Raw genomic sequence first — 71,415 nt, forward strand, 5'->3', positions numbered from 1 at the left:
AGTTTTGATTTTTTTTATTTTTTTTTCACTCGTGCACTTTGTATTTGCACACAATGTTCTTTCAGCGTTTATATAACTCTTGTATTCTAAGTGGGTGTACCATAGTACCGGTGTATGATGAAATTTTCACTGGTCTTATAGAGTTAAAGAGTCGGGATCATCTAATTAATGCAACCACTTAATCAATTTTGTTAATACAACCAACCAACTATATCAATCAAATTAATAAGATTTAAAGACCAAAAACATTCATTTTTGATGAGCAAGGTTAGATGGGAAATATTCTAATCATGACTAATATATCTACCTTTTCAGAGTCATTTTGTTTTTGAACTTATTTTGAGATATTAACCCCAATATAAAAATAGAATTTTACTATTCTCTTTTATCTTTTTGGTGCAAAGGAGAGTCAAGCCTAAACAAACGAACTAAAAATACTTAATAAACCATGGCAAAGCCACACTTATGATGTCCTCACGAAGGAGGTTCTTCCAAGGGAGGATCCTCGAAATAAATTACCCCCTCCGTTTGGCTAACTAAATTGGCTAAGACATCCGCTACAAAATTTAACTATTTTTAGTGTAATTTAATGTTTTTTTAGATAACAAATGATTATGTGTTGTTAAGTGGGTGGATGATTAAAATATGGAGTAAAGTTCCATCTAGATTCGATTCATCACTCATTTAGTATCAGTGTAATTTGAGTTTTCATCTATTTATTTAATCAAAGCGAATGGAATAAATTACTACGTAATTGATATGCATTTAACTAACTCTGCTAACTAATTGATTAAATTTAAAACTACCATCGCCTTATTACCCATCTAATAACCAATCCCAAGTGCTCCCACTAATGGATGGATATAAAACTTAAACCATCATCGTTCTGTTTCTCATCTTATATCTATCTTACCATCCATAGTAATTCACATGTATGTCCAAATTAAATTATGATTTTAACAAATATAATAATTACCAATGACATGTATATTTTTTTATCTACTTCCTTGCTCCATCACTCACCAAACTTTCACTCGCCCTCAACCTAGACAAGGGCAAATTTGGAATTTTGGATGCGAGACAGGTTTCTACTAGGGGCCTGGTCACATTACTTAATTTCAGTTCAGCTCCAATCAGTTCAGTTTAGTCAGTTCAGCTCCTAATTTCCCTCTCTTATAAATTATTCATTTCAGCTCAGTTTAGTCCAGTTTAGCTCCAATCACTTCAGTTCAGTTTAGTTCAGCTCCAATTAATTCAGTTCATTTAAGTTCAACTCAGTTCAATAAATGTCAACGGGCCTTAAAACTCGTCACGATGACGTCCAAATTAAAAAATGCCAAATGAGAAATAAAAAACAAATAGAAGGGCAATTTTGCCATGTGGGTAGGTGGTTGGTGAGCCGTTTCAGGCTGCTCGATCTTTAGTGGGGTGTTGGTTGGTCCATGATGAGAACATAAAAACTTTGTAATATACGAAATTATTCAATCGTGTTTGCCAATTTTGACCTGCTTCACTTGCTAGGAAGGAGAGAGAAAGGCAGCATTTTTCAGGCTCTCACTATTTAATCAAAGATTCAACATCGTTACTTTCTACACCAATAATTCTAAATCATTTCTTTAAAACCCAGATCGTTAATTTTTATCTGGGTTTTCATTTCATTTTATATCGTCCAATTTTTGAAGCAGGTACATCTTTTTTCTTTGTTATTCATATCATTTTTGATAATCTGGAAGAAATGATTGATCTGGGTGTTTGTAATTCTTGTTAATTTTGTGTTATTCTAGTGTTTGTTTCGATAATCATGTGTTTGTTTGTGAAAATAGTTGGTAGAATTGCTTATCCTCTTTAGATATATGAAGATCTATCGTGATCTTTTAAATTAGTTTGATGATCAGTTTTGTGGGATTCTTTTTGATTCAATTTGTTTTGTGATTGGTTTGTATTAGAGATCCATTCAATTGCAAGTAGATAATATAATTTTAGATCAAATTTGGATGAATTTCTGATGGAATTGGCACAGTAATATGAGTATGCCTGAAAAGTTTCCTGTATTTTGCACAGTAATACAATTTTTTTTTTTTTTTTTTTTTTTTTTTTTTTTTTTTTCTGTATTTTGCTTTGCTTACTGTAATATGAGTAAGCCTGAAAAGTTTCCTGCTTTTAGTTTGATTAACTTTCTGGAGAAAGATATAGAAATAAAATTGTGTACTCCTGGTGGCTTGATTCGATTCATGTGGATATACTCTTAATGTGACACTCTTTTCGATCAGTGTCAAGGATCAGGTAGATGTGATGTCATTGAATCTTGTTGGTGTTCATGGCTCTGGCTTTTTTTGATAAAAATTCTCACCCATTTGATCAAAATTCTTTTGGTATAGGAATAAGCCTGTGTTTCGTTTCCATGTAGCGCCTTTTTGTGATATTTGTAAGTTGTAGGAAGAGTTGAATTTATTGTTTTGCTTAAGATGCTATATTAGTGAGTAGATAGCAACTTACAGAAGTGTTTGGTAGTAAGTAGTTTGGTAGGTTTGCAGTTTGTTGGTTATATGTATGAATTGGTGTAAGGACATGAGTGCATTTAGCAGAAAATAGAAATATGAAGAAACAAATTGATATGAAAAGGGTTAATTATAGCATGTTGAAAAATAATACTTGTTGATTGATTTCAATCAGTTTTTAAAAATCTGTGATTTAGTAAACTCCACCAAACAGCAGATTGAGTAGTCATTTTAGTGTCCAACATTACACTTTCATCTCCTGGTTATTGTTTACCTAATACCCTCTGATGCTATGTTTGGATGTTAGCTGATAACGTATTAGATGAACATTTAGCTTATTTTATTAGATGTATCGAACTCATAGTAGGTAGCATAGTTCTGTTTGGTTCATTAGCAATTTTGGATGTACAAAATTACACGAGGACAGAAGTACATTTTGTTTAAATATAGCACAAACCACATTGTTAGAAGTATATGTATATCCTAAGGGGTCGTTGGGTAGTTTTATTTCAGGTCAATACATTCTTTATTGTGGGTCTCTTAGTAGCATATGTGAAAAGTGTAGACCTAAATCAGCTCTTTGGTTTACCAAATGCCAGTGGATAATAGCATGATTAATCAAATCAACAATTGTGTTGAGTATACTCTTTTTATATTACCCTTATCTACTCTTTACCAAAAACATCCCTAAACTTCATCTATTACGGTGTGTTTGGAGAGAAAGAAATGGAAGGAAAAGAAGGGGAGGGAAATGGAGAGATGTGATATCTTTCATTTGGATAACAAATGAGGAAGGAAGGGAATTGGAGGGGAGAGAAATGGAGGGATTAAATTGTAGGAAAATGATCCCTCCAACAATGGAGAGATTTGGAAGGAAAACTCACCATTCTTCTCTCCCCTCCCTTTCCCTCCCCTCCTCTTCTCCTCCCTCCCCTTCTTTTCCTTCCTCTAATGTTATCCAAACACACTGTTATAGTAGTCCTTCAATTATCTTGTCTGTTTTTGATGTTTATGTCCTATCTATGTAGTTTCAAAATTTCCTACCTTAATAAGTTAATTTTTTTTGATAGGTATAAGCGATGGCTCCTCCAACAAGAATTGGTCTTGCTGGTCTGGCTGTTATGGGTCAAAATCTTGCCCTTAACATTGCTGAAAAAGGATTCCCCATTTCTGTTTACAACAGAACTACCTCAAAGGTTGATGAGACTGTTGAACGAGCCAAACAAGAAGGAAATCTTCCTGTGTATGGTTTTCATGACCCTGAATCCTTTGTCAATTCAATCCAGAAGCCCCGTGTTGTAATCATGCTTGTTAAGGCTGGGGCTCCAGTTGATGCAACCATAAAAACTTTGTCTGCCTATTTGGAGAAAGGAGACTGCATTATTGATGGAGGTAACGAGTGGTATGAGAATACTGAGAGAAGAGAGAAAGCAATGGAAGAAAAGGGACTGCTCTACCTTGGAATGGGAGTTTCAGGTGGTGAAGAGGGTGCAAGAAATGGACCCTCTTTGATGCCCGGTGGTTCTTTTGATGCTTACAAGAACATTGAGGACATCGTTCTTAAGGTAGCCGCTCAGGTTGATAGTGGCCCTTGTGTAACCTATATCGGCAAGGGAGGCTCAGGCAATTTTGTTAAGATGGTTCACAATGGAATTGAGTACGGTGACATGCAGTTGATTGCAGAGGCTTATGATGTGCTTAAATCAGTTGGAAAGCTCTCTAATGAGGAGTTAAAGGAAGTTTTTACAGAGTGGAACAAAGGAGAGCTTCTTAGCTTCTTGATCGAGATTACAGCAGACATTTTTGGGATTAAAGATGACAAAGATGAAGGTTATTTGGTGGACAAAGTGTTGGATAAAACTGGCATGAAGGGTACCGGAAAATGGACAGTTCAACAAGCTGCTGAATTATCTGTTGCTGCCCCTACCATTGCAGCATCTTTGGACTCGAGATTCCTCAGTGGTCTGAAAGAGGAAAGAGTTGAAGCTGCCAAGGTCTTCAAAGCTGGAGGAGTTGAGGATTCCCTCTCCGACCAAGTTGTTGATAAGAAGAAATTGATTGATGATGTTAGGCAGGCCCTCTATGCTGCCAAAATTTGTAGCTATGCACAAGGAATGAACTTGATCCGTGCAAAGAGTGTTGAGAAAGGGTGGGATTTGAAACTTGGTGAGCTTGCTAGGATATGGAAGGGTGGATGCATTATCCGTGCTATATTTTTGGACCGCATCAAGAAGGCATATGACAGGAACCCAAACCTTGCAAACCTCCTTATTGATCCAGAATTCTCGAAGGAGATGATTGAGCGTCAATCTGCTTGGCGTAGGGTTGTCTGCCTTGCTATCGGTTCTGGTATCAGCACCCCGGGTATGTCCTCCAGCCTTGCTTATTTTGATTCATATAGGAGGGAAAGGTTGCCTGCTAATTTGGTGCAAGCTCAAAGAGATTATTTTGGAGCTCACACCTATGAAAGGGTTGACATGCCTGGTTCTTTCCACACTGAGTGGTTTAAACTCGCTAAATCCAAGATCTAAGTTGAGACTTCTGATTTCTTTCCAAACTTTTTACTGTAATAATCAGCTTCCGGCCACCAAATTTGAGCTGTACGTTTCTTTTTATGATTTCTATATGTTAGAGAACATTTTTTAATCTTGAAAGGCTTTTTTAATTGTGTTATATAGATTCCCTTTTCTCTTTGGCTTTCATATCTTTTGGATGTTGGTAATCTTCAAGAAATCAAGTTGAGAAGCTTTTGATATCTGCTGTCTGAAATATAGTTACATTGCAAATGACAAAACTCCCATCTGTTTAGGGGTCTGAGTGTTCATTTTCGATTACTCTTTGGATCAATTCTCTTACGGAGTACATGATAAAAGCATCTATATACTACGACATTGTCTAGCTGATTACATATGCACCATATTTCATCCTGTGTTATATTTTTGTACGGTTGTACCTCTATCATCTTTAAGCTCTGCATCTCGGTGTGCACCTTCAGGTGATACAGAATTACAGCCCCTTGACTACACGTATGCACTAGTACTCTGCTGTACTCTATAGTTTTTCCATCAAACACTTCTGCCTCATTAGAAAGCTTTGGTAAGTCCTTTCGGTTTTGTGTGTTGGTTTAAGATACACTATTGAAAGTTTAACTAGGATAAAATCAGCTGTAGCTACTGAATGCTGCCTTAAGAGTTGAATTTGGTCCGCCTCTCGGTTTCTAGGCTTATGTCCTGCAATCAAGCACGCTCTCTTGTGCTCCCCATCCTCACCCTCTTCCATTACCCCATGAAAGGCTGTTGAGTACCTTACCTCAAAAAAAGAAAAGAAACAAAATGACTGAACACTGCTTAGTTATAAATGTGAACCCTGAATTCTGGCATTCTGAAGCTCACAAATAACATCAAATAGTATTTAAAAAATGCTGAAGGATAAGGTTAATACAGAAATAACTTGTACCAGATTGGTGGTTAATTTTACCCTGTATTTTTTTTAAAAAAAAAAATTATTTCCTGCATTTTCTTCTTTTCAGAAATTAAATATCCTTTCTTTGATTGGTTCATCCTTCCAAAAAAAAATATATACGAAGTATATATATACAAAGGCTGATTGATATATAAATACTACTACTAGCAGAACTATGCTGGCAAGTCAATAAATTGACTGTTTTTGACTGAAGTGAATTCAGATGTTTACAAGTGTATAAAACTATAAATAAATGTTGAACATGTATCTACAATAAGAGTACATTTTTGGCTCTTTCAGTTTATTTTGGGGCTATCAGTTTGCACGAAATAAGACTAGACCATATAACATCAGCTTTCTCATCCATCCCTGGAGCCTGAGGTCCTGTTCTCTTACACGTTACACCAGCGTGGCCTTGAGCATTAACCATGATCGAAATTTGATGTTATGTTTGTTGGAGTTCTTGAAGCCTCCTCTAATTTTCTCATATCATGTGGAGGTTTATTATAAGACTTTGTTTAACCTAGACTCGATCACCTCATTGGTTAAAGTATTTGACATTATTTGCTAAATCTTTTTCTTGTGCATGATTTTGCTGAAGGATCGGATAATCTTATGCCTATTTCCCTCCTTTCCCTCCAAGATTATAAAACAAATTACGATCTTCTATTCCGTTCTATTTGTTATCTTATACTTCGTATTTTATCATCTTTGGTTGTTACATGGCATCCACATAAACCAACCGTACCACATCCAATATCTGATTTCAAGTTGATGGGTCAAAGTAATGCGAAGTTGGGATACAAGATGAGACATAAAAACCCAACTCTTAGCGTGAATTTCAAACATATAAGATGGTGAATTTCATCTACGTGAATGAAAGGCCACCTTTTCATGGTTATGAACTTCTATAAAACCTACTTTTAATCATCCCTTTTGTTTTAAGTAACTGATTTTCAGATTTTTTATTTTTGAAAATTGAAGGCTGTATATGTAGATGAGCTTGCACTTGAACAAGCCACATTAATGTAAATAGATTTTTTTTTAAAAAAAATTATTATAAGAAATTCTTTTCAGATTTTAGCTAATTTGTCTTTTTTATAATACTTCCAACAGATACCCTCACTTCAACTTCTTTTTAGTTTTTGTTGGCTTGCAGGGTTGCAACAAACACTCTTATATTATATGCTATGTTACTCATACTCTTCATTATACCTCAACTACCCGTGTCAAATTCCCCAAAATCAAATATGTATAGGACAAACTTCAACCCTTCATTTTCGATTAAAAGCATTGAGTTTTTTTTATTTCTCAAAATAGCCAAGTTGGACACTTGAATACAAACACGTGTCTGACATTAGTACCCGAGTCCGAGCAACACATTTTGTTGTAGTAATAAAAGAAGCGTTAGCAAGTGGAAAGAATTAGATTGGCTAGATCAAGAAGGCTATATAGGTGGTGTAGTAGTAATTGCACTGGTGATGCTATATGAACCTAAGTAGGCAAATCATATATAGGCAAGCCTGGCAGTAGTAAATTACAAGCAGCTGCATCTTTCCTATACAACATGTGCCTACGGTTGGAGATTTCTGTCCCAATTTTTCCAGCTGTTATTTACATGTTTAATTTCTGACACTCCCCTGCTTCTGTTGCAGTCAGACTGTCAAAATAATCCATTTTTCTGCTGCCTGAAATTTCATTAACTACAGGTTGCTCATTTATCTGCTTGTTTAGTTTCAAGTAATCTGCTGTCTGATTCTTAATTGAGATTATTTGAGTGTATACTTAATAACATAGCATCAAATTCTCTAGCCGACATGGGTACTTGAGGTGAAAACAGAACTTCGATTGATATTCCATTATGATTTAATGATAGACTTTTCGCCACCCTATTAGTTGCCGTGACTGTTTGACAATCTTTCACATACATACACATGCTACTTAAGATGTCCTGATGTTTTGAGAACATTCTTTCAAATTCATATATAATTTCATGATCTATGGTGTTATCTATTTACTATTTCCACTATTGCAGTAGTTGCTATCATACATTATCATTTAAGGAGAACTATTTACTTATAGTCTTATACAGTAAACTCAAAAATGTGATTGGTCCAACAAGAGTAGGAGAAATAATAATGTAAATTTGATCTCATTGAGATGCTAAATGAACTCTGCTTTTACTCTTACTGTCTACCATATTGGTTTACTGCTTCCCAAGGAATTTGGTTTCCTGTTCTTAGAAACTTCATATCCCAACAGATTGCATTCAATGTTATCTTCTCTGTCTCAACTATAACCTGTTACTGTCTTATTTCACTTTTTTGGGTGTAAACGGCGAAAATTAACCTATTGGAGCGTAGCATGACTGTTGTTTGATTTTATCAACACATGTTATTGTCATTTTTTCACTTGTTTAGGGTGTAAATGAATCGAGTAGAGTATTCACCTGTTGGAGCGTAAATGAATTGAGCCGAGTATTTACATGTTGGAGCGTAGCATGACTGTTAGTTGTTTGATTTCTTCTATTTAGATGCATTTTTATGTTAATTTTTATTTTAGCTAAATTGAAATAAGTTTTTGTCAAAATGTTATGAAAGCTTTGATTCTTTGAATATAATAACCCTTTTTGCAAGACAATTATCTTTGTACACTTCTTAAAACCATGGCATAAGTAGTCTTTAGAGATTGAATGGTGAGTTGTTAGCTGCCCTTTACTTGTGATTGATGATAATACGTGAGAAAAAGATGCACATTTCCACATGCTTAAAATTTGCTGGAATTGTATTATTGGTGTCTTTGGTAGATAAATTCATGTGCCAATTCTTTCTAATTTCCTAGAATGCACAAATCAATTTTTGTCCCACTCCACATTATTTGCAAGAAGAATTGTTAGTTAATCTATTTGTTGGATCCTTAACAATCATTGAATAGGAAACTTCTCATGAATTCTACTCAACCAACCCTCGTATCAATTCAGTATTCAACAACACTCGATAAAACATTACTTGTAATAAAATTTAATTTATAACTTCAGAAAAATAAAGGTTTATTTTTCTCGACCTACTATAAATCAGATGAACATGAACAACATAACACTATATAACTCATTAAAAACCGATAATTAAGCTGATAATTCGTACGTTTTTCTCGTTATCTTTCTAATGATTGTCGTTAACCCTACAAAAGTCCAATAAATTGTAAAAATTCCTTGTATCTATGACTTGTTAAAGATTCTAGTGAAATTGTAGGACCCCTTTACTAAAAAAAGATCCATAAATCAATTTTTATAATCAAAATTGTGATACATTTTCTTTCATGTTGTAACATCAAATTCCACGTGCATGAATATAATTCTGCACATGAACCCTATCTTCAAATATGCAATATTTCCCTCAATTACCAAATATTCTTTGCTTCAGGGCATGTTAAGATGATGAATAGTGCCAGCCTAAACAAAGAGCTTCCCACAACTCTTAACATACATTACAGCATGTCACCATCAACACCCCCACTACTTTTGGTTTTTCTACTTGGTAAAAGTTTTTTTTTGCTAACAAAATGTTGCTGTCACTTAAAAGTTCTTTCATTTGCACATTCTGGTTGGTAGCTAGGTAATTACTCCCTTCGTTTCAATTTGAATTGATTGTTACGGGTTGGAGGTATAGAGTATGTAGTACTTCGGTTTTATCTCAAAACTGATCGAAGTACTCAAATTGAATGTGATAAGAACCACTATTCCTAAGGAGACATTTGGACCTCTCCATTCTTAAGACGAAGATCATATTAGTTCTTATTGTACTATCGGTATTGTTATACAGCAATATTATTCCCTTCGAAATATATAATTGTCATATAATCATAAATGGAAAGGGACCACTATTGTCATGACACCTAACACATGCTTACTACGAGTATTTTTATTAAATAATGTCTTAGGAAGTGTATCAATTATTCTGAAATGAAAGGCTCTATTATATCTTTAAATAAAAGACTCAAAATATATATCGGCTTTTAGATATACAAACATAAAAGAAATTTCTAACAATAAAAATAAAGAAGAGGGAAGAAGCTGATTATGAGATAATAATTGGACATCACATCATTATGAATTATACAGCTAAAAATCTAAAAAATAAATGCCATCATGTCAAAAATAGTAAAATTTGACAGCTTTAACTTATTAGAATTTAGAACCAAAACATGATTCTTAAATTATCCACAATGGTGACCTGACCATGTGAGATTGTGAGGTGTGAAGCCATCTTGTACTAAACCAAACTATTTTCACCATTCATAGCCACAATGAGAGACGACGAACGGAAAATCAAAGTAGACGAGTTTATACTCTTAACGATGAGTTAAGGATCAAACAACGATAGAGATAGGAGAAGATATAAATTAATCTTCCCGTTCCTCATGACCTAATTTTTAACATTCTATCAATATAGTGCAAAAATCGCGAAATAAACAATAGTTATTAATGTTTAGCCTTATACTTTTTATAACGTGTCTATTATATACTTCGGACTTCTAGTGTGAGTCAGGGTAGGCAAAGGTGGTGTAATGCCTTAATAATATAGTTCTTACTCGTAAATTTAATTAAGTACACACATATTATATGGATTGAAACAATTACAAAAAAACAGAAAATCACACATCAGTGGATGCAGGCGAAATTCTTGCTGTTAAACAAAACAAAGCAAAACTAACAAGCAGGAATTTTTCTTTTTTTCTAAATAAAATATAATATAATAAACTTAATTGCAAAGGAAAAAAGTTGCCTACAAATTTGATATTTGGTCTTTACCCTTAACCCCAACCTTTTTACCAACTCCCCCTACCTAATCTAACAAGTAAAATTAAAATAACTAATTTGGTTTTTATTTCTTACCTTTTCTTTGTTTCAAAACAAAAGTAGTACTACTTGGTTTATTTGTAGTTTCCTTTCCTTTTCCACTACCATATTTTGTTGTATGATTCTTCTTTTCCTTCACTTCTTTGCTAGATTTCTTCCCTTGTTGGTGATGATGTTGATGGTGGTGTTGGTTTTCAGGTTCGGCGTCATGGTAATGACCCGGACCTGATGACGCATCCGAAGTAAAAGAATCATCATCATCATCCTTATTTTTTTTATATTTGTAAGTCTGACGATGATGATGAAGATGATGATGTTGATGATGACGACGATGGACTTCATCATCGTCGTCATCATCAACCCCGCTGTAGTTATAATTCTCGCTTGGATCAATATACTTGGTCCAACCCGACTCGTTGCTGCTACATTCTTCTCCGCCTTCCATACCTCCCTAGTAGGAGAATTCAAATAAGATTGTTTTTAGGAGAGAGAGAAAATAAAAAAAAGGATAGATAGTGTTTTTTTTTTTGTGTTTAAGAGTTTTGACCTGAGAGGATATATAGTAGGAATAATGAGTAGTAGAGTGGGTTGAAATAACCACTAAAAATGTAATGTAAACTTTATTTATTTAATTTTTCTCTCAAAAAATAAAAAAGGTGGAAAAAAAAGGAAGTAAAGAAGCAACAAAACAGCAAATAGCTAACAATCTTTAAACACATGCATGCCCATAAAAGCTTTATTAGCTAAACTTACCTTGGGAGTATGTTTTGACTTGTACTCAGGATTTAATTCCTCCACCTGGCACTTCTATCACCCTATTTATTCCGTCCTTTTGGTTGTGACCTTTTTATTCATTAATTATTTCTATGTTTTCTTCTTTAATTAATATCTTAACAGCCAGTATTATTAGCCATTCACTTTCACAAATTAAAACAGATGTGTGTTTGATATAAGTATTAATTATGTGGCTTATGCTATGTGTGTCAAAAATCGCACTACTGTTAGGGTCCATTATATTGGCCTCATTTTAATATGTATATCTGAACTTATATAAATTTATTTTAGTTATTAATTTAAATTTTAATAGGCTTCTATCAACTCTTAGTTAAAAATGTTTGACTTGTGAGCATTTAAGATGACACAAATTTGATCCAAAATGAGAATTCCTTTTTTTTGGGTAAGGAGAGAGATTTTACTGGACTGAACCCTCTCATTGATCAACCTAACACAGTAACGATTTGATGGGAAAAGCCATTATACTCGGAAGTAAGGGAATGGGTAAGGAATCCACACCTCAACTAGAAGTGATCATGGACCGACCTGAGCCTTGGTTGAAACAAGGACCCATTTTGAACTAAGATTTTGAGCTAGCTCAAATTCGGCTACTTCGGGCCAAATTTTGAGTCGGTCCAAAAGATTATCTAAATTTTATTTTAAATCAAGTCAAATTTGACATTTTTCGACCCTTCGTATTTTATAACTTGCTCAACTTTCTTTTGCGACCATATTTTATTACTTCTTCCATTCCTTTTTAGGAAACTTTTAACAATATTTTACTACTTTTCTCTCCGCTAGTGGTCCCATTTAGCTCATGTTTTAATATTTTATATATTCTCTCTCCTCTCCACTTATAATCAGTGTTACTTTTTTAGATTTTTTAATTCTTCAATCAACCTCACTTTCATCCTAAAATAATAATTTCTACTATTCCTCCTAAAGCTTAATGTTCACTCCAGTACTTTTGTAAGATGGTTATATGTATAGCGATGAGTTGAAAATTAATTATACTATAATATGTTGTGGATGTAATAAATTTATTTTACACTATTTCAAGTTTCAAATACTTATGTTTGGTAATCAGTTTATCGAATGATAGATTTAAAGGTCAATAAACTAGTTCCCCAAAAAGATGGGTATGTGATTTTTCCCAAGTGAAAATTGTATTTTTGTGATTTAATAGACAATTTTGTCCAAAGTTAGTCAAAATATTACTTATGTATCAAACGATAAAAAAGAAACAAAAAAAAAAAGATCGGAAACTAAAGCATCAGTCAATTTATCAAACAATATTGACCTAACATTTAGTTAAAATTTGGGAGTATTTATTTGTTGTTTACTACTTTTCCATCAAGAACTATTTTATATGCTCATCGCTCATTGGATAATTTGGATTTAGAAATAATAGTTTGTTGGGTGCATAATCCATTCAATTGACTGGCCTAGTTGTATTTAAATTAAGTTTATCTTGTTAGGAGTTTTAGGTTTGTTAGATTTCCTTTTGTATTGTGTATATATATTGTCGTGATAATCAACGCAAAAGTCAAGCCGTTTTTTCCAATCATTCTCCACTTTAACATGGTATCAGAGCCAGGTTAAATTCTAGAGAATTTCTTTTTCGATCTTGTTTTGTTCATTAATTAATTCCACAATTTTACATTGAGATTAGGATTTCTCCAAGTCGGTTGGTTGGACGTTTGGTCTAATTGTCGGTTACTCGACCAGAGTTGAGTTATTTAGTGCATGTTTTGACACAGTTCTTGAGTGAACCGCAGGTTTCTCATTGGGATGCGGCCATTTGTGTCTTGCGCTACCTCAAAGGTAGTCTGGGATAAGGCATTTTGTTGTGACCTATGAAGGTGTTACGCTTGACGGCGTTTTGTGATAGTGATTGGGCAGCGTGTCCTTTGACTCGGTGTTCATTGTCAGGTTATTTTGTGTTTTTAATTTAGGTTTTTCCCCTATTTATTGGAAGACTAAGAAACAACTTGCCGTATCCACATCCTTGGCTGAAGCCGAATACCAGTCCGTGACTTTCACAACTCGTGAGTTAAAAAGGTTGAAGCAATTGTTGTTTGTTCTTGGTGTCAATAACTCAAAACCTATTCGGTTGTTTTGTAATAGTCAGTTGGCCCTGCATATAGCTAAGAATCCGGTGTTCCATGAACGCACGAAGCATATTGAGGTAGATTGTCATTTTGTTCGTGATGAGTTGTTGAAGGGTAATATTTCTACTTCATATGTTTCGACGCATAATCAGCTGGCAGATATTCTTACGAAGGCTCATGGATGACAACAGTTTGGTTTTCTTTTATGCAAGTTGGGCATTCGTGATTTGCATGCTCCAACTTGAGTGGGAATATTAGAAGTCGGTTGGTTAAATATGTTAATATTGTATATATATTAAGTTTATCTTGTTAGAAGTTTACGCTTGTTAGGTTTCCTTTTGTATTGTGTATATATATTGTCGTGATAATCAATGCAAAGGTCATGCCGTTTTCTCCAATCTTTCTTCACTTTAACAAGTACTTTTATTTATTTATTTACTAGATTAACCCCGTGCGATGCACGGTTTTAAAATAAGAATTGAATTATAGACTTTTAACACGTATTGAAAGAATATAACTTCCTCATTTTTCCTAACTAATTTTTCTAATCAAGTAAGAACATGCAATTCCCGAAAGTGCATAATTTTCATATTTGAATAAGAAATTTCAATTATATTATATAATTAACAATTGTTAACAACTCGTAAATAACTAAATAGCATAATATGTGTAGAAAACCTAAAATTTAAAATTTAAAAATTCAAATGGAATATATTTTCAAAGCTATATATATATATATATGACATCATCCTTACATTTTAGAGGGAAAAAATTAAAAAAAAAGTGACACGTAGGCAATGATGACAACAACGGTTGTTATTTTAGTATATATATAGATAGATAGATTTTCACGGGAAAGTACTTGTATTTATTAAAATAAAATCAAATGTTTTTTTTTTTATTAAAAAAGAAAGGTAAATACGTTTCTTATAATGAGATACTCATGTATCATGATAGAGTTAAAAACGGCCTTAGTGGTTAGACCCATAATTGATTTAATACTCTATCAACTAAAATTTAGTAGTACGAGTATAATATTTAATCTTATTAGGGTTTGTTTATTCATCAATTAGGTTATGCATGTTTTATTCAATATACAAAATGCTCGACTCCCTAATCAAGAGAGCCACATTTACCTAAATTTCATAGGGTAACACAGCGGCTCTAGGTAGTGGTAAGCTAGCTAGCAAAGAGTATCGCTAACAAAAGAAGCAATTAACTAAATAATAAAATCTCGTTATTTAGACAAATGAAAAAACAAAGTCAAAGGATTAAGTTGACTTTAAGCAAGTCAACATGAGGAAAAAAAATTAAAACTTAAGATTTAGCCATATATAAGTAGGGTTGTTCATCGGTCCAAGACCGAACTAGTCCGGATCGAATATTTGAATTTTAAGTACGAAGACCTAACTGATTAAGCTAAGACCAAACCCAGACCGAACATGAAAAATCGATCCATAACTCGGACCGGAACAATTTGGACCGGCTTAGAATTATTTTTTTTTTTTTGAAAATTTTAAATAATTTTATAAAAAATTGACAAAAGTAAAGGAAAAACAATTATTTAACTTCTTTTTTTGTAAGTTCAGTAAAAATAAAAAGCTCATAAAATTAAAGTTTTCTTATTTAATGAAGAATAACTTAAATAATCATTATGAAAGGTTTTATGCATAATTTTAAGCAAATTAAAACATCAATCCAGTCCAAGACTAGATTTTAAAGGGTTTTGGACTAGATCGGATCGGACCGAAGACTGGAAAAATAAATTTCTAGACCCGATGACCGGACTGTTTAATTTGGTCTCGTCCGGTCCAGACCAGTTTTTGAACATACACTTCTCTATATATATGTGTGTAAGAAAAAAGAGAAAAAAGAATTTAAGAATGTCTTTATTAGCTTTGAAAATTGTATGATGATGGAGTTGCATAGAATCGAAAGATGAAGAAAAAAGATTGGCTATTAAATTGAACTATCAGGGGCATGGTAGACGAGGTTAGGCGTGGTGGAAGTGAATATAACAAATAATGAAATAAACAAAAGTATATGAACAAATAAATAATAAGTGCAAAATTCAAAGATAAGCTAGTATGGAAAAAATGTCAAAATGTCACTAATCAATTCAAAATTATTAGCTACCTTCTTTCAACACACATGTATTACAAGTTTACAACCTTCACATTGATCGATCTCAAGAACCCTATGTGTACTGTGTTTGTAATCTCTCACAATGTTTGACATCCATTTCAGCCATCATTACAACCCCTAGCTTCCCTACGGGCCAACTGCATTTTGTATTTTAAGGTCTGTTCACATTTAATGAACTAGACTGAACTGAATTGATTGGAGCTGAATTGAACTAAATAGAGCTGAAATGAATATTTTATGAGAGAAGAAAAAAATTAAGAGCTAGACTGAACTGAATTGAATGGAGTTGAAATGAATATTTTATATGAGAAGGAAATTAGGAGCTGAACTGAATTGATTGGAGCTTAACTGAAATTAAGATGAAGTGAACATACCCTTAGTATTTGTAAACTCTCTCTCAATATTTTGTGCGCATTAAAAAGTAAATACTCAAGACCCTTATTACATAGAGCATAAAATCATATATAACTCTTATTTTGCTTTAGTATGTTAGTAAATTGATTTATATAGCTATTTTGTAATAAAGTCCACACCCGTATTTAACATAATATATATATCATATCCCTATCACTTTGTATCCGTTTAAGGAACTCATAACGTGGTGTCTCACTTTAGAAAAGCCCTTAATTCCTTTACTAATATTAGAAAAAAGAATTTCCGACTACTTTTATTTTTTAAAATTGTGAGCATTGTTTTTTTTTTTTACAGAGAATTGTGAACATTGTTGATGAGTCAGATATGATTCCACTAGTCATGATCAGATAAGTGCAGATAATATAGATCGCCCATGCGTGGCATAACGTGAATCCTTAAGGCTAAATCCATGAGTAATACAACACATAATAACACATTAATTAACAAAAACTTTGTTTTAGTGGTTTATTTTGTTTTTTTCCTCCTAAAGGGGTGAGGGCAAGAAAAGACACAGATGGAAAACTAGTAACCATAAAATAAAATCTGCCTACTATCATTGAATGAGAAACAGTGTTATGAATGCACCCTAGTCCCTCTCTTACCTTCATTTCCAACTGATAAAATTAGCCAACTCATAACCAAACCCCCAAAAGAAGAGTATCAAAGTGGGGTGTATAACATTGAAAAAGGTAGGGTCGGTCCAAATTTTGTCTTAAATAATAATTAGATAAATATAACAATAACTAAGAAACAGCTAAAACCTTGAGACCTTTAAAATTAAGTTTGCATCTGTCATAGTCATCAAGGAATGAATGAGCCCCATTTCCAGCCTTTCCTTGAGTGAACTGGCTCTCTTTGGCGTTTCTCAGGTTTCATTGTGGAACCTTTTCTATGGATCAGCTTGTCATTGCCTTTCATTTTCATTTTTCTACTCTATTAATCTATATATCTATAATATCCTTACCATAGCAATTACTCATATGTGGGTATTAAATCGATCATCTGGTCTGATCTGATCTTGTCCGGTCCAAACTAACCAAAACTTAAGCCAAGCTTTCAAACGATTTACATAGGCAAATTCTTGTAAAAGACAATATGACAATTTCTATATGTTAGTTAACTTATAATAATAAAAGAATTAGTTAAAGTTAGCTTTCTAGTGATACATAAAATTAAAGGTTACACAAAATATCCTTAAAAGTTTTGGTTATGCGGCTTGTAAAGATTATATTCTTTGCTTTTTGCAAGAACTTTACAATATTCTAAAGTGGTTAAATATAAATCTAATGTGCCTCATCCAAAAATAATCCATGTTGGAATGGTTCTCTTTGCAAAATTGCAACCCTTCGATTAAATGTATCCGTTTATTTTCAGTACATTTTGTAAATATTAAGTGCGTGTTAGTTTTCTATTACTCCTGTGTGTTCTGTAGATATGTTTTTCTACTTACAATTCAAGTAAGTGGCCAAAGTTAGAAAACTTTAACTACATTTGATATTTTATACAAAAGCCTAATTTATTAAACATTATCTTGTGAGATCTAGACATATTTTAGTAGTCTACGTGAATTTTCATCGTATCAACTTTTTTCATATACTCGTATAATTAACTAATGATACCATGGTTAATATGTACATTGAAGATTATCTTAAGTGTAAATGAGATCGATCGAAAAGTATGTGAGTAAAGGAAAGGCTAGGAAATCTCACTACTACTAAGTAAATGTTAGTGGGCTCAAACTCGTGACCTCAAAGTCATATCAAAGTTAGTTTCCCACCAAAGTGGCAAAGTTTGGTGTATGAATGTACTGTATGATACTTGTAATTGTTAGCATGAGATAGATTCTTATTGACTTTCAAACTCATAGTCATTGAAGATAAAATAGTGTTATGGTTGGAATTAATTAAATATGATAGCTTAGACAAAAGTATCTTATTATTGGAGAAAAAATTAATGCACTATTTAATGTTGAATCAAGCTATAATCCACTAGGATGGAAACCAATCAAGCATTGCATGGGTCAAACCGTCAAACACATTATTAGGTACTTTTTGACAAGAATATATGTTAGGTATTACTTAGTACTCGTACTTAGGTAATTAATTACAAAATTAGAATAAACTCTTTAAAAGTGAAGTTAACCTTTCAATTTACGAAATGTATGTATTCAAATTCTTCATGAAATTATTCATATTTGAGTGTTGAACATGATCTAAAATAATACAGTCAAAATACTACCTAGTTGTCCATCAAAACAACACGAGGACAAATACTGTGTATATAAGGTGAATAACTACACAATTTACTATTCTTATGTCAACTAACCTTGACTCGTGTTAACTAGTTCTAGCCTAGTAAGCGTCTAGTATCACCGAGTATTAATTTTCTCTATCGCTCTTACATCGTATGGTAAAAAAAAAGAACAAGAGATATATTGTAAGTTGAATAGGGTAATTGTTAGTCTAATCAAAGCTTAATTATGCTATTGCTATTCCTGCGCACAATTCTTCACTTTATGTGTGTAAATAGTACATGACAAAATCTTATAATTGACAACATGATTATGTTCAATTCATTGCATGGGCATATAATATACACGAGGACGACGACGAAGACGTCAGTTTATATTATTATTATAGCATTAATTAATAATAATATTGTTATTGTTATTATTATTATTATGAAAAAGAATTGAGAAATTGAAAGAAGTATGTCATGCCACCGTGCACGTACACTAGGAAAATTATACTGATAAGATATAACATATCCTAGAGTACAATAATAATTGTCAACTTTAAATTTGGCCAGTTACATGAATGTTCCAAAATTGACCAAACATTATTATCACTATACCTTTTGGTTGCTTCTCACATTTATTTATTTAGTACCTAACAATAATAACTAGCTTTGATGCTTATTGATGGTGTTTTTTCTTCTACTTTATTTACAAGTAGATGTACTACTTTTAGGATAAAACCAAATTATATACAACCAAATTTATTTATTAACTTTTTTCAAAATTTATTTTTAATTGGTATATTGAATTGATTTTGACTACAATAGACTTGATTAAATATGGTACTATGATATGTCTTCAACTTCTTATCGGTTAGGCCTGTTTCTTTGACCCTTTCATTTTTTTTTAACGAAAATGATACATGTAATTTTGAGTGTTGTGATATATATAAAAGTTAAAAGTCAAAATGTAAAACACTACTTTATTATATTTATCGATACATGATTTTATTACTATAATATTTTAAGAATTTTGCAGGTTAGCATAAAGGACGAATGTACAAAACTACTTATGAGTGGCTTAGCTTAAGAATGAATTGTGTGTTATCATGCATGTTAGTACCCTCCTTTCTTTTTGTTCCTTCCATTTTAAATATTATTGCATTTAAATAGAGAGAAAAGATCACCATCACAACACTCCCTTTCTCTCTTTTCTCCACCTCCTATCACAAAACAGAGAAAATTAGAGTTTTACTTGCAAGCTTTAAATTCATTGTGTTACTTGTAGCGTCTAGTCAGTGTGGAGCTAGCTTCCTTCTGCTCTTTGACTTTCTTCTAGGAAAATAAAAAGCAACAATTAGGGCTACATAGGAAAAGCAGAACAAAAAGATTAAAGTATATATAATAATATTATTATAATACTATCATTTTGACAAATTTTTTTTTTATTAAATATCCTAAAATTAACACGGAGTAGTATTTAAAAAAAAATATATGTAAACATGGATCTAACCGTTTTTTAAAGGTCAATGACAACAATAAAGTGTTTGTTTGATTTGAGTAAGAAAGTAGTAATTCCATAAAATTTTCAATGCACATGAAGTTTTGCTTCCTAGAATATGCAAACATTTATATGGTGGTTGGAAGTACGTAGGATTTTCTACTTCTCATTGTCAAGCACATTCACACGTGTTAAGGTAGGCGCACCTTCAATTCAATCGACGCCTACACAGGTTAAGCTACAAGCCTACAATTCATGTAATTGTAAGGGGTCACTTGTCGTGTGGGTAGATTGTGGTGAGCGGATACATGCAGGGCTAGCCGGCTAGGTAGGCGGGTATGACTTTAAATTCATCACATATCCGCTGCCTATGATGGGCCAATATGACTTTTATACCCATATTCGACTACATACCCACCAAGATTATACCTACCCTAATTAGGACGAGTGCGATATGAAATCTGTAATTTTATACCCACTTCCATTCCTATTTACTATGGATTAGTGTAGGACCTTAATTAGAAGACTTAGAAGTTAGAATTGTTAGAACAATACCCTTATTTTACGATTTTAAGTCTTGTCTTTATGAAGTCCACCACATGGCCTTATTGGACAATTAGTGTTTGCAAAATGCTATATATGATTTGATGTTAAGACTTGAAAATGTGACCTAAACTCTCTAGTGTATTTGCAACATTAAATTTTTTATGATGTTTAGCTATGTTGTTGCCTGTTGGCCTATACGATAAATATAAATGATGATTGTAGTAATGAATTTGTAATTGCGCAACTCGATCATGTGACTAATATGAGCCATGTTCGCAGTAATGAATCACCATGGTCAAACACATTTTTTCAAAAAGTTTAAGTAATTAATATACACTCGTATTACCTTGTTAAAGTATTATAGGTGATAATAAAAGTGATTGATTAAGCAGTACAAGTAACAATTAAGAAATATGAAAGTAAATGAGACGAAACAAGAGTTGGGAGTAGAAAAAATTCTTCAAGGAATTAGCTTGAAAACTATAAAACCCACCTTAACAAGTAGACTGATTAGTGATTATATTAAATTCGTATTTATGATCAGTAATTGATGTTAGAAAAAGAATTTTCCTCTAATTTATTCTCTATTTCACAAAGCAGAAAGGTCAACCCAGAAAAACTATTTGTCACTCTACCTTTTTTTTTTTTTTTTTTTTTTTTTTTTTTGTGTCTAACAAATCAGCTACAATCGACACATATATTATGTCTCATAAATTATAAATGAGGCAAAACATTATTTACGGGTATGTATCCACGGATTCCCATGTGAAAGGGTATGCCATGTCACAAAATACTGCACTAACTAGATTCTATTGAACTCAAGAAACAGAGGTTGCATTGGCGTGCAACTTTTGGCATGGGCACGCTAACGTTGTACGGACATGCCAAATTGTGTGGCATGTCAATATAACCTAGGAAAAAACCTCTGGTTTTCATTATGCTCATCTTTTAATACCCCTACATGAACCTGGAAGACACTGTAAGAGTTTATAGGTACTATAATGCGGAAAAATATGAATCACATTCATACACCTAATCCCAAGATCACATGCTTAACACGTAAATAATAAGTAATTATACCTTTGAAGCGTGATTCTACGAATGATCGAGCAAGAACTAGGGAGACAAAGAACCTCAAGCGTGATTCCTCTACTTGGTCCACGGGCACGGATTAAACCTCCACTAATGCTAGTTAGTCGTGACTGAATGCTTCTAATCTACCTTCTACGGAGAGGAGAGGAACGAACTAGCCAAGAACCAACACCACGCGCCACCAAGGGGAGGTGGCCATGTGTACGGACGACAAGGGGGAGGGGCGTGCGAGAGAGCTTTAGGGTTTGAGATTGGTTGCCTTGATGTCCAATTCACTGTAAGTTAATTGTGACTTACTTGCAACTCTAGGCATGGATCTTATTTATAGATGAATAAATCACATCTCTAAATAATAGTCCATATCAAGCCCAAAATCCTAACTCTAATCTAACTACTCTAGCCCAATCATATTCATGGTTAGTCATGTTCTCATGAGGCCCATTAATGGGCCTCTTACTTGTTTAACTCAATACCCTTATTGTGTGACCTCATAGGATCCATCCTATAGGGCTTTGGACTATTTGACTAGCCCAAAGATTATTTATCATAATCTAGCCATAGACAATGACGACCCAAAAGAATGAATTTATTATCTCCATAATAGTGATCCTTGATATAACTAGTAATTTGCATTTATCGAAGACATCATTCATTCAGGCACGATATGATATGCCATTCTTATTATTTTGAGCATCTTCAATACACATATATGGTTGCTTTTGACTTGTGTAATAACAAAAGCCAAGACCTCTTAAGCTTCTATTGATTTACTCAATGGAGTTATGTCCAACATACCTCTAAGAGCATCCATACCAATGGGTCAAAATTACACCATGGCAAGGAGAGTTGGGAAAAACGTATACTATTGAACTCCACCCATGGTATTATTTTATACCACATCATGGTGACATAATTATATTAATTATTATTATAATATTTCAATAGTAAGTATTATTTCTAAGCAGAGCAGAGCAGGGCAGAGCAGACTAAAGCAGAGCAGATTAAAGTAGAGCAGAGCAGATTGAAGCAGATTACAACAAAGCATGTCTAAAGAATGAGGCCTTAAACATGCAACCTCATCTTTTTACATACGCGCGATACCAACTAAACAATGTCATATTATATCACTTTCTTTTTTTAGATACTGGCATCACTTTTTTATATATAAGTTTTAATTTAGATGCATTACTTTTATCTTTAATTAATAAATTCTCTCTATTGATTTCTTATATTACACTTTTATTTTTTCTCTTTAATCTCCAAAATTGCTTAGGACTTTAGGAGTCCATGACTTTTTAAGTGATGCATTTAAAAAAAAAAAAAAAAAAAAAAAAAAAAAACTAAGAAAGTACTATATTTTCTTTTGCAAACAATAGATCAAAATGGATTATATATATGATCATATAAATCAAACATATACTATCACTTTCTTCTTATCAATGGATCTCAAAATCATTCAAAAACGGGTGAACTTTAACGGCTCTAGTTATCCCCAACTCTTTTATTTTACCTTTTGTAAAACAAAATATTTTATCTTTTAATCTTGTTCACTAGATTTTTATATTACCCAAGGTTGGATCACAAATATTTTATCTTTTATTTATTGATTTTGTCCAAATCAAAGTGGTAAGTTTAAGGATGAATGATGATCAACTTTTTATGATAGCAGCCGGACGGCCCGGACTAGTAGCCTAGCCAATTCTTCCACTACTCTGGCAAATTTGCAGAATTTTAGAATTTGTAGAGAGAGAAAAGAAACAGAGGAGACGAAGACTTATGTCAGCCTTCTCTTCTTCTCTGAAGAACAACAAAAAGATCCCTCCTTTCTCTCTCTAAATTATAGATTAGATTCTCCCCTAAATCTGATTCACAAAACTAATCATGGGTTTGATCGATTTCTTCACTTCCATTGATTGGCAACAAGAATCTGACCCCACTTCCAATGATTTCATTGTTCTTCCCTTTTTTGCTCTCTTCTTCCCTTCCGTTCGTTTCTTCTTGGATAGAGTTGTTTTCGAGGTATAATCTAATCCCTTCAATCTTATCTCTTCAATTTTTAGTTTTATTCCATTTTTTATTTGATTTTTTGTATTATGCTTTTGTCAATTGAGTGATTCATTGTAGGCATTATATGTTGGAACTATTAGCTTACTAATTTGATTGTGTTATTAATTGTTAGACCATCTGATACAAGAATTTGCGGGTTTTTATTAGGGTGGTATTAATTGTTAGATTGTCTGATACAAAAATTAGCAAGTGCCCTGAATGCCCAAACTGTCCAAGCATTAGTTAAAGTTAGTCTTTTTGGCATGGATTTTTTAAAGTGATGCCCAAAATATAGAATTCTAAAGTAGTGTGTTTGTATAAGATTATATACACAACTTTATTCCTACTCCAATTATGTTATGTCAATGGCTGTTAATGGTGTAATTTTATGGCCTGAGTGTTGAACGAACATGTTGGCATGTTTGTGTTTAACTGAATTGTGGGTTGTGCCGTTGTGGCAATTCAGTTTAGGTCAGCATTGCTGGAATTGTTGCTTAACACTATGGTTGGATAACAATAGCGAAGGGAAAGGGAGGGGAAGGAAAACGAGGGAAGGGAAAGGGAGGTGAGGGGAGGGAGAAGGTGAACTTTCATGTTCCTTCCAAATCATTCCAACAATGGAGGGATTTGGTTTATTAAAAGGGGAAGGAAAATGGATCCTTCCATGTCCTATCTTTCCCTACTTGCATTAGATATCCGAACAAAGGATGATGCATCCCTCCATATCTCTTCTCTTCCTAATCTCCATTTCCCTTTATCCAAACATAGTGTAAGTTGGCATCGCCTAATGTCTACCTCTTATGGGGATTGAATAAACAGTTCACCCACTCCGAGTCAATTAGAAAAGCAAGGTCTTTATGTGATAACCCATGCTTTTGCCCTTAAGTACTGTTGCTATGTCTTCCCGCAAGAAATGTAGTTTCTCCAGCACAAAAATGGTAGGGAGTGTTGCTACATTTATTAAATACTTTATAGATGGGAAAACTATTGTCAAGTTTAGAGTAATGGTCATCTTTCTTTGAGGCGTCCTTATCTCATATGTTGTCATAGGATCATTGGCTAAGGCTAAACCCTCCTATCTCTGATATAGGAGTGACTATCATGAAACAATGAGATTACAATGTATTAAGGACTAGATAGATACCAATGCTTTAAGTCTCATTGTGTCTAAATTTTAAACTATTGTAATGCAATCTTTGCATCGTCTGGCGATAGTGTACTTTTAGGCTATTCAGAGAGGTGGCGTCCATGGTATGTTTTCTTCTACAACCATTTTCCGAACCTAAAGCTATAGGATTTTGCTAGGCATCTTGTCTAGATCCAACCTTACTGCCTTACTGGGATCTCAAATTATCTATAAATCTATAATACAAAATTTATAAAGGGCTGAGCAGCCCTCTTTTGCTGTTCCACCCTTCCCGATTGTTTTAGTATCACTTTTACTTAGTCATCATTCTAATTCTATCACGTGGTCCAGACTTGCGATTCTGGAAATCATGCCAAAGTGGAAAGTTAGTTGCTAGTTGTAATTCTGTAGTTATGAGCTGGAAGTTCAATTTGTAAATTGAAGGGTTTTGATTCTGATTTTATCTTGTCAAGGCCTTCTGAGCTACTTCAGTAATTATGTTTATGCTAGCATTCTACAGTTGTGTTCCATCTTAATCTAACATTTGTTTATTTGGTGCAGAAAATAGGGAAAAGGTTGATTTTTGGAAAGAATTATCAGATAAAAGATGGTGATGCTGATGGGAAAAAGAAGTTAAGAAAGTTCAAGGAATCAGCTTGGAAATGTGTGTATTATCTGTCTGCAGAAATTCTTGCTCTTTCTGTGACTTATAGTGAGCCTTGGTTCACCGACACAAAATATTTTTGGGTGGGGCCTGGTGATCAGATCTGGCCTGACCAGAAAACGAAGTAAGATACTTTACTCTCTTCGATGGCCACTTTTCTGCTTGCTTGTCAAAGTTTTGAGTTGTATGCATTTTCTCTTATTGTTCTCTATGTAGGATGAAGTTGAAAGGCCTTTATATGTATACAGCTGGGTTCTATACATATTCAATCTTTGCACTTATTTTTTGGGAAACAAGGCGTTCTGACTTTGGTGTTTCGATGGGGCATCATGTTGCAACCGTCATTCTTATTGTTCTGTCTTATACAGCCAGGTATATTTTCTGACAGTTTATTCTGAGTATGCTGTGATATCTTTGCTAATGGTGTTCTGGCTTCTGGGTAGTATGTTCTAGTCTACTATATAAAAAAGTGTTAGTTTATCGCTGGGTTTTTTCATATATGTAGTCTTTAGGCATATCATAAGGAACAATGTCATTTTGGCACAAATATAATTCAATTTATAGATTTTGTTATTGGGTGGAATTGGAGAGATGATAGTATATTAATAGGTAGCTGTAGGAGGTGAGTTAAGGGTGGATTTGAACAAGATTACCTCATGTTGTTGTAATTAGAATAGATAATCAATAAACTTTATTGATCAAGACTTGATTAGGAAGAGGTCTTATTCTCCACTGCATTTAGATCTTTGACTTGATTAGGAAGAGGTCTGAATCTCCACCACATTTAGTTCTTCGAACTGTACTTTTCATAATTATATCACTTCACATGCGTAATATGTCTTAAATGTATTGTATCCACACCCCTCTCTGGATTGCCGATTGCTTGGAAAAAGGTACAGAAAACAAGAAAAGGTTGAACTGCAGAAAGAAGATAAACCTAAACAATATTTTCACAACTTATGGCTTTGGCTAGACCATTTTATTGCTGTTATTAAAATTCATAAGGAGCAATATTCCATAAGAGATTAAGAGATCAATGATGTATGGTCGTATGGGGGTGTATGGTCAAGTCCATCTTTCAGTCTCAAGTTTACTGCATATTTAGGAGCATCGAGCTCTGCAGTACTCTCTGCAGCATTTTGAAAGCTATATCTTTTAGTTGCAGACTCGCAACTGCAACGAACGACATATTCTTCTGTTTTTAATTTCCACTTTGCTTTACTTTGATAAGTATAGTAACTGGTGCAAAATTATATACCTAGTTTTCTAGGAAACATATTACGCTTCTCAATCTTCACCGCTTTGTTGCTTACCCTCTGAATTTCTTGAAGTGTAGTGCAAATTTGATAACTGTTTTTAACTTGTGTGCTTCTGAAGCATGAGCTTCCAAAATTGCTGTCTTGAAATTTCTGCTCCAGATAACATCAATTTAAAATTTCATGCAATTGATCCTATTGAGTTTCATGCATAACAACTATCATTCATTCTAAAGATTTATATAAAAATGTGTATGAAATTTTAGAGTAGGCAAGTGACTAAGCACTTGGCCAGTTGGCCCTATCTATAAGGTAACGTAGCAACAAAACTACCATTGAACAGAAAACCTCAAATTCTGATGACAAAGCTTTCTCCTCATAATTTGTTAGTATTTTCCATCCACATGCATCACTAGATTGAAAAGAAAATTTGCTTTCAAATTTCAATGAAATGATGTTCCAACTTTTATGAACAAAGGCATATACCGTGCTAACCTGCTACTCTCACGACAGGAGTTTCCATATGAGTTGAAAACAGGATAACAGTTTATAAGACTTATGACCCTCCCAATTGAAGGTCAACAAATTCAGGGTCTAAGTGCTTGATCTTCTCTTGACATTGTTGATAGTTGCCCCACTTAAAGCTTCTCACAGACATTTTCTACTTGTCCTTCTCTCCAGTCTTTTCTCTCTTTCTTTGATTATACTTGGGAAATTAAGGGGTTAGGGAAAAGGAGGAATAAATTGCAGTGGGGATCTTATGCAGGCTCAGCTGTCAAAAAGTAAATGGCTGCGATATTATGCTGGCTTTTAAGGTTCTTATATCCATCAGCACCTGTATGCCATTTTGTTTCCATCCTCATTATCCAAGGCAACAGAAAAAGATTGGAATCTCTGGTCTTACCCAATCAAGCCTCAATTGAAGAGAAACTCTAATAGCTTTTAATTTCTGTACTAAAATCTATCTTCTTGCTACACTGAAATTATTTACCTGGAATATTCCCCTTGGCTGCTACCTTGGAGAAAGGTGATCTTTAGCTGGAGCTGCAGACCTCAAATATCCTTAGTAGGAAAGAAGTTCTAATATGAATCTGTTTGAACTCAGCTTAAAATCCATCGACCAATTCTAATAAAATCTTTCCAGCTTAACAATACATAATTTTTTATAATGAATAAGCTCATTTGATGACTGAACCTTACAGCGTAATAATACCAACTTGCTTTTGGAAAGGAGGTTTTTGCTTGAACTTTGCCACTCTCTCCACTAATTCCTTGACATTTAGTAAGATTGGCAATTTTAATGAACTTTTGCTCTTTTAAATTAATGTTTTTATATCCTTTGATGTTTCATATTTTTATACCACGCTTCAAATTTTGACTTTTTACTTTTTTAGATTAATCCCTTAATGCTTTTGATTTGCTCTTCAGTCTCCACAGATGTCTTTTTAATAATCCTTAGTCTCCTAAAGTCTAACTAGTACTCCCTCTTTTTTGTTTTTATTTTTCTTTTTTTTCTTTCAAGTGTTATGGAAGAGGGTGATTGAGAGTGATATGAGTTCTTTGGGGATAGAGGAAAATATGGTGTTGGATAGGGCGGTGTGGAGGGAGAAAATTCACGTCAGCAACGTGTCACGATTATATATATACACTTTTGTTTATTTTATCTTAGCAATTACTTTTAATATTTTTCCTTTGCTAAAGTTTTCTTAAACCATTATGGATTTTACTCACTTGTTTATACCACTCCTTTAAAACTTTCTTATATTTTACTCTTTGGTACTCTTTTAAGTTTTAAAACTCTCTTAAATTTTACTAGGATGCTCTTTTTTTTTTTTTTTTTTTTTTCTTTTCTGAGTTTGTACACCTTTTTTTTTTTTTTTTTTTTTGAAATTTTTCAACTGGTTATCTTGTTATAATGTTAGATCATCTCGATTGGTGAGACTCATTTTTGAGTATTGAAATACAAAATGAGATGTTTTTTACATGCAATGGTAATACACAACCCACTTCTCAATTTAGCAACTCATGTGAAGTCTAATTTCCCAATGGTGAGACTCTCTAAAGTATACTAATGTCACTTTCAATTTGTGGTCCACCAAATCTATATTGTAAGTTTTTCAAAAAAAAAAAAACTAAAACTTAAATAAATTATATAATATATTATAATATTGATAAAGGGCCCACACTTTTTGTCAAATGAAACTTAAAGTTGAGTATCTAAACTTAGCAATTTTTTAAAGAGTTGCCAAGTTTAGATACCAACTTATTGGTATCCTTTGCGAAAAATTCTCTTTCTCTCTTAAAAAAATTCCTTGAAGTCTCTCACCATTGGAGATGGTTTTATGTCCTTTTTTCATTGTCAGATGGCTTCATATGACAATTCATGTTAGCCGATCCCAATAATTTTGGGACTAAGGCTTTATTGTTGTTGTTGTTGTTGATGATGATGATGATGATGTTGTACACTTGTCATAGTATATAGGAGCATTTGTTTAGCATAAATGAAGTGGAAATTAAGTATGACTTCATCAAAAGGAATAGTGCTCCATGCTGCTGTTATGAACTAGTAACATTATCATCATGTACTAAAAAGGGAATACCATCTTGTAAACTTGAGAATTGATTATATTTGGGTATCTTAATATGAATGTAGTAGATACAGCTTTGAGTACATTTTAGATGTGCTTGAGCATGCAAGTCTCATTTTATTTTTATTTTTTTTTTAATTTTTTTTTTTTTTTTTTTTTTTTTTTTACCTTTTTTGAATGTACAGATTTGCTCGAGCTGGTGCGATGATTTTAGCTCTCCATGATGCAAGTGACGTGTTTCTTGAGGTTGGGAAGATGTCGAAATACAGTGGTTTTGAAGCAATTGCTAGCATCTCTTTCATCCTCTTTGTTATATCTTGGATCCTGCTCCGCCTCATATACTACCCATTTTGGATCCTTTGGAGTACAAGGTTAGTTATTTGACACATTCGCTTGTTTTGAGAACCAGTCTTCTTTACCTCATTTCATAAACTTGTTCTTGTCATAATCAGATCAGCTTAGGCAGACCAAAAAGAATCACACGGTCACACCAGAGCTTCAATCTGGTTTACTTATTACTAAATATCTTTAGTTGGGTAATAATATAAGTTGTGAATATTAAATTTTTGGAATATACATACAAACATGATCCCACTTGATATTTTTTTTCGTCTCTTTCTTTTCCTCTCTATATACGAGTATAACAATATGGTCAAAATTTAGTTAGACCAGGACATCAGGTCAGACTAAACCAAAGCAGTATGATGCAGACCAGTCCAGAATCAGGACACCTTATTTAAGGTGAAGAGTAAATATCCTTATTTACTGAATATAAAAACCTCTTGACTTATATTATGATTCAGGTCCAATGGCCTTGCCATTTTACTGGACAAAGTAGCCGAGTCATTCACTATCTGAAAGACACCTTTTTTTTTTTTTTTTTTATATTGCTCCAGTTCTGTCTACTCTATTTTCTTATGGTTTAAATTTCAAATATTCTGGACTGAAGGCAGGAATATTACTGAATCTTTACTATTTAGTATTTACATATATTCTGAAATTGTTTTCTTTAAGGGCTTTTGGGGGATGTCATGCTGCTCTAGCTCCAGGCTTCCAGCTACTTATGTATAGATTCTTCTATTTCTTGGTTATATTCCCCCCTATATGTAGTAAATACACTTCTCTTTTGTATGACAGCTATGAAGTTATCCAGTCAGTTGATAAGTCGAAACATCCAATCGAGGGACCTATTTATTACTACTTGTTCAACACTCTCCTGTACTGCTTGCTTGTTCTTCATATTTATTGGTGGGTGCTAATGTATCGAATGCTTGTGAAGCAAGTCCAAGCTAGAGGTCAGCTAAGTGACGATGTTCGTTCAGGTAAGCTTCTTGCTAAATTTCTTAATCTAATTTTTCCTCTTTCTCTGGAACTGTAACCAAGCCAGTGTTTCTATGGTTCTATGCTGACTAGCTATGATGAGCAACATTACAACCACCTGAGTTGTTTTTTTTTTTCAATGTTATGCTTTTTATTTTGTTCCCTATAAAGCTTTTGAGAATGACAGCCTTTTTTTTTGTGAGTAAATTAGAGAAAATAACACTTATGAAAATATGGTACTTTTACACTTGCAGATCTGTGTTATCTCGCATTTAGTAATATTAAGAAGTTAAGAACATTTCTCATTCTTGTCCTTGTATTCTGTCTAAAATTTTTCACTCAAGGGCCTGTGTTATCGTGCTTTTATAAATATGAAGAAGATACTGTTTTTGCCATGTTTACTTACACTGCCGTAATAAAATTTGTAGCCATCAAATATTTTTTGCTAGGTCAGATATCATCATTCAAGTTCTAATCCACTACTTGGATAGCTGCAATATGCATTGATGAGTATTTCTTTGCTTCTTTTTTTTTGGTGCATCCACAAATGTTTGTTTCTATGGTTAAGTTTCTAGACCTGTTGGATCAGTGAGATTTCCCACAACCAAATGGCTGATTGAGGATCAAATTTATACATGTTACGTACACAGAGATTACTGATTTGTCTTCAAAGTATTCAGAAGTTTTTCCCGAATCTTTACTCATCTTATGTTTTATTGGGAAAAGTGATTTGGCTTCAGGGCAAACTTGTAATTTTAAATAGTAAATGCTTTGTCATACTATTTACTCGTATTTTATTACATGTCTTCCTCTCCAATTTTGGTATTCAGATCAGAAACTATACCCATCTCATTTTACATAGATGGACTCCTTGCTATTAATTCTTTGCTTGTAGAGCACAGAAGTCTTTCAGCATACTCTCTTTTGTGAAACTGTGATGTGGAGGTCCAGTTTGATTCAAACTCTCTTTTGTGCTGCCCATCCTTCATTTCAACTACCAAGCTTTGCTTGGTGGAGTTGGTGGGGAACTCACCTTGTGACTTTGAGGTCACGAGTTCGAGCCCCACCAACTACAAAATGCTTGGGAGTAGAGGGATTCCCTTACCTCCCCCCTCTACTCTCAAGCAATGACCTGTGGAGCTGGGCTGGCTAAACCTGTGAGAGGTGCCGGCTTAGTTGGGCCCTTCTTCTTACCTTTAAAAAAAAAGAAAAAGAAAAAAAAATCCTTCATTTCAACTATTGACCATCAAAAGCATGCTTAGAAGCATGATAATGACACCTTTTAACCTATTTCCCGTCATTGACCTTAACTCTTAATCCGGCAAATCAAGACGGGTAAGACTGGGACTTTGGGAGTGATTAACGAGTTGCATTGTGTTGTGTGATACTATACTTCAGTCAATTAGATTGGCATTATTAGAGGTGTGTATGTAGATGGATGTGTGGGAACACCTTGAGGAATATAAAATGTAGATATTCAGAGGAAATCTGGAGTTACAATCTTGCATATTGAGTATTATAAAAGGGATGATCAACTACGTTGGTTTAGGTCTTTAAGGCGCGTGGGATGTCAATTAGGGGATGTCAAGAGAAGTCAGAGGAGGTTAAAGATGACTTGATTGAAGGGAGTTTAAAGACATGAATAAAGTGGGTTTGCAAGAGAATGTAGCAGTCAAAACAAGCAAATGCCAGAAAACTGTATTTGTGAATGACCATAGGGGATAAATTCTTGATTCTTGCTGCCGACCCTTCTATTTCGGAATTTTGGCTTTGTTTTCTTTCTCCTCTCAACTTGTTGTTTCAATCCTACAAAGACCATCCATCTATGCTCATCTAAATTTAGTTGCTATGTACTCCCTCAGTTGGAAGGAATGTCTCGATTACAACAAGCAAACTGTGCACCAATATAATAAAGAAAGTTCATCATGTCATCATATGAGATCATGTCAGATTCGTGAATCATGACAAATGCATGATTAAAGTTGGCATTGAAAACATTGAAGAAAGAACAACACAGAACGGAGGGAGTATCACTTCTGGAAGGCAATTTCTCTTTTTGACCAAAATACTTCCACTTACCTGCTTATCCACCTTTTAAACGACCCCCACCCATTCCCCCTTTCCTGATCACTGATGAATGGATTGTATTGACCTACCAAAGTTAGCTTGCTGCTGTCCCCACCGCACCTCTATTACTGCCCAGGTTCCCCCTCCCCCTTCAACCTCCATTGTTTGTCCTCACCTTCTCAAACCCTCCCCCTCTCCTTCCCTTTGATAGTGTAGATAGAATAGTTCAAATTGCAAAACAAAATTCTGAATAAGCTCCAACCACATGGGTTTCTAAATTTTGCATTCTAACTCATGCCACCAAGGCAAATTATTTGTTGCATTAAACTTTAATATCAATTATTAAATCTATATGTATCACTTGTTTGATTGTCACTGTCAATGATATTCTGATTGCTATTATTGTTATTCTTTAGATTCTGAAGATGAACATGAAGATTGATCTAAAATGGATCGGCATAAACACCAGATGTTGCAGAGGTAGCGTGTATGCTGTGTTTCCTTTCCCTTTTCTCTCCTCTTTCTGTTCTATCTAAAATTTTCGTGGTCTTTGGGGAAGGATTGCAACTTTAGCTGTTCACCACCTTGCATCATAGTCAAGGGTATATGCTGTAAGCATATGTTTTCTTTGAAATCCAATTTTTGCTTAGGTTATTAGTTACTGACTACTTGCAGTTTGCTATTTATGTACAGGGCGTACTGAAGGCGTAGTGAAGTGGCAATACGATTTCATATTAGCCAGAAAACAATACTCTACTAATGTAACCCTCGACTTGAAGAGAGTTTGAGACGCTGGATCAAGGGATTCTTTTCAACATCTAGGGTTCTCAAGATGCACCTTTCCTGTAATCTTTTGTTCCAACAGTTGAGCAATTCATAGCAATTTTTTTGTGATAGTTAACAGTGTTCCCACATATAACCAAATATATTCGAGGTCTCAGTCATCTTGTGCAGTATTCAAATGTAACATAATTTAGAGTACTCAAGGTCTCTGGCATTTCAAGTAACTTTATTCTATTATTTGATATTACTGGATCGAATAAGATTGTCAGACAGCGTACATTGTTAATCTATTTCCGTCTTGCGCTCTCTCTTCAATGTTAATGAACCTTAAAGCAAGCAGCAAAGGTCAAGAAGTCTCATATGCTGATATGCATGGGTCTTGATGAGGTTAGTATGACATGAATTGCTTTCTTAAGCTAAGATAAAAGGGATTGTAAGATTAAAAGCTTGTGTTCGGGTCCCTAAAAAAGAGTAATGAAGATGGATTTATGTGAATGTTTACTTAATTCGGTGATAAACATTGTCACATAAATGTTGGAATCTGTTGAATGTCTATGTTAGGAGTTTTTAATTGTATTCAGGAGGAGATCAAATACTTCGGAGTATTTCACAACTAAAAGGGGCTTTAGAATCGTACTATGGGATGATGGTGCTTGGATTTTCTCATATATTTTCGTTAGGAAGCTAGGATTATTAGTCACATGCACTTCTATCTATAGAATGCCTTGAAAAGTTAGGGTATTTCCTAAATTAGTTGTTCATGTTCATCAAGAAAGGCAGTATTTTTCCCATTAGGGGTGGCAATTCGGGTTAGCAGGTTAGGTTCGGGTCAAATTTCGGGTATGTTTCGGGTTGTGCTTAGAAGCTATTAAAAATAATGTAACACTTAATATTATTAAGAAATATGAAATTTGGGTCAAATACAGGTTGTTCGGGTTCGGGTTTCTTTCAGTAACTTCGGATCGGGTTATCGGGTTGGGTCAGAGATTGCCAGCCCTAATTTCCTAGATATAACAGTTGTACATGAAAAATTGATATACCCTTTTTTTATATTAATTTATTTTTGAATATACACAAGCATACTTGGCAATGTAGAGCCTATTAGATTCTGACTAATCTAGCCCTGTTTAGTTTGATGTAAAACATTTTCAATAAAAAATTAGTTTTCATGTAGAACATTTTTTCAGGAAAATCACAATTACCAATTAGTTTTCTTTTGTTTGGTTCCATCAATAAAAGTTATAGAGAAATTAAAAATAGGGGTGAAAATGTGAAGATGGAGGAGAGGAAAGTAAGAAGGGAGGGGAGGTAAGGAGGAGGGAAGAGAAATGTGGCTTCTCTTGTTTTATGAAGAAAAATGTATTCCACCATATAGGATATATAATTTTCCACCATTGGAAAAATCGTTTTCCACCGTTTCACAAACCAAACAAAGGAAAATGAGAAAAATGAAAAAATCGTTTTTCATGAAAACATTTTACATCAAATCAAATGGGCCTAAATTCAAACCAATTCAAATTAAAAAAAAAAAAATTCTTTCAACAAGTGCTACTGCGTTTCCAAAACTTAAACCCGAGACCTTGATTAATCTAAAACAACCCACTCACAAACTAATTTAAGCCATTATTGATATGCATTTATTTACTTGCCATACAAACAGAAAGAAAAAGCTTTTGAAAAACAAGGCATAAAGTGATAAAACTAAGAAAGTAAAAAGTTTGCAATTAAAAATAGGCTAACTACACTTTTCCCATCCCCAAAAAATACTCCAAAATAAAACATTAACTATTTAACTCCATACTCCATTCCTGTTCCACTTCCACTGAACTCAACTACTTTCTCCTTCGCCGTCTTCTCTTTTCCGGCCGCCGTATTCTGCTACTCTCCGCCGTCGTAAGCACCGTTGAATACTTACCCTAGCTCAAGGTATTTCTCTCTCTTCAATCTCTTTTCATTTCCAATTAATTCATAATTTAAGGGTTTCAATGTTACCTCAATTTGAAATTCACCGTTGTTTAGGTTATTTCGATCTCAAATTTAGGTTTATTTATTTATTTATTTTTAATTTGAGTGAAATCAGTCAATCAATTTATGTAATTGTTGTTTTTTTGATGTATCTTGAAGAAGAAGAAAGAGATAAATTGAGGGTTTGGATTGGGAAGATTGGGGTAATTCGTTGATTGTTGTAATGATTAGGTTTTTTGAACAATTAGTGGTATAATGAAATTCATGTAATACTAGAAAAAGTTTGTATTGAAATAGGTTTTTCTTAATGAAGAAAATTTCTGAAAATTGCGTCGTTGAGAGTAAAATGTTGGAATCTATTGATGGTAATTAGCATAACAAAATAAAGGGTTTGAAATGAAATAAAGAGTTAGTAGAGTTGACCAGCCTAGGCTTCCAAATCTCGAAATACGCCATTGTTTAGGTTCAATGTGAGGCAGTTTAGAGGAAAAATAAGAAATGAAGCTTTGATGAAGTTTTAGAAGGCATGGAGTATTGGAATTATTAATTGTGTGTCTACTGCACTAGTCTTGAGTGTTGAATTATGGAGTATTATTACTATGAATGATCTCACCTTTTGTGTTTACTATTAAATTGAGTGTTGTTGGTGTCGTCTTGTATTTTTGATAAGGGTGATCAAGTTACAAGGAACGTATTGATTTCTACACACACTTATAAACGTAAAAGAAAAGGAAACCAGTTGTGATTTCATTATTGATATCCCCGGTGAGGATAATATGGGAAGTGTGCTAGAATGAATGTTATTGTTGTTTTGTGTGTTATGGTAAAGTTTCACGGGTGTTACAACTTGTATTGCCACTATTGCTAGTCTAGTTTTACTGTAGTAGTCAATGATGTTGTAGCCCTGGAGGGTGGTATGTGTTTGCTCACAAATTCTGTTGCTCTGAATTTTCTCAATCAAATCCTTGTTAATAGGCTTCTAGTCTTCCACCAGGGTGATGTAATGGAGGATTAGACTTGTGATATCATGCTTTAGGCTGTGATATATATTAGGTTTGTTAAGCTGCAAATCATGGAACAAAGAACTTCAACGACATAATTTTGATGAGAACTACAAGAATTGTTGGAAAAAGAGGATGTATGGGAGATTCACTAGGTTATATTTACTACAACATTATTAACCACAAGGTTCACTGTCCACGAAGTTTGATGAAGATACGATTGCAGACAAGGTCGAGGGAGGTGATAATATATGCATACTTATCCCTATTGGGTGGAGTTGCTATTTTAAACAAACTGAACAAGTAAACTGCTGTTCCTTACAAGTGCCCCAACTAATTTTTTCGTAGATATAATGCCTTTCTAAGATGGTTGAAATTAGATACAGTAGTTATTGCTACAATGTAGAGAGTATCTTTTATAGCTACGACACTAGCTAACTATAGAATTTTTGAGTTCCTTAGATTAAGAATTTGTGTGTCATGACTTTATAGTTTATACCCCTTACCAATGTGGCTGGCTGGCTGCCATCAAACCAGACTGGATACTGGTTACATTAGACAAGATTTAGATATTCAGGACGTGAAGAATAATATTGAGATTTTCAAGGAGCAGTCAAAAGTTTACTGCCTGAATACAGTTTATCGATCGAGCCATTGAGGTTTATTTGGCTGTATTTCTTCTCCTGGGCCTAGGTCAATCAAACAACTAGGTTTTGCATTCACATTGGTTAAGGTATTGGGCTATATCATCTGTGTTATTAGTCACCACCTACCAGCCTTGATATGTTCACTCAGATAAAACAAGAGAAATGGGTATTGGAAATTATAAACTTTATGGTGTTATACTTCATCAAATGATTATTTTTGAAGTATCCCACTTCTAGACCTTGTCAAAGATTTTTCAGGCTCTATGGTAATGTATGAACTCAGTAACTCTAAAATGCTATGGAGTACAAATTTAATTGATGATATGGTGTAAGTAAAAAAATAGAGGTGTGAAACAGAATTTAAGCTGTGTTATCTTATTCTTTTTATTTCTAACTTGAATAAAAGTTGACAATGAGAGTACAATTTTAGTAAAGGTGACTACTTTATTAAGTTTGTATACCTTTTATAACGGTTGGAGAGATTATTATAAGAAAAGGGAATGATTTATCTTTAAATCTTTAGTATATGACCATTGCTACTTTCTGAAATCTGAATTATGCTATAAGTTAAGTGCTTTATTAATTACTATGCAATACCCCTTAGGCACAAAGTTTTTGAGCTTTGCTAACTTTCCAATGTTGCAACTTGCAGAGTGACCATTTCAAGCTTTAAAAGCCATGGATGATGTGCTGACTGACATTCCCCCACCTTCAAGGTTCTCTGATGAGGATCTCAACATCTTTGTCCCTCCATCTCCTTCACTTCCAACTCCATTCATCGTGCTCACAGATCCTTATACTAACGAAACTCTTCGTCCTTCACTCCTTATCTTTGCCATTTCACCCCCATCTCTTCATATATTTCATCATGTGTCCTCTAAAAAACTCATAGGAACGCTCATCCTCCCTGAGATTTCTTACTCTGGAAACACCATTGCTTCTTCTTTGAAGAATAAATCTTGCAATATTTACTCACTAAATGATACTGAAAAGTTGGTCCTCATTGTTTGTGTCCAGTTTCATGTACCTGCAGAGAGATGTCACGCTGTTTCAAAACTGTTTCTCGCTGAAAAGATTGTTCCAGAGAGGGTATTGGTCTTAGATTCTGTTCAGATACAGAAGTTTCGTGGGAAGTTATCAAGGGATGATACTGTGGCCTACAAGCTGGAGACATCCTCAGAAAGAAAAGGTTTTGGTGAAGCCTCTAGTGGGCCATCCCTTCTGAAGGACATGGACTATTTCCCATCAGGAAGTGTGGTGGACGGTCTTGGTGCTGCTCTGTTGGCCCGATGCCAGATCAGGAATATCCGAGGTATTTTGTGCGTTTCCTGGCCTGATTATGGTATACCTGTGATGCAGTTGGTTAAATCTCTTCTGGTAAAGGATATTTTGCCTGGTTTTGATTTCTCTTCTTCAAGCTATGAAGATGAGATGAAGTCTAGTTGGCTTAAGAATCCTTTGCTTGATACAGAGTTGTACACCTGATAAGGTTCATTGTAGTTGTGTTAGACAGACTTCATATTGCCATCTAAAAGAAAGTGCTTATTGAGAAAGATGTTATACTTTGAACAATTTTAAGCTTTAGGCTGAAAAATTCACATTTTGAGGATACATGCATGCACTGGTAATGTTATTCAATCTTTTTGGCTCAGTATTTTAGTATTTCTGCTTAACATGTCCTTTATTTTAGTGAATTTTTTTGTTTGCATAATTAAGAAAATGAAACAACGAAAGATAGTGTGGAACTTCTATGCTTCTGGCTCCATGGCACTGATTTTTTGGTGCAAGTTCTTGGCTTTCACTTTGATGACCATGGTCTAACAACCAATTAATTTGACCATGTTATTCATTCTCATTTCTTTCTTCTTTCCTTCATCTCTAAGAGTTAACAACTTAAGAAAATTGACAGCAAAAGCGACTTCTATTTGGGCTGCTTCTAGATAAAACACTCATGTTTGAATAGTTCTACTCTCTTAAAGTCTAATTGAATTTTGTAGTAGTAGCAGGATGAATATGATAGGAACAGCAGGATGATTTCCATTAGCAGAGCAGTCAGGTGACCTACTTTTGGGAATCTATGTTTTCAGCTCAGTACTAATTTTTCTTCACCATTTTAGTACGTCTTTTACTTTGCTAACTTTCCTCTCAATAAAAGAAAAGAATCAATGCTAATTATTGGTGCCTTAAGCTGGTACATTAATGAACCAATGAAAAATAATAGCACAAAATATACATTCATATTCCAAGTTAGGTATATTGGAAATTTGGAGTTAAGTATGAAAGAAGAATTAATAGATAACCAAGGTGGTGAGACTTTTAACTTTAATTTTCTTTGATATTTGATTCAACATCTATATTAAGCATTTTTATAGTCTTTAAAAATTACTCATTTTTTCTCTTTTATTTTTTGATGCAAAAAATAATGTTCGAAGTTGAGTGAATAACTTGATATGTATACTTTCTTATGAACGGTTTTTAATCTGTATGTTAGTATATATAATATTCAATTACACTTATAGATCGCATGATTATGAGGTGGTAAAGTTGAAGATCATCATTAAACGTATTAATTTCTACAGTATCTTGAATGGCCAAAGTTTAAAGTTTATTATCTTACATTCACTTAGATTTAATTGTCACATTACTATGAAGTACTCCGTAGTATTAACTACAAATACTACGAGTAAGCTATTAACGAAAATTGATTTCGAACTGAGTGCGAATTGAATACTCTGGTGATAGGACAGAAGAAGTACTTGAGTTAACTCATTTGCATCATATTTTCATGCAAAATAAAAACACAATTAAAAGTAAGTTCTTATTGTTAAAAAAAAAAAAATCAACTTCAGTCAGTTATACTTCAGTGATTCAATAACCTTTTTCAGATGATCTCAGACAACAAAACGACGAAGAATTTTAAGGTTTTCTCAAAATTTGTACTACTTAATAATCTTAACTAATTATCTAAATCATGTATTTAAGTTGGTGGCTTACCCTCTAATAATTAATTAATCTTTGACATTCAATGATGCTCAATTTTTTTTTCTTTCTTTCTTACTTTTGATCTATTCACTTTTGTACATATAACTTGAATTAGGGTGTTCTCAACTACCTTAATATTAGTTGCATCTCCTCTTGACTTTAACTTTAGCTTCTAACACGAGAGTAATTAACAATTACAAGACAAACTTAGTTGTATATAAAAATAAAGCGTAGGCCGCCATTCTTTACACTTAAATACTTGTTCACTCTCACACTCCCTCTCATTCTTCCCTAGAGAAAATTAAACAATAGATTTTGTAGCGAAAATGGCGCTAACTGATGTTTCGAAAAGTGTATTCATGTTGTTAGTTTTGGTGGCTATAAGCTTGATTAGTGCTGATACATTTAGCCCTCCTTTAACATTGGAGTATTACAAGTCTACGTGTCCTCGATTGCTTAGTATTGTGAGGAAAGAAATGGAGTGTGCTGTTCTTTCTGACCCTCGTAATGCAGCTACTATTGTACGTTTACACATGCATGATTGCTTTGTTCAGGTTGGTCTAGATTCGAGCACCTTTGATTTGAATTTTTGTAAACTATATATTATGTACAAGTTTGATGATAATTAATTATGTATGGATGGACTGTGTTGTGATATTGATTACAGGGGTGCGATGGATCAGTGCTATTGGATGATACCTTGACACTTAAAGGAGAAAAGAAAGCTAGTCAAAATAAGCAATCCTTGAGAGGGTTTAAGATTATGGATAGGATTAAGATGATGGTGGAGTCTGAGTGTCCCGGAGTTGTATCTTGTGCTGATATCCTCACTCTTGCAGCTAGGGACGCGGTTATTTTGGTAACTAATTTAGTACAAGTGATAAAGCTTACAAATTTATACCACAATATACCAGTAATTGTGAGTTTGTGACTAGTTCATTTCTTTGGCAAATTAGTTTTTAACATCATTGTCCTGTTTTTCTGAAGGTTGGAGGGCCGTACTGGGATGTTCCGTTGGGAAGGAAGGATGCTCGAAGTACAAACCCTGAACTAGCTGAGGCTAACATTCCTGGTGCTAATGAAGGCCTTCTTTCCCTCATCTCAAAGTTTGCTTACCAGGGTCTGTCTGTCACTGATATGGTAGCCCTCTCAGGTTAGTTTGGATTTAAAATAGCGCGATACATTCTCTGTTTACTACTGCCTGCTAATTACTAGTAACAAAGTATTGTACAAAATATTTGGTTATGAATTTGATCATGATAGCTTATATATTGCTACTGCTATGCATTGAATCTGTAGGTGCTCACACCATCGGAATGGCACGATGTGAGAATTTCAGGGCAAGAATCTATGGAGACTTTGATTTGACATCAGAAAAAGACCCTCTGTCAGAAGCTCACCTTAGCAACCTAAGATCTGTTTGTCCTGCAGTTGGGGGTAACAACAATAATGTATCTGCATTAGATTACGAAACTCCTGATCTTTTCGACAACTCATACTATCAGATCCTGCTAAAAGGTCAGGGGCTCCTGAACTCAGATCAAGAAATGTATTCAAGCATGTTTGGGATACAAACCAAGTACCTAGTGCGAAAATATGCAGACGATCCCTTGCAGTTTTTCAAGCAGTTTGCTGAATCTATGGTAAAGATGGGAAATATTACTAATGCTGATAGTTTTGTCAATGGAGAAGTTAGGAACAACTGCAGGTTTGTTAACTCATTGAGCCACACTGAATGAGTTTTCGGTGTTAACTGGACCGTACCTTGTGGTTATGTTTTGTGACCAAGGTCAAGAGATTTAATTTTATGCTCGGAATCAATTCAGTATGAAATCAGAAATGTGTAAAAGATGTTAAAATTTTGAACCTACAATGCTTGGGTCATGTTGTATTCAACTAAATCTATATGATCATTAATAACTTTGCTACTTTTTCTGTTAACCTACTGTCTGTTAACTGTTTCAACTCGTTCATAGACAACTTGTGCATTCAGTAGGCTTGAATTTACTTGGTCATGGATGTAACTTTGATTTTGAATGGGCACGGTGACGTTGAATCTCCATGCATCAACAAACTAATGTTGAAAGAATTCATACTTACTTCCTTTTGGGGGGATAACAGAGGCCTTTGACACAATTCAATCTAGATGATAATTACTGATATAATGGTTAAAAGATTTTCCGAAATTACCACAAGATTAACCTCATTTCTACCGTCTACTTCCCTTAAAAGTATTTTAGATTCAATAAAGCTTCTAAAGAATAATTGCGACACCAACTAAAAAGGGTGTATAAAGCAACACAGAGTTTTATATTGCGTGAATAAAACAAAATAAAACAAATTTAATTTAGACAGGCAATTAAATATTTATATATTTTGGTAGATGTCACAAAATTCCCACCTTTTTTTGGTTATTTTCAAAACCTTTACTTCTCGTTCTTACTCATCATCTTAAGGAAAAGTGATGAAAGAAGTATATATTTTCCAAACAACTACTAATAGGTATAATTTTCCAAATTATGAATATTTGATCAATAACAAACGATTTGTACAAAATGGTAGTTGGTGGAATTTTATTTTTAAAAAATATTTTGAGACTTTTTTAAAATTTCATCAAATCAATAAATTTTAAAAACCTTGAAATCAATGTAAATCCATAATACTTTAGAAATTGTTATTCCAACTAAGCCTTATCGTTTCAAAATAAGATAATTATGAAGTACGTACATTCAATAATCAAATCTTTTTTTTATTTTTATTTTTATTTTTTCGAGAATAATCAAACTTCATATAGATACCTTTAAAGTTATCAATTGTTACATTTACTTCTAAATAGCTAAACTCGATATATCGCTTATGTTAAATCCACCTTACTTTAAAAAAGCTCTAGTTATCGAGATCACTCGTACACTCCCTCTCCCCAAGATGTATGGATAACAAAACCTTAAGGCACAAAATCATATATTTCCATGTATAGAAAGAAAACAAAAATAAACCTAAAAATACAAGAAATGCACATTTATTATTGTTCCACGTAACCCAACCGCCCTTGATTCTCAACTCTTAATTGATAGCTTCACGATGTCCTTCCTCCTAAGAAATGCTGAAACATCAACACTCATATTTTTTATTTAAAATTAAATAAACTCCCCAAAAAAGCAATATTTAATTCACCAAATAAATTGAATTTATTATTTTCAAATATAAAAAGTACAGATTTTTTTTGGATTTTTTTTAAAAAAAAAAAAACAGATTTTTTAATTTATTTTATTTTAATTATTGATTATTTACACTAACGCTTTAAATAGGCTTAGTTATTTTTTCTCGCCTCTTCGGCATTCAAAGCCCAAATTCTCCACCCTTTTTGCCTCTCTTTCCTCAGTCATCTATTTAACAGAATTTTTTTGGCATTAATTAATCGATTTTTTTGCAAAAAATCTCACAATATCATTTTTTTTTTCTACAAGAGAAAAAAAATATTAATAAAAGCCCAAATCCCGAGATTAATTTTGTGAACACAACTTGACTTGCTAGTGAATATCCCTACTTTGGTAAGTAAATTTTTGCTTGAAGTTGTAATTTTATAATCTGGGTTTTGTTCATTACTTCATTATATAATTTGGGTATGCTTTTAATTTTTGTTTTTTAATATTTTTGTAATGGATTTTTGGAGTTTTTTAGATCCCTATTTTGTATTTGAAGCAGGCTTATTTTTATGTTTTTGGTTGATAATTCCAATAACTGTGAATTTTATGCATCTGGGTGTTTTATTTTGGTCAAATTTCATCTGGGTGATCATTAGTTTTGTGTTTTGGTAATATAAGATCATTTAATTCTTATGTTCATGATTTAAATTAGACATTTAAATGTGGTTATCACAACAGTCTGATAAGTAGAATGTTGGTTTTGTGTGATCATTTGCTGCTGTTATTGTTGTTGTTGCAAGTAGTCAAGTTGGTATGTTGTTGTTTGTTTTATGTAAATTTGTGTTTATTTAATTGTTTGGGTATCCCTTCAAAAAAAAAAAAAAAAAAAAATTGTTTGGGTATCATGATGTGCAGCTTGTTCTGCATTGTTCCGAGGTCATAACATGTATGCACCAGTTCTCTATTGTTTATCTCTGAGCTTTGTGGATGATCTGAGGTATCGGTGCAGAATAGCGTGAAATTATAGTATTTTGTAATGCCAAGAACAATCTAGGAAGAATATTGTTGATTTGGTGGTTGCTTAGATTTATTGCTAGTAAAATATTAGCTGATGAGTGATGAAGCTGGTTTTACAATTAGTTATATTTTCATTAAGCATGTTATAAATGGTGATATTATTTTTAATTCACATTTTTCATATGTGGGCAACCAAGATTGTTATTCATATAATATATTCAATTTTGGATGTGTTTGTCATTTTGGTAATTATCTCAAGATTGCAGGAAAATTAGATTATGTCAATGGCTGAGGATGGTTCTAATTCTGGGTCACATCATAGAAAGGCAGGCTTGTTGAAGGATCAAGTTCGATTAAGCAAGAGAAAAGATACTGGCCGTTATGAGATTGTTCCAATTAAGGCATCACTATCATTTGAGAAAGGATTTTTTGTGGTTATTCGTGCATGCCAATTGCTGGCTCAAAAAAATGAAGGAATAACCCTAGTAGGATTAGCTGGTCCATCTGGAGCTGGCAAAACTGTTTTTACTGAGAAAATTCTGAACTTTATGCCTAGCATTGTCGTCATATCAATGGACAATTACAATGATGCTAGTCGAATAGTTGATGGCAATTTCGATGGTAATATTTTTTTTCCACTACTATTTCCATGAAATACCTACATAAGTTATGAAAGGTGATTAATTATTAGCAAATGCTTGATTAAGTTCTTTGGATGTCTTAGTTTTCCATGTGCTTAGAAGTTAGAATGCATCTGTTCTTAGTAATCATTTTATGCTGATAATGTATGCCTCCTCAGCAAATATGGTTTCCAGGTGAGTTATCATCTCCATCCATAACACTAGACACTATTTGACTGGGTGTTGAATTAAATTTTGGCTCATCTCATCTTGTTTTGTTGCAATACATTGATCTTGATTAGTTTGTCGGTTCTTTGCTGCATTATGTTTCTGCGTACCATTTATTTCTTCTATCCCTGCACGCAATAAAATATATTATGAGCATATTGTTCATATGGTGTCATGTGTAGTGAACCAATACTTTCTGTCTGTCCGACATGATCTTGAACACCCCTTTATTTGGGATTGTATGGGATGCTGGTTTAAATTCGTTAAAAATCCTGAAATTGATTTCAGCCTGATCCCTCTCGGATATGTATAATTGGGATCTTGGGAAGATGTAACTTGATGTAGCATGGGTAGAAACAGATTTTGACCTTTGAATCTGACATGGCTCAACATTGCAACTCTTGGTTTACATTAGAGGGAGGGGGAAAGATTTCTTGCAGTTTACTTTAGATAGCTAAGTATTGGTTGGATCTTTCTTTTCTGTGCGTGTTTTGTGTTGAAAAATCTAGTCTGCAGACAAACATAGAGAACCTACTGGTAATAGCAAAGTATTAGAGTAAATTATAGTTCTATACCTCTTGCATGATCTATTCTGTGCATATTGGCAAATATTTGAAGGACAAGCAGTGGTGAAATTAACTTTTTGTGGCTGTCACTCTTCAAAGACTCCCAATTTGTCACAATATTAGTTATGTTTTTAGCATTGACAAACATTTTGCTCTGCAGTCGGGACTAGCTGGTTGACACTTGTCTTTGTTCTTATGTGGATATTTTTCATGAACAGATCCACGTTTGACAGATTTTGATACATTGCTTCAGAATATAAATGACCTTAAGGCTGGAAAGGCAGTCCAGGTGCCCATCTATGATTTCAAAACAAGCTCCCGTGTAGGATACAGGTTATTTTCTAAGACTTTTTTTTGGGTCAAGATGACCTGTTACTCTTATGGCAGGATTTTTGAGAACTGTGGTTTTAAAAATATATATTCAGGCTTCCCAGTGATTCTATAATAAACCCTTATATGATCAGTCTTCTGATGTTTAGTGTCAATGTTATGTTGTGATATCATGCCAACAAATTTTTTGTTTTTTATTTTTTTTTTTCGATTTTTATGATTAACTTGAGTTTTATATCAGATGAAAAAGTACAATAATTTCTCTTATATTTTAAGCTTCTCAATTGGTAAGGGAACATAATTTGCATTTAATTAAATTGGGGGCTTAGTTTATCCTGTCTGAGGTTGTTGTATGATTCAAGTGAACAATTTGTAGAATGACATAATCTTATTCGCCAAACCACTTTCAGTGGAAATATGTCAAGCTGTGTAATTGCATCTACATCTCCTTTGTTTGCAGATTACTTTATTCTATTGCTTCTACATGAAATATCTCATAAGAGAGTAATCTTTTCTTTAAGTGTACTAGTTACATTTGCCTTCTGCTTCAATATTGATGCCTTTAATTGCTATTCGAAGGCTTGGGCCTGTAAGTTGATACAATTATATCATGATGTGGCACTTCCCTCTCCACTTCCCCAAGTTCTTGGCTGTTCATGTATCTAAACTCATAAAGATGCAAATTAATGCAGGACAGTTGAAGCTCCTAGCTCGCGCATTGTGATAATCGAGGGCATATATGCTTTAAGTGAAAAACTGCGTCCTTTAGTAGACCTACGGGTCTCTGTGACTGGTGGAGTTCACAATGACCTTGTTAAACGAGTTTTAAGAGATATACAACGTGCTGACCAAGAACCAGAGGAGATCATCCAGCAAATATCCGAAACAGTTTGTTTACTCTGCCTTTACAATGTACTTATTCAAATATCTGCAAAGACCCTGCATTTCTGAAGTATTAGTGTCTTCCTGTACAGGTTTATCCAATGTATAAGGCTTTTATCGAGCCAGATTTAGAAACAGCACATATAAAGATTGAAAACAAGTTCAATCCATTTACTGGATTTGAGAATGCTACCTTTATCTTGAAGGTAATTCCTACTTAGCAGTTGACTATTGACATACTGCGATGCTGGTCTTAGGCAATGCCTGGATATATTTATACTGCTGTCTGTCAATCACTTAAGCCTTTCGCTTTCTACAGTCGTTGAAGTCTATTTCAGAAGATCTTATTAAAACGGTTTTGGCCGAGAATTTGAAGGAATCTGTTGAGCAGACCTATGATATATATCTTCTACCACCTGGTGAAGATCCGGAATCATGCCAATCGTATCTTAGAATGAGAAATAAAGATGGAAAATACAATCTTATGTTTGAGGTCTGTTATTCCAACCGATTTATCTTAATATTGGTGACCTATGTCTTGTGTGAAACACTTGTGAAGATGTTAAAAGTATTTAAGTTGGCATGTTATTTTGGAAAACTGAATACTGTTTCAAGTCATGTGCACTAGGTGTTACTTGAAGAGTTATGTGATCTTTTTCTATTGTTTTGTTTTTCCCCCTTTTTTCTCACCCTATATGAATTGCAGTGATTGTATGGAGTCAATAAAGTTTAATTTAGCTATTGAACTTCTTACTTTACGATTGTCTCTTTATAAAATTTAAAAGTACCTTACTTGGCATTAATCAATTTGGAGGTACAAACTGATGAGAGGAACTGGGAAAAGTGATATAATATTATAACCTGAAAAGATGAATATATTTCTTGTGCTGGAGACAGGTATAGTTGTAGATTCTATTTCTCGCTGGTCATTAAGGGATGTGGCTTAAGACCTGTTGCATGGTGGGTTTGTCTTTAATACATTTTTGGCAAAAGACATAATTCTGGCACAGACATGAAAACTTATTTCATAATATAGGAATAGGAGTCAAACTGAAGATGATTGCAAATAAGGCCTATGAATGGAGTATGGACATATGTGCATTTTTTGCATAGGCTTGTACTCCTCTTTTTCCACACCTACTTCTCTCTGTTTATCTCAGCTGTAATGTAGACAATATTGCTATTGTATTATATTGATTGGGTTACCCTTGGAAAGACATTATGATTGATGGTTATGTAACCTTGCAGCCGAAAGAAGTGTAAAAAACAAAACCAAAAAGATGTGATGAAGTATCAAAGTGAACCTGAATTTTTTGTTTCCTAGGTCTCTATAGTCTCACTTAAATTTATCTTTAATTAGGGAAGTGAAAATGAGCATTTACAGGGTATACCAGACTATCACATGTCTGTCAAGAGTCAGGGAATACATGATTATTTTACGCATATAAATGTGAAGCAAATTAGTTTAAATATGTGATCCTGAAAACAAAAGCATTGGTTATGGGAATGTATCTCTGATGTTAACGGCCTGCTAAAAGGATGTGTAGAATTTTAAAATGTGTCAGGGTTGAGGACAGTCAAGAAACATTGAGTACCTGAGGCAACACACTTTTACATAGATATAAGTTCGGATATGGTTGTCTGGCAAGCAAGCTGGGTTCACTTTTGTCATCCTCTATTCCTCATAGGCCTTATGATTTTTGATGTAGAATTCATCTTAAGTTTAATTTCTGATCCATCTTAAAATTTTATTTGTGTCCTGGACTTTCTGACCGTTTGAAACCCAATTAATTTGTGAAATAAAAGACAAAATTGACTTTTGTATTTGTCATTATTGAAAATTCTTTGTGTTTTCTCTTCTAGTTGTAAAGAAAATGTTGAATTTGGGGGATTGTAATCTTTTTACAATGTATTTTCTGATGAGATAGTTGGATACTTCAGGAAGTATTAAAAGAAAATCCATTCATCATATCACCTAGGATAACATTTGAAGTCAGCGTGCGTCTTCTTGGTGGGCTCATGGCCCTGGGATATACAATAGCTACTATTCTCAAAAGAAACAGCCATGTGTTCACGGATGGTAGGGTGACTGTGAAGATTGATTGGTTGGAACAACTCAATCGTCAGTATATCCAGGTACTGCCTAATAAAATATTCGTAATTCTTTTTCACTGCTATAAATGTTTTTCCCTGACTACCAACTTTCTGAATGGGTTTCTGTTTTATTTGATGTTTTTTTATTAATCTGTAAGGCTATCTCAACACTTCATTGTATTAACCAAGATTAACAAGTAATGTCCCATTCAATGGAATTAACATATCTTGTTTTGAAACTAAATTGTTACTCTCAACAGTAAAAAAGTCTTTTTTTTTTTTTTTTTTTTTTTTTTGGTGGGGGGTTGGGAGGAGGGGTCCTATTCCCTTTAAAAGTTAGCTAACACTGACTTAAAGCACTTCTCAATCAATTAAATGATACTAATCGTCTAGACTTTAGAGTTTAAGAATTCATCAACTATTATCTTAAAAGCGTTACTGATACTTTAAATATGTATTGTCTGAAGTTCTCATTTGATCTGATTTCCAGATTAGACTAAACCTGGACCTTATTTTTACGTTGATGCTTATTCCTTACGATAAAAAAATATCAAATGAGATGTCATTAGATTCGTATTTATGTATACTTTCCAAATATGAAACTTTTATCATTTTTAAACTGCAGAACTAAAGATATTTAGTGATAAATAATTGCAATTAAAAATAAAAAATCTGATATGGTATGGTCTGGTCATTTCTGAAATAAGGAAATATTTGCTTAAATAAGCTTGAACTGAACCCTAATTGGGTACACATAAATATTGGTTCTCAGCTCAATTGGATATTTTATGTGAGGATTTTTGTTTAGAGTTTTGTTTTATTATCTGTTCAGGTGCAAGGAAGAGATCGCTTGCTTGTAAGATCTATTGCTGAGCAGCTGGGATTGGAAGGATCCTACATTCCTCGCACTTACATTGAGCAAATTCAACTTGAGAAGCTTGTGAAAGAAGTCATGGTATGGAAATGCTAGTCATGTTATGTATTTCTTTTAATATGTTGCTAGGTTTTAAGTTTGGTCTGTGCATCTTTAAGGCACTACCAGAAGATTTAAAGACAAAGCTCAGCCTAGATGATGATTGGGTTTCTAGTCCCCAAGAAGCCCTATCTCGAGCATCTGCTGATAGAATTGCATGGAGGCACAAGAACCTCAAAAGGTGTGGTATATTTTCTTACAAAAAATGTTGCTGATCCTGGTGTATGTGTTGATAAAAGCTTCACCTGAACAGTTTAATGACTTGCTTATTGTGATTCCTTGGGAGTTTTCTTTCTCATGCATTTATGTCTACATAGCCTTCCATTATTTTCTCTTTGCATTTTGTGTGTGTAGGAGAGAGGGGAATGAGGAGGGAGGGTGAGATGTCGCTGCTACTAATAAAAATGCCGACTCAGTTACTATTAACAGTCTTAAGGCATGTAGATTGAGCTGAGTTTTTGCTATCAACTATAAGCCATTCTTGCCTTGTCAAGATTACTTTCTTTGGGTCAAATTGTTTTGGTATTACCAGTTAAGATGACTGTGCTTTACACTATGTTTGGATAACAATAGTGAAGGGAAAGGGAGGTGAAGGAAAAATAGGGAAGGGGAGGGAGAAGGTGACCTTCCATTTTCCTTCCAAATCTCTCCAACAATGGAAGGATTTAGTTTATTTAAACGGGAAGAAAATGGATCCTTACAACTCCCTCTCCTTCCCTCCTTGCATAAGGTATCCAACTAAAGGATGATGCATCTTTTCTTTTCTCTTCTCTTCCTTACCCTCCATTTCTCTCTATCGTAACATATAATTAGAAACATATTTAGCTTTGTTGTTTTATGAATATTCACGAGGTTTTTGGGGATGCAAATTGCAGATCCAGGACTAAAGCTAAAATTCTAAGTCTGACAGTAGCCAAAGGATTTTATAACAGGGCAGATAATAATGCTTTAGGAAAAAGCAATAACTTTTGTAAACCACCAAAGGTACTTCTGGATGTTTATGAATGCATTTATAGGTTAATTATAAGCTACAGATCACAAAGCAACTACTTAGAAGTTAGAACCAATGTACTTTATGGTCCCTTGGATAGACACATTGAAATATATAGTAAGGGGTAACAGACTTTGGAGTTTTGACCATTGTGCTTCTTATGGACTTTCTCGGCTTTTTTCTGTGGGTAAAAACATAATTCTTATTACCACCAATTGTTTTAGGCTGTACCAAAACCAAAGTTACAACCGTAAATGGAATCAAACCCAAATCACCATTTTCTTATTATGCCCATTGGACATTCATTGCCAAATTTTGTATTAATGCTACGTATATTTGATTATATTGAATGCAGTGTTAACTAATTTAATCATTTTCCAATTTTATTGGTCTATTGCAGTGTCTTTTATTCTGTGACCTATGAATTGTTGATTAGAAAATAATAATAAATGAAGAGTTTTCTTGCATTTTTCTTGTTGATAGACTGATAGATGTTGAAGCTGAACACAACGTTTACTTGTAAGAGAGACATGCTTCATAATATGGAACCCGGGGGGGGGGGGGGGGGGGGGGGGGTGGATAATTGATGGTTGTTGATTTGTATTATGGACTTTGCTCTTTCTGTTAGCTAAGAAAGCATGGCCGTTTTTAATTACGCAAAATTCAACATTGGTGCAGTGGTATGTCACGCTCATACTCTAATCAAAGAGACAAGAATGCTTCTAAGTATGATGTGAGTACCAGAAGATATGATGACAGAAATTGTGAATCAGCAGCAACTTTGGAAAATAAGGTTTGTGGATGCGTGAAGTTTTTATATGTAATGGTCAATTTGCCTGATATTATTCTGCTACTTAATTGTATATTCTTACATTATAATTCTTGTTTTTTGACATGTCTTTTAGGGAGTTGTTACACAACTGTCAGATCAGATATCAACATTAAATGATCGGATGGACGAATTTACATCAAGGATTGAAGAGCTGAGCTCTAAATTAATGGTCAAGAAATTGTCTCCCAGCCAGCAAAATATGATTCTGCAGTCTGAAACCTGTAATGGCTCTGCCCCAACATCTTATTTTGTATCTGGTTTGAGCAATGGGTCATTGACTGGCTCTATTTTGCCGAGTATCTCATCATCTTCCCAGTTGAATAAAGAGTCACCTTTAATAGACGAGGTAAGTTGTCGATCCATTGTGCTTTTCAGCTTTTTAATCTGCATGTAGATTCCTGTTCAGCTGGGTAAGGTTTGAGGTAGTGAGTAGGTTAGTATCATTTCTAATTATGGGTTGTTATCTTTAAATGATGTTGATGGCTTTTTTTTATTCTGTTTGGTGCTACAGTCGGTATAGTTGCATCTTCCCTCTTCTTTTCTTTGTCTGAGATTTTAAGTGACCATTGGTTCAAGTTTTTCCGAACAAATTTTTGATTTTTATGTAACATTTACCATTGTTACCTACCATCCATTCCTTGTATAAATGAATTTTTGTCCTGTCAATTTGTGGAGTAATTCTTCATCAACCATACGAAAGTATCTATGGAGAACATTTTTGTTAAACCTGTATTTTCACAGAATGCATTACATGCTAACATTGCGTAGGTAAGTAAAGTTAGACTTAAATGAAAATGCTTCTATCAATACTTTTCTTGCTCACATGTTGTAATCTGGTTTGTGGTCCTTTTTGTCTTCAGCTACACGGAATTGCACGAGGACAGCGTCAAATTATGCATCAATTGGAAAATCTTTGCACTCTTTTTCGGGAGAACTTGGGAGAGAGGGAGAAGTCTCGTCGAGGAAGAAATGAGGGAAAAAGGAACATGGCAGCTGATGTTGAACCGATTAGCCTTTCTATGGCCGTGGCCTGTTCATTAGCTTTTGGTGGACTAGGAATTGCCCTATACAAGCATTGGGCTCGAAACTGATCGGACACTAATTGCAGTATTTTACACTTCTAAACATTTTTTGGGTTCCCTCATAATTTTCTTATTTAATACTAATTTTGACATGTTTGCCCTTCTGCTCGGGAAAAATATTACTTGAAGATCATGTAATTGATCGGTATTTTTGAGATCTTGAAGGCATTGAATAGGTCCTTTAAGGTTCTCTGAGAGTAGTTGAAGTAAAAAGAAGGGCTTAAAGAAAAATTTTGTAAGCTAATTGACAGTTGAGTTAGGTCCTAGAAAATTTTCTACACCACATCTATTTGTTGTTAACCAAATTGGTCACTCACAGGAATTTATAGTTTCCTGCATTGAACAATACCTAAGTTCTATACTCCTTATTAATGGTTGATAAAACTAGCTATTTATTCGCATAACACTTCGTATTAGTCTGTCAATCAGTTATCATTGATTATAGATTAAGTATGCAATTAGCCTTTTGGGCCCTGTGTTTGCAACTTTACATGGTTTGTTAATGTGGATTGTGGAATAGTACATTTAGGGAAAAAATAATACTCCTACTTCATTTGTTTTTATATACTTACCACATACCACTTAGACACAAAAATTTAAGAAATACTCTATGTTTCAAAATAATTGCGACACATATATACGGAGTATGCGAATATGAAAGATTAAGAAAAAATAAATAACTAAATAAATCAGGAAAAATTGCTGAAAATAATACAACCTTTGACCCTTTCTTTTTAAATAATACCGTATGATTTTTAGTATGATTTTTTTTGATCATTTTGTAATAATACAATCTTTAGGGGTGTTTATTTTAAACAAGATAAATCGAATTTTGAGTTTTGAGGTGGGAGAAGGGGAGGGGATATTCCACCCTTTTTCGTCCCCACAACCAAAAACTCATCCTCTCCTCTTTCCTAACTTCAAAGTCTACCGAAAATTCGATTTTATCTTGTTTAAAATGAACACGCTTAAAAGTTATATTATTACAAAATAATCCAAAGGTTGTATTATCAAAAAAAATTGGACAAAGATTGTATTATACGGAGTTTTTAACAATTTTTGTACTCTACTAATAATAAACTAGGTACTCGTCAAAAAAAAAAAAAAAAAAAAATTATTAAACTAAGTAAATTGACAAAAAAAAAAAAAAAATGACAAAAAATCCCAATTTAATTTTAATTATACAGAACATCGAAGAGGAAGACCCTAACTTGTTTCTCTTTCCTCACTCCTCAGAAGTCGGTAACCAGCGAGCGAAGCGGTCTTCTTTTGTTCGTCACTACTCACTAATATAGCAGGTCAGCTGCAATCCCAACTCTCTCCATTCTTTTGGCAATTTTCTGTTTTTTAATTCAAGTTTTATTTATAATTTTTCGAGTCATTAAATTGTTAATTGAAGTTGTAATTTTGTTGATTGAATACTTTTGAAGTTGTAAAATTGTTTAGCTAAGTTGTAATATTGTCGATTGAAGTTGTGAAATTGTTTTTTTGTCGTTTGAAGTTGTTAATTTTTTTGATTAAAGTTGTAAATTTGTTGATTGAAAATTTGAAGTTGTGAAATAATTGATTGAAAATTGTAAAATTGTAAATTACTTAATGGGTAAATCACATAAACCCGTGAATGTTAATTTGGGCAGGGAAGTTTTTAAATTGTTATTTAATTAATGGGTAATGGTGTGAAACTGTGAAGGTTAATTATGTATAATTTTACATTGTATCATTTAAGAGATGAAAGACAGCTTAGAATATAATTGAATTAATTATGCTCAATGCAAACTGATTATTTGATCATGATCATTTTATATTTTTCAATTGAATTTAGGAGATGGACAGCTTAGAATATTCATTAATTAATTATGCTCAATGGGAACTGATTATTTGATTATGATCATTCTATATTTTTCAATTGAATTTCTTGATTATGCCCATTCTTCTATATTTCCTGATTAGTAATTCCATTTAATGGGTTAGATTTTATCATTTCAGATGTTGAAAAATTGAAAATTTTCATGTTTTACATAGAAAGTGAGTAGACACTTTACATGGTTGAGTATTGTTTTATATTTTTGCAATATATGTTAGATTGGTCAATTCTATGATCCAATTTCACAACTCTTCCTATCTAAAGTTGAATCTTGATTCTGGTGACCTTGTATGTATATGTTACATATGGATTGGCGTTTGGTTTGAAGGTTGTGTAATGTATAAAGTAATGAGCCTGCTGCATAAGTTACTTGGGTTTCTGATTCGGATGTTGTGATATGACTGATGCAACAGACCGAATGGCAAAGGGTCTGATATGGGCAACAACGGAGGATTTAATGAGGAATAAGGGTCGAGTTCTATCTTTGTACAGACAATTATTGCGAAGTCTTAATTCTCCAGACTTACCGCTGCCCTTTGCAGCAAGAATGGCCAAGAAAGCTGAGGTTCGCGCTATCTTCATGCTGGGATCTGAAGAGAAGTCTCTACACAATGTTGCTGACCTCATTGATGCTGCAGAGTACTCATTATCTCTCTTGAAAAAAGGCGAAATCCCTAAACACATCCAATGAATACTTGAGAAAATGTACGTCTTCTCTTAAAATACCAAACAACCTGCTGCCTGTAGCTAATCCTTTTGTAGTTTCTTGTTTGTGAATCTAAGTATGCACTAGTCTTTGACTCTTTTCGAGTTTATATTGCATGCTTCATTAAATTTTTGGTACTAATATTAATGAAAAGTTTGCCCAGCTTTTGCTTACTTTCTGAATAACATATCCCTGGGATAATGGTGTTTTAAAATTTGATGCTTGGGTTGATAGTGATATTGTGCTGGTGAAGCGAGGAAAGAAATGTTGGAGAAGTTCATGCCAAGAAAAAGAAATAAGTAAATCTAAAGGAACGAAGAACCTTAATTGAAATGTTGTTCATGTTAATTTTCTTGAATTTCAAAATCATCATGATAATACTGAGAAGGGTGTGTCTATCAAAAACAAGAGGGTGAAGAATGAAATTGAGGATATAGGAGATGGTTCATCAAGTGAAGAAGATTTGAGGCATAGACCGCATAGTAACCAATTGCGTGCAGTTAGTGGTAGAGAAGATAATAGGTTTAGAGGCAATATTAGCAATGAACAGGTGCAGAAAAAGTAAAGAGAAAAAAATAACTGAAAAATTAAAGATGCTGGTTTTCCTGGTGTAGATGATACTGTTGGTGATGCTGGTTATCCTGGTGTAAATGATACTCTTGGTGATGCTAGTTTTATTGAATTTAAACTAATCATGAGCTTACCGAGAAAGTTGAACTTTGATGATTGAGAAGCAAGAAATGAAAAAGGTTGGGAAGGTTTTTGGGGGGTGCCTTTCATGTAAAGAACTTCTGGAGTTTAAAAGACAGCCATGTCAATGCAATCAGTGATGCAGAAGGCAGCAGGATTAAATGCTGTAAAAGGAAGAAGAATCTGTTAAATCTAATATGAAAGGAGAAACTACTGCTGGCGTTTTAAAAACCCGGGATATGAATGTATTGGTCATGCTGGGTTTGGTTGAATATCAAATGTGCGATGAGGTTATTGAAAACACACAGTTTGTAAAGGAGAAGAGAAAAAGAAATATTAATCAAGAGCTGGAATTATTATTGAAGACCTTGTGAAATTGTCTATATTGCTTCAATTAGCAATACTAAACAAAAAAAGCAGGGATAGAAGCAGAGACTTGCTAGATTTAATACTGAAAGAGATGGCTAGGATGAGAGAAATGAGACCATTGATCCTTGTGAAAATTATAATTACATAGAAAATAAAAGTGAGGGTATGTTGTAGTCTTTAGGATGATAGATTTTGTTATGTAATTTGCGTCTCTATTGAAGGGTCCTTTGTTGAAAAATTGATGAATTCTTCATATTATAGGTTATTGGAGGTCATTTATCTTTGTGCTCTTGTTTGTTTGCTTACTTGTTTATAAGTATGTTTTTCTTTCTTTGTTGACCCCAGTAGGTATTTTGAGAATTCGTGATCATCTGATTTAACTACCATATGCTATGATTAAAGCTTGGTTTGTTCCATGATATGCTTCTAATCTGATAAGATGGTATGTTTCAAACCTCATTTTACAAAAATGAAATGTGATGCTAATTGCCGATAAGTCCATAGAGGAGTAGAGAGGTGGGATGCTTGGAATCTGAAAACTGTTTGTTTGATGGTGTGGGAGAAACTATTTGTCTGCTAGTTGAACTTTAAGATGTTTGTCATTGAAATCATTAAACACTGCCATGTTGTACAGAATTTTGTAATATCTTTTAGACGGTCACATGATACATACATACATACTTTAATAAAATGGTTTTCATGTTGGTGGTCTGCTTACCCAAAAGTCAAATTTCAATTATAGAGGCTTAGTGCAGCTTAGCTGCATTGAGCTTATTCAGTTTGAACCTTCTCGCTCCATTTTCTGCCTTCCATCTTCTCTCTTATATGGCTAAGTGTAAGTGGAAATTGCGTTTTTGGCAGTATCATCTAGTGTATTCTGAGTTGTCTGTTGCTTGAGAAAATGAAACAATATTACCAGTGGTGCTGATGATTTTGTCATATCTCCTTGAGCTCTATGTAGATGAAATTTTTAAGTGCAGTGTGTAAAATCTGATGATTCGTAACTAGATATGCAATGTGGTACACAGGTGTGATTGAGGGTTCACAATCTTCATATGATGTTTAAGCTTTCCATATCTGCACCCTGTCTGTGTTTTAGTTCTCGTGACTAGCCATGTAGGTGTCGTGCTACATTGTCTGCTTCAACCTTATACACCTGAACAAATTAGGGCCTGTTCTCTTAAGTTGAAGTGAAGTGAAGTTCAGCTCAGCTCCTAATTTCCTTCTCTTATAAAATATTCATTTCAGTTTAGTTCAGCTCAGCTGAGTTCAGTCAATGAGAACAGGCCCTTAGTCTTTGTAAGGATCATCTCTTAACCTGTAATTCTGATGTTATTTGAACTAGAACCTGCTCTGTTTGAGGTGTTCAGTATTTGTTATATCATGTTTTAATTTTAAACTGTTGAAAAGCCATTAATGTAAAATATTATATTGGCGTTAAAATCTTCAAAGTACAGTCTAGAGCTGAACTCGTCCAACACATAAACTAGACACCATTCAATCATTCATCTAAAATTATTACTCAGTATCATATAACTTCGTATTAATTATTGGGACCTCTTATGGACCATCTTTTACAACAAAGCCAGTACAGAGTCTACAGACTGTATAGTTGATAGTTGGAGACAAACTAAAATCCCGACACAAACAATAGGAAAAATTGCCCGGAATAATCTCATCTTTGGCCCGTCCGCCAAAAATAATCCCACCTTTGGATTATTTTTAGGAAATTTTGCAAAAAACCACCTTTTAAATCTTGTTTTTTGCAAATAACCACCTTTTAAAAAAAATGTTGCAAAAGACCACCAATTTCAAAAATTTTGTTGCAAATTACCACTTTTTTAGCCAAATTTATCAATTGTTTTACATTGAATTGGTGGTAAATTGCAACAAAATTTTTAAAATTGGTGGTTTATTGCAACATTTTTTTAAAAGGTGGTTAATGCAAAAGGAAAAATACACTTTAATAATCCCAACTATGGGCGATTTACCTACAATAATCCCAACTATCGTTTATTCTACAATAATCCCAACTATTAAGTGAGTTTTCCTCCAGCAGTCCCAAACCGGTCAACAAAAGTCATTAACCTGTTATTGTAGGTTGTTTGACACGTGTCAGCGTGTGAGTGGTTCCAAAATAAAAATTTAAAAAAAAACAAAAAAAAACCAAAAAAGAAATTCTGGCAGCCACCATGCCAGCCATAACCACCACCTCCACCACCTGCCACAACCCTAAAACACCACCTTCACCAGCCACCCAAGTCGGAAACAACTCCCACGACCAGCCGCACCCCCGAAACCGGCCAAAACACCTAACCCTTGCCCGAGAAACCACCAACAGCCCCAAATCGCACCAAAAGGCACCAAAATTGCAGCCCTTAATCGCACCAAAATCGCAGCCAAATCGTCAGCGTGGGTGTTCGTGAGAATCCGGTGGGTATTCGTGGGTGTTCGTGAGAATTCAATGGTTGTTCGTCGGTGTTCGTGGGTGTTCGTCGGCGTGGGTGTTCGTCAGCGGAGGAGAGAGAAAGAGGCACGAGAAGGAGAGAGGAGGGGTCGTGGTTGCGACGTTACGTAGGCGTTGCTGGCCGTGCGAGAGGATCGGAGTAATTGGCATCGCTGGCCGTGCGGGAGGAGCAATTGGGGTAGGGGTGGATCGTGGTTGGTGCTGTTGGGGATTGGGAGGGCCCGCCGGCTGTTTTCCGGTGGTCTGGAGGTTTGGCTAAGGGTTGGTGGCGGTTTCCGGTGGACTAGGGGTGGCTGGAATGGTTTTTGTTTTTTTTTTCCTTTTTTTTATTGTAATATTAGGCCACTCATGTATTGACATGTGTCAATTAAGAAATTAAAAAAAAGGTTTACCGTTTCAGCAGGTAACCGGTTTTTGGGACTGCTGGAGGAAAACTCACCTAATAGTTGGGATTAGGGGTGTTCAAAAAAACCCGACCCAATTGTCCCGACCCGATTTCCCGATGACCCGGTAAATACCCGATGGGAAATTTGGGAAAAAAAACTATTTTTTCGAGACGGGTACCCGACCCGGGAAAATTGCATGTTATCCGGGTCGGGACATGGGCCGCATTTTTTTATATTCGGGTACCCGAATTCCCGAAAATAAATTAATATTAAAAAAAAAACCCCTCAAACTTTAGCCCAGCCCATTACTCTATTAGGGTTCTCATTTCTCTGATTCTCTCTTCCTCTCTCTGCCGTTCTCTTTCTTCCTCTCTCTATCTCTCTTCCTCTCCTCTCTCTGCTTCAATTCGTGCCTCTCTTTCTTCCTCTCTTCCTCTCACAGATCTTCTTCTTACAAATCTTCATCTCTTCCTCTCTGATATCAACGCAAACATCTTCAACCATATGCTTAATTGTCTGAGATTCCAAAGCAACCATATGCCATTAATTTTGAGTACTCTTCGAAGAGTTTGTGTTGCTGATGATGATGGGTTGATTTTGAGTACTTTCGAAGGGTTTGTGTCGCTGATCGATGATGGATTGATGGCGGTCTTGACTGAGTTCCGGGTGAGGAGAGCGGTTGTCGACTTGTTGTCGTCTTTGAAGATTATAAATTCTGATTTTCCTTTGTTTGATCTTCGAATTATTTCTGATTTTCCTTTGTTCTCTTATACTTGTAATTGAATTTTTTTTTAAAAGATCATTAATTTACTGAGTATTTGTTTGATTGAGGTTATTTCATTCATTCTTAGGTTTTTAATTAATGATGTTTATGATTACATTATGCTTGTATGCGTGCTATTTCTGGTATTTGAGCTTTTTGAGCTTTTTGAGAATGAGCTTTTTGAGCTTTTTGAGAATGACAATTAGAGAATGAGAAATCCGGGTACTCAGGTACCCGAGATATTCGGGTCGGGACATGGGACAGATTACCAACTACCCGAAACTCCGGGTACCCGGGTTTTCGGGTACCCAGATTTGAACACCCTTAGTTGGGATTATTGTAGAATAAACGATAGTTGGGATTATTGTAGGTAAATCGCCCATAGTTGGGATTATTAAAGTGTATTTTTCCAATGCAAAAAACAAGATTTAAAAGGTGGTTTTTTGCAAAATTTCCTTATTTTTAAATAATCTGACCTTTATATCCACTTCGCTCCTACTGGTCCTTAGTGACCTGTAACCGGGGAGTAGGTAATTTTTTTTAATTAAGTTTAATTTACACACGTGTCATGACGTGATTGGTCAAAAATTAATTTTTTATTTTAATTTTGTTTTAAGAAATAATTATTAATAATTAACATTAATTAATTTTTTTTTACTTTTTTTACTTATAAAAAAAAAAAAAACCTAAAGTTAACCCAGACCCTAGCCCCACCGCGACCTCAGCCATCTCGTCACCCCTTCCACCAGCCACACGAGGCCTAGAGCGCCGTTCTCCTACTCGGAGCTGCTCTCCAACCCACCCCTACCCTTTTACCCACCACAACCATTAACTAAGTCAAGGTTGTGAAGAGGAGGAGGGCCAAAATCGCCAAGTTGGAAGGGGATAAGGATCGAAATCGGAGCGTGGGGAAGGGGAGTTAGCCGGAAAAGGGATTGGGGAAGGGAAGGGGGCTGGGATCGGGATAGAGAAAGGATTTCGAGGGTTGGGCACTACTAAAATTCGGCCAAATTGCGACCGCCTCTAACGGTCGCAAAAAATAGCAAAAACGGTCGCTAAGAATAATTGCGACCGTCAACGGTCGTAAAGGGGTGTCGTTATTTACCTGGTCGCAAAAAAGTCAAAATTGCGACCGCTTGACGGTCGCAAATTTATTGCGGCAGTTTCCTTTATTTTCAACGACCGGTTAAACAACGGTCGCAAAAATTATGATTTACGACTGGAATAGCAGCGGTCGCAAAATTTACCATTTGCGACGGCTTAAGGCGGTCGCTAAATTAAAAAAAATAAAAAAAAATTCAAAACATCTAGCAGATCCAGCAGGCAGCAGCACCCTTAAGCCTCAACCACCTGTACCACCCTTCGAAACCCAGCATACATTCACACCCTAAACCCCCTGTACCACCACCACCGCCAACCGCCTTCCCTAAACCCCGTCAAACCGCCACCACTGCCAACCGCCTTAATACAAAATACACCAAAAAATTAATCCCACAAATTGAACCCAAATTACCAGAAAATTAAACACCAGAAGATTAAACCCATAAAAAATATAACCCACAAAATTAAACCCAAATTACCAGAAATTAAACCCTTACAAAATACAACCCCAAAAATATATCCACAAAATTAGTCACCAAAAACAAACCTCAAAACAAACACAAATTCAAAACGAAAATCAAACCCAAACATAACAAATATCAAACCTAAAAATTAAAAAAAAAAAAAAAAAACGAAATCGAAAATCAGTCACAAAATGAACAAAATCAAACAAAAAAAAATCAACATTCGTGGAAATTCTAACAAGAAATGCAACACAAATTCGGAAAAAAATCAAACAAATAAATATAAACACGATAACACACCTTAAACCCCAAATAGACTTCGAATTTCATCTCAAAATTGGTTTAAAAGGCCAAATTGGACCATAAAATGTCTAGATCTAGGCTTTTCATGGTCCAATTTGAGCATAAAAACCGTTAACATGTTCAACCATAAGATTATGAAGGTGGAGATCGTGGTGGTGGGTTCGTGATTGTAACGGTGGAGGTCGTGGTGGTGACGCAGTTGAAGGTCGTAGTGGCTTAATGAAGAAAGGAGATGAAGAGATGAGAAAGAAAGAGGAGATGAAGAGAAAGGAGGGCGTGAGAATGGAGAAGTAAAGAGATGATGGAGAAAATGAGGAGAGAGAAAAAGATAGGTTGGGGTGAAAAACGGCCGCTTCCAACAAAGAATAGGGTTAGGATGGGTTATGTACCACTTTTATACTCCATTTTATTAAAAAAAATCATATTATTATTACGACCACTCTTAGCGGTCGCAAATAGGCACAAATTGCGACCGTCTCAATAACGGTCGTATTGGTCGCATTTTGCGACCGTTTTCGGTGGTCGCAAATGGTCGCAAATTGCGGCCGTTTCCATAACGGTCGTAATGGTCGCAATTTGCGACTGTTTCTGACGGTCGCAATAGAATTATTTTTATTTAGATTTATTTTTAACATATATATTATTTTTTAATACTTTTGCGACTGTTAAATAGCCTAAAAATTGTCGCAAAGCTGCAACCGCCTTAAAAACGGTCGCAAATCTGCGACCGCCTTTAAAACGGTCGCAAATATTATATTTTGCGACCGTTTTAATGACGGTTGTAAAAAAACGGTCGCAATTTGACGAATTTTAGTAGTGTCGGGGACTGTGTTTCGTGGCGGTGGGGAGGGAGGTTCGTGGGAGGGGGAAGGGGAGGAAGGGCGTCGGAGCTGCGACGGAGCTTCTTGGTGGTCGGCGTTGCGGGAGAGCTTCTTGGGTGGTCGTTGGTGCCGTGGGACAACGGAATCCGGCAGCTGGGCAGGCTGGAATGGCGGCGGGGAGGGTGGTTGTGGCTGATGGGGGTTTTGGCTGGTCGGGGTTTATGAAATAATTAATTAATCTTTTCTTGTTTTTTTTTAAAAAAAAAAAAAAAAAACTTTTGTTAATTTTTTATTTAATTTATTTGACTAATCGTAGGCCGATACGTGTCATGGCGACTTGTGATAACAGGTTAGTTGACCGGTTGGGACCATTAAGAGCGAAATGGATATAAAGGTCGGATTATTTAAAGATAATCCAAAGGTGGGATTATTTTTGGCGGACGGGCCAAAGGTGGGATTATTCCGGGCAATTTTTCCCAAACAATATTGCATGCGGTACGGTGTTGTGTCACGGGTTAAAACAAACCATCACATACAGTTTGTCTCATTTCTCCAACTAGAAACTCTCTCACATTCCACAAGCTCTCACTTTTGATACAATCCTTAATTATTTTTTATTTTTTTTTTATTGTTATACTGTATTAATATTACAAAGAATCCTTCTATAAATCAATAAAAATACCTTACCTCCATGATTAGTGCAGTGGTAGAATTAACGGGTAAATATATATAAATGTACATATATCTTGAAGATTGGGCAAAGTTTAAACATGAACAAGATTGCGGTAGTAAGAACTACATAATCTAATGAAATCTTTATATGCACCAGTTGGATTGGCACAAAGTTTTGTGAGTTGAATAGAGTACAATATTATCTAAGGGTCTGTTCACTTACGTTGAAATTCAATTCAGTTCAGTTCACCTCACCTCAGCTCAGTTCAGTTCAGTTCAGCTCCTAATTTCCTTCTCTTATAAAATATTCATTTCAGTTTAGTTCAGTTCAGCTGAGTTCAGTTCAATTCAGTTCAGTTCAGCTGAGTTCAGTCAATGAGAACAGGCCCTAAGTGGATTTGTTGGAATCTATAAATGTATATTTTAACTTCAATTACCATGTTTTAAAAATCGAGCATGGCTTAAAACGTTGGAGTGGGGGACATGTGAGAAGAGAGGTCATTTAAAAAGACATGGAGAAAGTGTCTTAAAAAGGGAATAATGTAGTTTTTCTTAACAAAATTATTACATTAATAAAAAAATATGATAATATTATGTAATGAACATTATTTATATGTACCCACTATAATTATTTGAAGACAAAATTCAAAGAACATTTTACAGTATGCAATGAACATTTTGACTTAAATTATACTGACAATCAAAGTACATGGACATATATTCTTTTTACTCTTTTCGATGTAAATATGTTCTCCTATGGGCATGTTTTTTTTTTTTTTTTTTTTTTTTCCAGTTCAGCTCCAATAAGTTCAGTTTAATTTAGTACTTAATTTCTTTCTCTCATAAAATATTTAGTTCAGTTCAGTTCAGCTCCAACAATTAAGTTCAGTTCAGTTTAATTAAGTTTAATCTGAACATGCATTAACTATAGGTATATGTTTATTGTATTATAATATTATATTCTTTTCACTTTAATTATATGTTATTACATTTTAATATTATGTTCTTTTTATTATATATTTATATCTATATGTTCATTACTTTTTGTACGTTATGTTCACTCCTACAAATGGTTGTACAAAGCACCGACTGAAATTGGGTGGCTTAATAGTAGAATACCATAGAAATTGTGATACTAGATGACAATAAAATTAATGAGTTTGTCCGCCACCCATTACAATATTGCATCAGTAAGTCAGTAAGTGCATGCACTATTCATCAATCATTTGTGTTTGGGATCTTTTCTTTCCATGCAGAAGATTTGGACCCCTCCCACGTTTTCCTCGAAATCAAAGTATCTAACATCTACTTTTTTCCCGTCAAAAAAAAAAAAAAAAAAAAAAATCTACTTTTGATATGATCCTTAATTTTTATTTTTTTTAATTTTATTTTTTTATTTTTATCATGGTTAATTCGCAAGAAATGTGTATCTAGTGATATTTTTTAAATCACAAACTATTGAGTCAGTTAAGTCTAATCAAATAGCTCATGCAGCGAAGGAGATGACGTTGACGATGACGATAAAGACGACAAGGATGATGGTGACAGTAATGATGGATCTCCTTCTCTCCCTGTAGGCGACGATAACGATGACACCATCAATGACGAAGGAGAAAAGCGAGGTCATTCATGCCGGAAGAGAGTGAAAGTTTGATTTTCGGATTTTTCAAATAATGCGCAAAAAATCGAATTAGGGCTTTCTTATGTGATGTATAGTTGGTGAAATTGTTTGTCCCATATGATTGTATGTTGAATTGTGAGCATTTTGATGACAAATTCATGTATTTTGGTTGATAAATGAGCAAGTTATGTTATACTCATGACCTTTAGTACGAGCTTTTCAATGGAGGTTCCGCCATTAATATACATATCATCAAACAAATTATACATATCCTCAAACAAGTTATACATATCCTCCATTAAATAATTTATATCCTTCAATCATTTACACATATCCTCTATTGGCTAGATGATATTATCTATTGGCTGGATGATATCTTGTATTGGTGTAGACACCCAATTGTGTCTCCCCAAAAACCAAACCCAGTGATTAATACCTTTCACGTCTCTTGATTATCGAATGAAGTGAAAGTGTGAAAAGTCTAGTATCGGAAGATATAAATTATTTAATGGAGGATATGTATTAATACTTTTCACACTTTCACTTTAAATAATGAAGTGAAAGTGTGAAAAGTGTGAAAAGTAAGCTTAGGAAATAATGTAGTTTTTCTTAACTTTTTTTAAAAAAATTTAAACAGTTTTTAATACTCTATCTATCTCATTTACCTGCCCTATTATTTTATTTAAATCAAATAAATTGCCTAAAATTATGCGCCAGTCTAAATGTAACACATATTAAAACAGGGAGGGAGTAAGAAAAATGCTTGTAGGAAGGATTGAACCTAGCTAAGACCAAATGTAAGTGGATTACCAGACATTGAAAGTTGTAAATAGTTAAGCTACTACTAAATTACACTTTACATAATTGGTGGGACTTGTGACACCTAAGCTTACTTTACGTAGACCCGTTATTGCTTTCGGCGTTCATTTTTTAGGAAAATACTATACATAGCCCTTAGGGCTACATATAAGCATTAAATTTACACTTAAAAATCGTAAAAAGTTAAGAAATCATAAAAATATAAACACTAATTACATTAATATACGCGTGTTTTTGTCATGAATTCATAATTTTATACAATTTCCAAGAGTGTATTTAATTCTTATATATAGCTCTTAGGGCTACATATAGCATAACCCTTTTTTTTAATTATTACAAGATAAAAAATTTCACTGTCATTAATTCCGTCAAAAAAAAAAAAAAATTATGTCATTAAATTAATATCTTTAATAAGATCCTACAGCCACATACAAGTATATTTTTTCCAATGGTTATATCACTAAAGAAGGTCATTAACATTGCGTAAGTAGAGTAAATTTTCAAACATCATTATTGCATTAAAAAATTATTGTAGTAAGTAGTAACTATTGCAACCCCTTAATTTGGACCATCTTATTACAACAAAGCCAAAGCTACTTCGTACTCCGTAATACTCCGTATAAGATGGGCAGAAGACAAACAAGAATCAACCACAAAATAATGAGTTTATTGGATCGGCCACCCATTTGCAACATTGCATGCAGTACGTATTCATCTTCAGCATATATAATATTATAATTTATGTTAGGGATAAGTAATTTGTCTTGTCTCGCCATCTAGAAGCTTTATTTTGGACCTCCCATGTTCCTCGGTCGAGATAGAAAATCTTGCGTGGACCTGGTTTACAATAATATTATTGTGGACCTAAGGTTTATACACACGTAACTGACATTATATTCAACATAGTGACCCCTAATTTTAATATAGTAACTTTATTTCTAACATAGTAACCTTTTTTTAAAACTTGTGTGACCATTAATATTATCATAAACTTAAAGTACGAAATTATATTGAATAGTTATCTAATTTTAACATAGTGATCTTTATTATTCATATTGACCATTATATTAAAAATTTTATTAAAAAAATAACCTCTTATAGCTTTTAATGTCACACTAACTTTTATTTCAACATAATAACCTTTATTTTAATATAGTAACCTTTTTTTTTATTAACAAAACAATCATATTGTCTCTAATGTTAGTGGTTCACAATAAATTAGGGCCTGTTCACATTTATTTAATTTCAGTTCAGTTCAGTTCAGTTCAGTTCCAATCAGTTCAGTTCAGTTCAGTTCCAATCAGTTCAGTTCAGTTCAGTTCAGTTCAGCTCTTAATTTCTCTCTCACATAAAATATTCATTTCAGCTCAATTCAGTTCAGTTCAGTTCAGTTCCAATCAGTTCAGTTCAGTTCCAATCAGTTCAGTTCAGTTCAGTTCAGTTCCAATCAGTTCAGTTCAATTCAGCTCAATTCAGTAAACCAGGTCCATTTAAGAATTTGTACGATCGAGATCTCTCATCTAAGTATTTTATCCAAACTTTTTATATCATCCGTAATTTTTATCTTTAGTTATATTTATAGTTTTCTGTACTGAGCAAATAATTCACTTGTCGTTTTTATAATAGAATAAGGAACCGTAGACAAAACAATGTAAACTGATGACGTTTACGATGAGGTTGATGTGTTATAACTTCCTTAAACTTTGAATTAGATAGATTCAACTCATCTTAAATAATTTGCATCAGTTAATTTGATTAAATTGAAGTAGAGTTTTGTTAAAAAAACACTAAATACCGGATTTGGTAAATAAACAGCAGAAACTTTTGCATGCCCCCGGTTTACAATAATTTTATTGTACATCGAACATTTTGTGAAAAGTGACCATTTTTTCTTACAAAAGTGACCTTTTTTTTTTTTTTTTTTACAAAACTGACCCATATTTTTATATAAGTGACCCTTTTTCATAAAAATAACCCTTTATTTTTCACAAAAGTGACCATTTTCATACATAAACGTTACCCTTTCTATCCACAAACGTTACCCTTTTTACCCATAAAAGTTATCCTTTTCATGCATAAAAGTCACCCCTTTCTACCTATAAAAGGGTAAAGTAACTCTTTAATGCACAAAAGTGACCAAACCCATAAAATCACATAAGAACTTACAAATAATACTTGTAAATTTTTTTTTTTTGAGTAACACTGAAAAATTAATGAAACTAATTAAAAATATATGAATCAAAAGATTAAAAAAAAATCAAATCGGAAATAAATTCAAACAATATAAGTTTAATTTCGTCATTTAGATTAGTAGAATTGTCTTCTTCTTCATAAGACTAACATTTACCATTTTAATCTAAAACTGAAGAAGAAGAAAAAATACTCAAATTTGGCTTTAGAAAAACGCAAAAAATTGAGATAACAAATTTGATGGAAGAAAAAGATTGCTTGAATCACCAAAAAAAATGGAAGAAAGAAGTACAGTAGTTCATCAATGGAGAGGAGAGAGGAAAATACAGGAAACAGAATCTTTGAAAGTAGGGAAATGGGGTAAAAGAAGTACTGTGAGGGGATGAGAGAAAAAGAAAGGAGAGAGAAAATGGAATATCGAGTAAAAAATGAGTTACTCACAAACCCACACTTGCTTTATATGGTCTTATTTACAATGAATTTATTGTAAACCGACTTTTTTAAAAAGTTTTTACCTTTAAAAAAACAAATCTCTTACCAAGCCTACATGAACAATATGTAATTGGGTAAATTTGTAGTATTATTCCAAGAATGTAATTAATTTTATAAACTGAATATTTTTATTTTAATTTTTGTCCTACATTTTATTGGATCCAATACTACACCACATGCTTGTCACATGACATCTAATGAAATCGCCAAATATAGTGACGTAGTGAATGACATAAAAGAATGCACAAGATAGCAGGACTATTTTCACTTCAACATATATATAAGCAAGCAACTTTGTGTATGTTTCATATATCCCATAAACACATACAAATAAAAATACCCAAACATCAAAACTTAGCTTAAAATAAACTCCCATTGACATATAATGGGTGCCGAACCACAGAGACTTCATGTAGTCCTCTTTCCACTTATGGCTGCTGGTCATATGATCCCAACCTTAGACATCGCCAAGCTCTTCGCAGCCAACCATGTCAAAACTACCATCATCACAACCCCTCTCAACGCACCAGTTTTTACTAAAGCACTTCAATCGACGTCCTACAAAAATGCCAGTCTTCCAACAATCGATGTTGAAATCGTACCATTTCCATCTAAGGAAGGTGGAATTCCGGAGGGAATAGAGAATTGCGACCAAATGACGTCTAATGAATTATTTATCAAGTTTCTAAAGGCGACCGAGTTACTACAGGAATCACTTGAACAAGTCATGGAGAAGTACAAGCCTAGTTGCCTAGTCGCGGATATGATGTATCCTTTTGCAACTGATGTAGCAGCCAAATTTGGAGTACCAAGGTTAGTATTCCATGGATGTAGCTACTTTTCACAATGTGTGGGGCACGCGTTGATGAAGTACGAGCCGCAAAAGGATGTTTCATGTGATGATGAGGAATTTGTTGTTCCCGAACTTCCTCATGAAATAAGACTTACAAGATCTCGTTTCAAAAAAAAAAAATAAGACTTACAAGATCTCAGGTAGTTTCTGCTGTGAAAGAGCTAGCTGTGGTTGAATGGATGAAAATATTTGCTCGTGCTATCGAAGCTGAGGGGAGGAGCTATGGAACCATTATGAATAGCTTTTATGAGCTCGAGCCCGAGTATGCTGATTATTATACGAAGGTTATGGGTAGGAGGGCATGGCATATAGGTCCTGTTTCACTATGCAACCGCGAAAAAGAAGCTAAGTTTCAAAGGGGGAAGGACTCTTCTATTGATGAGCATGAGTGCTTAAAGTGGCTGAATTCGAAGAAGCCTCAGTCAGTTGTTTACATTTGTTTTGGTAGCATAGCTGAGGTCTCAACCTTGCAACTCCAAGAGATCGCGAGTGGCCTAGAAGCTTCCGAACAAGATTTTATATGGGCAGTGAGGGGAAACAATAATGGTGAGGTTGAGAAAAATGAAGAGTGGCTACCACATGAATTTGAGAAAAGGATGGAAGGAAAAGGACTAATTATAAGGGGATGGGCGCCTCAAATGCTAATTTTGGACCACGAAGCTATAGGAGCATTCGTGACACATTGTGGGTGGAACTCGACATTGGAAGGAATATCATGTGGGGTTCCTATGGTAACTTGGCCAGTGTTCGCCGAGCAGTTTTATAATGAAAAGTTGGTGACTCAAGTTTTGAAGACCGGAGTTGGTGTCGGAGCTAAGAAATGGAGTATAGTAGCAGAGAATGTAAAATCGGAAGATATAAAGAAAGCTATAACAAAAATTATGGTGGGTGAAGATGCTTTGGCGATAAGAAGCAGGGCAAACAAGATGAAAGAGTTAGCTAGGAAGGCTGTTGAAGTTGGTGGATCATCTTATTGTGATATGGATTCCTTAATACAAGAATTGAGCTCGTATAATGTTAGAGCCTAGTAGGTATAGGATGGAGCTATTATCGTTTGTTAAAGTTAGTCTTTCAAAGTTAGTTACTACCTCCGTTTTAGGAAAATTTCACATTTACTACCAGAAAGGACCCTGATTCACATTTATTACTACCGCTTTAATTTTTTATTTTAAATTGCTAACACCTAAATCATAGTTTATTAAAAATAACTACCACTTAACGGAAACCGTTAGTATTTTCGTTGCCACCACCTAACCACCGTCCAGCCACCACTCCTTCCCACCCACCACTCTTTCTCACCCACCAGCTGCCAATCCACCGCAATAGTTCAACATCACACCACCAGAACCACCACTCACCGTCCAGCCAACTGTTGCTCGAGCCCACTCCCTGCCCGTGACTCCGACCAAACCAGCCACCAAGCCAGCCCCTCACGTAGTCCCGTTAGCCACCCATCCCCCTTTCTTGCTGCCGACCAGCCACCACAACGAACCCCTTCCCTTTCTCCGTTCTCGAATCCGGCGAAGAGCTTCACCCAAATTCCGGCAACCACAAACAAAAGGGATTTGGAAATTATGCTTGTTGATATGATTCTCATCATCAGCTAGGGTTAAAACCTCGAATTAATCGACATAATCGACACCAATTGATTCGAGAATCTGGGCTTTGACAAATTGGCCACTTTTGTCGACCACCCTCCCCTATTGTCGATGAATCTGGGATAGATGGTTTTGGTGGAGTGGCCGATTCGTGGTTTTAGTGGAGAATCTGGGTGGATTCCAATGGGAGGAAGGGGAAAGGGGTGGTTTTGGTTCGGGGTGGGGGTCGGGGCAGCGAGAACGGGGAAAGGGAAGAGGGGTTCATTGGCTTCATAGGGGTGGGGGAAAGGGGGGGTTCGCGCCGGCGCCGGCTGAAGCTCTTGGCGCCGGCCGCCGGTAGGGGGGGAAGGGAAGGGGTGGCAGTTGAGGGGAGTGTTGGCAGGGGAGTGAGAGG

At 34.3% G+C, this 71,415-nt stretch overlaps 6 protein-coding genes across 7 annotated transcripts; all 6 read left to right on the plus strand.

Annotated features, from left to right (window-relative positions):
- The first annotated feature begins 1,479 nt into the window (after positions 1-1,479).
- On the plus strand, positions 1,480-5,200 carry LOC145601102 (6-phosphogluconate dehydrogenase, decarboxylating 1). The gene is made up of 2 exons (XM_081657040.1): positions 1,480-1,685; positions 3,569-5,200. Exon 2 carries the CDS (start codon positions 3,578-3,580, stop codon positions 5,027-5,029), a length of 1,452 nt encoding a protein of 483 aa, XP_081513166.1. The 5' UTR covers positions 1,480-1,685; positions 3,569-3,577; the 3' UTR covers positions 5,030-5,200.
- Positions 5,201-23,318: 18,118 nt separating this feature from the next.
- LOC145601620 (ceramide synthase 1 LOH3-like) lies at positions 23,319-33,774 on the plus strand. Its single transcript, XM_081657672.1, has 7 exons — positions 23,319-23,655; positions 25,370-25,596; positions 25,689-25,844; positions 29,502-29,687; positions 30,454-30,638; positions 33,120-33,183; positions 33,397-33,774. Exons 1-6 carry the CDS (start codon positions 23,518-23,520, stop codon positions 33,143-33,145), a joined length of 918 nt encoding a protein of 305 aa, XP_081513798.1. The 5' UTR covers positions 23,319-23,517; the 3' UTR covers positions 33,146-33,183; positions 33,397-33,774.
- Positions 33,775-35,229: 1,455 nt separating this feature from the next.
- Positions 35,230-38,750, plus strand: LOC145601489 (uncharacterized). Its single transcript, XM_081657509.1, has 2 exons — positions 35,230-35,412; positions 37,752-38,750. Exon 2 carries the CDS (start codon positions 37,778-37,780, stop codon positions 38,582-38,584), a length of 807 nt encoding a protein of 268 aa, XP_081513635.1. The 5' UTR covers positions 35,230-35,412; positions 37,752-37,777; the 3' UTR covers positions 38,585-38,750.
- A 1,255-nt stretch (positions 38,751-40,005) lies between these two features.
- On the plus strand, positions 40,006-42,022 carry LOC145601488 (peroxidase 11-like). The gene is made up of 4 exons (XM_081657508.1): positions 40,006-40,635; positions 40,749-40,940; positions 41,069-41,234; positions 41,381-42,022. The coding sequence occupies exons 1-4, from the start codon at positions 40,408-40,410 to the stop codon at positions 41,818-41,820; spliced, it is 1,026 nt and encodes a 341-aa protein (XP_081513634.1). The 5' UTR covers positions 40,006-40,407; the 3' UTR covers positions 41,821-42,022.
- A 1,402-nt stretch (positions 42,023-43,424) lies between these two features.
- LOC145601603 (inorganic pyrophosphatase TTM2-like) lies at positions 43,425-53,190 on the plus strand. 2 transcript variants are annotated; one of them, XM_081657651.1, is made up of 12 exons: positions 43,425-43,632; positions 44,504-44,865; positions 45,877-45,991; positions 46,681-46,876; positions 46,963-47,076; positions 47,190-47,363; positions 48,812-49,006; positions 49,797-49,919; positions 49,997-50,118; positions 51,607-51,721; positions 51,834-52,106; positions 52,621-53,190. In XM_081657651.1, exons 2-12 carry the CDS (start codon positions 44,523-44,525, stop codon positions 52,849-52,851), a joined length of 2,001 nt encoding a protein of 666 aa, XP_081513777.1. In that variant the 5' UTR covers positions 43,425-43,632; positions 44,504-44,522; the 3' UTR covers positions 52,852-53,190. The 2 variants fall into 2 exon arrangements, with proteins under 2 accessions (XP_081513777.1, XP_081513776.1); XM_081657650.1 differs by having other exon boundaries at positions 44,511-44,865; positions 52,621-53,189.
- A 15,667-nt stretch (positions 53,191-68,857) lies between these two features.
- On the plus strand, positions 68,858-70,575 carry LOC145601206 (scopoletin glucosyltransferase-like). The gene is made up of 2 exons (XM_081657163.1): positions 68,858-69,526; positions 69,583-70,575. The coding sequence occupies exons 1-2, from the start codon at positions 68,956-68,958 to the stop codon at positions 70,449-70,451; spliced, it is 1,440 nt and encodes a 479-aa protein (XP_081513289.1). The 5' UTR covers positions 68,858-68,955; the 3' UTR covers positions 70,452-70,575.
- Positions 70,576-71,415: the final 840 nt, after the last annotated feature.

Source organism: Chenopodium album, chromosome 21, assembly GCF_948465745.1.
Source record: "Chenopodium album chromosome 21, dcCheAlbu1.1, whole genome shotgun sequence".
In the NCBI taxonomy this organism is placed as follows: domain Eukaryota; kingdom Viridiplantae; phylum Streptophyta; class Magnoliopsida; order Caryophyllales; family Amaranthaceae; genus Chenopodium; species Chenopodium album.

What these genes read in the sequence shown, in the direction of transcription:
- LOC145601206 (XM_081657163.1), top strand. Translation starts at nt 68,956, where the DNA reads ATGGGTGCCGAACCACAGAGACTTCATGTAGTCCTCTTTCCACTTATG. An exon ending in AATAAGACTTACAAGATCTC is followed by an intron (nt 69,527 to 69,582) that starts GTTTCAAAAAAA and finishes CTGCTGTGAAAG; the next exon opens with AGCTAGCTGTGGTTGAATGG.
- LOC145601488 (XM_081657508.1), top strand. Translation starts at nt 40,408, where the DNA reads ATGGCGCTAACTGATGTTTCGAAAAGTGTATTCATGTTGTTAGTTTTG. An exon ending in TGCATGATTGCTTTGTTCAG is followed by an intron (nt 40,636 to 40,748) that starts GTTGGTCTAGAT and finishes TATTGATTACAG; the next exon opens with GGGTGCGATGGATCAGTGCT. An exon ending in TGATATGGTAGCCCTCTCAG is followed by an intron (nt 41,235 to 41,380) that starts GTTAGTTTGGAT and finishes TTGAATCTGTAG; the next exon opens with GTGCTCACACCATCGGAATG.
- LOC145601489 (XM_081657509.1), top strand. Translation starts at nt 37,778, where the DNA reads ATGGATGATGTGCTGACTGACATTCCCCCACCTTCAAGGTTCTCTGAT.
- LOC145601603 (XM_081657651.1), top strand. Translation starts at nt 44,523, where the DNA reads ATGTCAATGGCTGAGGATGGTTCTAATTCTGGGTCACATCATAGAAAG. An exon ending in AGTTGATGGCAATTTCGATG is followed by an intron (nt 44,866 to 45,876) that starts GTAATATTTTTT and finishes TTTCATGAACAG; the next exon opens with ATCCACGTTTGACAGATTTT. An exon ending in AGGCACAAGAACCTCAAAAG is followed by an intron (nt 50,119 to 51,606) that starts GTGTGGTATATT and finishes ACATTGGTGCAG; the next exon opens with TGGTATGTCACGCTCATACT.
- LOC145601620 (XM_081657672.1), top strand. Translation starts at nt 23,518, where the DNA reads ATGGGTTTGATCGATTTCTTCACTTCCATTGATTGGCAACAAGAATCT. An exon ending in TGGCCTGACCAGAAAACGAA is followed by an intron (nt 25,597 to 25,688) that starts GTAAGATACTTT and finishes TTCTCTATGTAG; the next exon opens with GATGAAGTTGAAAGGCCTTT. An exon ending in TGGATCCTTTGGAGTACAAG is followed by an intron (nt 29,688 to 30,453) that starts GTTAGTTATTTG and finishes TTTGTATGACAG; the next exon opens with CTATGAAGTTATCCAGTCAG.
- LOC145601102 (XM_081657040.1), top strand. Translation starts at nt 3,578, where the DNA reads ATGGCTCCTCCAACAAGAATTGGTCTTGCTGGTCTGGCTGTTATGGGT.